The sequence below is a fragment of the Anarhichas minor genome, unplaced genomic scaffold (assembly GCF_050575085.1).
Source record: "Anarhichas minor isolate MPS153535 unplaced genomic scaffold, ASM5057508v1 ptg000003l, whole genome shotgun sequence".
NCBI classification, from domain to species: Eukaryota; Metazoa; Chordata; class Actinopteri; order Perciformes; family Anarhichadidae; genus Anarhichas; species Anarhichas minor.
In genome coordinates this window covers 19,270,403-19,342,491 of record NW_027466449.1, presented here as the reverse complement: position 1 = coordinate 19,342,491, position 72,089 = coordinate 19,270,403, and the positions used below count along the sequence as shown (strand labels likewise).

At 41.7% G+C, this 72,089-nt stretch overlaps 4 protein-coding genes across 5 annotated transcripts in view; all 4 read left to right on the top strand.

Annotated features, from left to right (window-relative positions):
- Positions 1-15,140, top strand: part of LOC142950807 (PDZ domain-containing protein 4-like) — a 37,189-nt gene extending 22,049 nt beyond the window's left edge. The window contains exons 8-17 of the mRNA XM_076092413.1: positions 2,495-2,596; positions 6,267-6,760; positions 6,989-7,130; positions 8,402-8,795; positions 10,162-10,579; positions 10,688-10,758; positions 11,702-12,042; positions 12,329-12,469; positions 13,467-13,579; positions 14,909-15,140. Of these exons, the coding sequence (XP_075948528.1) occupies positions 2,495-2,596; positions 6,267-6,760; positions 6,989-7,130; positions 8,402-8,795; positions 10,162-10,579; positions 10,688-10,758; positions 11,702-12,042; positions 12,329-12,469; positions 13,467-13,579; positions 14,909-15,140 (2,448 nt within the window). The remainder of the gene's footprint in view (positions 1-2,494; positions 2,597-6,266; positions 6,761-6,988; positions 7,131-8,401; positions 8,796-10,161; positions 10,580-10,687; positions 10,759-11,701; positions 12,043-12,328; positions 12,470-13,466; positions 13,580-14,908) is intronic.
- A 17,553-nt stretch (positions 15,141-32,693) lies between these two features.
- LOC142948441 (uncharacterized) lies at positions 32,694-49,264 on the top strand. Its single transcript, XM_076090477.1, has 9 exons — positions 32,694-32,789; positions 33,818-34,114; positions 42,740-42,918; positions 43,185-43,327; positions 45,105-45,340; positions 45,532-45,648; positions 46,119-46,223; positions 46,518-46,558; positions 48,170-49,264. Exons 1-9 carry the CDS (start codon positions 32,750-32,752, stop codon positions 48,293-48,295), a joined length of 1,284 nt encoding a protein of 427 aa, XP_075946592.1. The 5' UTR covers positions 32,694-32,749; the 3' UTR covers positions 48,296-49,264.
- A 2,517-nt stretch (positions 49,265-51,781) lies between these two features.
- LOC142948433 (polymeric immunoglobulin receptor-like) lies at positions 51,782-56,984 on the top strand. The gene is made up of 6 exons (XM_076090464.1): positions 51,782-51,923; positions 54,196-54,501; positions 55,356-55,688; positions 55,880-55,996; positions 56,467-56,571; positions 56,866-56,984. Exons 1-6 carry the CDS (start codon positions 51,884-51,886, stop codon positions 56,982-56,984), a joined length of 1,020 nt encoding a protein of 339 aa, XP_075946579.1. The 5' UTR covers positions 51,782-51,883.
- Positions 56,985-60,380: 3,396 nt separating this feature from the next.
- LOC142960070 (uncharacterized) lies at positions 60,381-67,845 on the top strand. 2 transcript variants are annotated; one of them, XM_076101671.1, is made up of 8 exons: positions 60,381-60,504; positions 62,777-63,079; positions 63,934-64,266; positions 64,458-64,613; positions 65,065-65,160; positions 65,660-65,697; positions 65,783-65,893; positions 66,473-67,845. In XM_076101671.1, the coding sequence occupies exons 1-8, from the start codon at positions 60,465-60,467 to the stop codon at positions 66,650-66,652; spliced, it is 1,257 nt and encodes a 418-aa protein (XP_075957786.1). In that variant the 5' UTR covers positions 60,381-60,464; the 3' UTR covers positions 66,653-67,845. The 2 variants fall into 2 exon arrangements, with proteins under 2 accessions (XP_075957786.1, XP_075957793.1); XM_076101678.1 differs by having other exon boundaries at positions 60,400-60,504; positions 62,780-63,079.
- The last annotated feature ends 4,244 nt before the right edge of the window (positions 67,846-72,089 follow it).

Genomic DNA, 72,089 nt, shown 5'->3' with positions numbered 1-72,089 from the left:
TACACCACTTCATCAATCTGTATGCATTCTACGTTATGTCGAACAAGGAGGTATACAGAGCAACAGACGTCACGTGGGAGGAGGTTCAGGGTGGACAGTAGACCACCGTTCATGCCACAGCGTCGATTTAACCAAACCAAGTGTTTCAAATGTAGTTATTTTCAAAGGAGCAATATAAAACAACAGAACAATAGTATAGCAGCGAACAACTCTCATCTTTATTTTAGTTTTTTGAGAACACCGAGTGCGTATGTAGCGAGCGGAAATTGAAACTTGCTTTTGGACAAACGTAGGAAAACACACGAAAACTGAGGAATAACTTTTAACCAAAACCAACGATCTGCTGCAGCGGCTGGCGTTGGCTCAGTTGTGCTCACATGACTTTAATGGAGCTAAGGTCACATGATCTTTCTGCTGAGGAAGACGTGAGATGCAACAGAGAACTCCCCCCGAACAAAGCTTGTACGTTCAATCTAAAAAATACTCATCATCATAGTTGTTTTTTATAGTGTGGTCATTAAAGTGACAGGAATGACGTCTCCTTCAGCTTCACCCTCAGGACAAACTGTAGACTATTTATAAATGACTGCAATTCATTCAAGCCACCGAGTGATGAAATTACAGTCATGAAAAATCTCTGTTCATAAATATTGAATGTTGATCTTCAGGCCAGAACGTGTCCTCTGCTCAACGACCTGGCCTCATGAGGGCTGGAAATAGTTTCAAATCAAACTATGTAGATTCATACCTTGAACCCCGGGGACAGCCCCGTCCAATCAGAGAGAGCCGGCAGCAGCCCGGTTACTGCTGTCCTAAAAATAGACTGAGGGGGAGACAGTGTGGTCACCCCGTGTTACCAGAACACCGCTGAGCTCTGCTGGTCAGACAGAAAACCACGAGCAGATTGTTCAGCTTTTAAAAAGATCATCAGAATGAACTCCTCTCACGCAGCAGAGATCCAGCGCACACCTCACATCCGAAGCTCTGAGCTGCACTCCAGCTCTGGTGAACTTTGACCAGCGAAGTCACAATTCTTTGCCAATAACAAAATGCGTGCTTTGACCCCCGCTTGGCACCGCCAACACTGCACAGGAATATCGCCTCATTGGTCCTGATGCAGGTAACCAATCACAGGACAGCAGAGAGAGGACACCGCTGCATAGAGATGCATCTCCCAGCTTACAAAGAGGACTTGGGACGGTGACATGAAAAAAGCAAATATAACTAGAGAAACAAACTTCAGGAAAGGAGCACCGAAACAAACACAACACGTAAACAACTAAAACTGAACATGCTGTTTGCTGAAAGCTAGTTCACGGGAGATGTAACTTGAGCGCTTTAGCCCCACAACAGAGGCAAAGCGGCGTTCGAACGCTTTGTGTGAACGCGAGCCGAGATATCTATCAGCTAAATACCTGGGACTTCCGGGAAATACAGCCAATGAGAACGCAGAGACACAATAAACCTGGGCTGAGGGAGGGGGGGTACACTGGTACACTGACGCTGTACACGTGCTCATCTATTGTTTCTGCTTGTTATGCATCGTGTCTTTTCTAAATTAACTTTTTTGCTTTGCTTACGCAAAAAACTACTAAATCACATTAATGAAAAGATCGCTGTCTGTATTAAAATAAGTAATCTTGTTGCATCACTTGTGTTTACGGCTTTATTAAAGTACGCAAGTAACGTAACAACTAGAGTAAAATAAGTCAACGTCTTCACCGTCTTTGTAAAGATACTGACTCACCTTCAGACTTTACACAAACATCACTCTCTCCAAGTTACACAATGAAATTCCCAAATTATTAGTCATGAAGACAGTCACTGCCAAAGCAAACGTTGGTTATTCATTTTAAAATGAGCCATGTAGAACTGTCATTTTACAACAATGTGGGAATACGAGTATTTGTGTTCAAACATTCATGTTCACACATTTATTAATTATCATTACAACCTATTTACTTGCTGGTGATCTTAAGTGTTCTATTCCAACAGATTAATCAGAGATAAAGATGAATTAACTGTTAAACTTTATTGTTTGATAGATGATAGCGTTTGTATAAGATTGAACACTTCAGTACAAAGTACTTTGTAAGAGGAGCCGTCGGTGGGAGTTTAATGAGGAGTTTGACCTTTTTTATCTCCCGTTAAATCAGTGTTTTTGTTCTGCTGCACCCCCACGCGTTGACTTCTCTTCCTAAGAGACCGAGGATGAAGAACGAGTGAATAAATTGATCTCCGTTGACATTCCCTCGCTTGTTGTCCTCTGACCCTCCGTCTGAAAACGTCCCGGTCGTTACCAGAATAACATATCTACCTGTGACGTGTTTCATATCTGTTTTATAACTACGAGGCCGGTGAATGACAGGTGGTGATGGGAAGGTAATAATTGGGAGAAACAGAAGAAAATACTATGGTGTCTGGATAAAAACAGGTTCTCACTTTCACTGAACACAAAGTGACCGATCTCTCGACCGGTCTTGGTCTCTTCTAGATTAACGGAGTGGATATCCAGAACAGAGAGGAGGCGGTGGCCATCTTGACCCGAGAGGACAGCATCAACTTCTCACTGCTGCTGGCCAGGCCCGATATAGAGGTGACGTCACACGACACGACACCGTTAAAACACCGACTAAAAGCAATGAATCAACGCTCAGGGTAGACAGACTGCAGGTAACCACAGAAACAACACATTCTCCCTCACAGCTGGCCCTTCGCTTCACAACTATTACGCTCTAGCGTCAGTGTTGGACGTGCCAGTTTCTGGTCGTTGACATGCATGAAGTGCCTGCCGCTCTTGCTTCTCGCTCTACGTTTTTCTAGTAGTTTATAGATGCGCATAAATATATTCGTCAATGTCACACTTGACCCAGGCAGCCAATCAAATCGAGCAAAGGGCGGGCTTCACTTAATCGAAGGCAGACATGAACAGCTGTCTCCTGGGTGAAAGTCTGTTTGTTTGAGGAAGTGGACTTTTTTGCTCTTTAAACTACGTCAGTTGCTCCGAGCGTCCAATACTGACGTGGATGTGTTTACATTGGAGTGAGTTGAAAGCCCAGAGTCCCTTTAGAAAACCTCTCATGTTACTGCAGCAGGGTCTGACAGTCTGCCCCCTCCACCTCCCTCCGGAGCTCCGACTGCAGGTCCAAGGCTGCAGAGAAGCCGGATGTGGGTCTTAAGAAGCATTAAGAAGAACTATAGAAACAGACCATCTTCTCTCTGATGGTCTCGTTTACAGATGGGGGTCATGTAGAGGACCAGGACTAGACTGAGACTGGTTCAGAGCCAGATAGAACTTCCTCACAGTCACTTTAATGAGATAAGATTAATCAAACAGTCACTTCACCATCGGATCCTTTTTTGTGAGAATGGATTTCTTCATTTTTAGCTCTATATATAGTCTCCACATCCATAACGTCAGGACTAACAGCGTCTCTCCGGTTTCATCACTCAGCTCGCCTGCAGCCTACTTTACTAGCCTACTTTCTCCTCGTGTCACGGCTGCTCTGCTGCTGGTCGACGGGAGAGAAAAGACTCAGTTTGGTTCAACAGCTGCTTTGGCAGGAAGTTTGTTCCCCGGCTTCTAATACTGATTGATTTTGGAGACCAGGTGACCTTTGCTCACATTAGCCCCAAACTTTACATTTTCAAATGATCTGATCTCTGGACACGACAGCTGTAAACACATTCACACTCTGAACATGGACTTTGGTGACCTCACGGTGTTTCTTTAAATGCCATCATCAGATTTATTACTAATCGACCCTTCATCCGGTATAATGTTGATTGTGAACTGGGGAGGATATGCATCACTGGAGGGTGATGATGAAGTAAAGGTGGAAGATGCAAAAGTGTCACACTGGTCTCATCCAGCACTTGTAGAGATTCCTACAAAAAAACAAAGCGCCGGTCCAACAAACGGCGATCAGAAGACCGCAGTTCGTTCTCCGTGTAAAACGAGAAGTCAACGTTGATTTATTTATCACGTAACTTCTGTACTTATTTTAAACCAAACTACAGTCTTTTTCTAAAGTATTTCACGATGTAACCGAGTTTCCTGTGAAGATGGAGGTTTATTTTGAAAGACGGATGTAACCAGCAGAAATGAAGACCCTCTGCAGGCTTTCGTGGGTTAACTTTTAGGAGGACATCATACGAACCGTTGTGTGAGGAGACGTTGAAAAGGTAGAAATGGTGCAGATGCATCACCTCTGAAGAGTTTGTCATTTTGGGCACTTTTGTGTTCTGAGGTGAACGTAAAGTTTACAATTGTGAACGTGTGTCTGAAAAAGATCACCGACACTCAGTCAGCCTTTTTTCTTCACAACGTTAATTGGTTGTGTGTGTACTCTGTGTTATCACACACACACACACACACACACAGCCACGATTAATGTTTCTAGTATGACAGTGTGTGTGTGTGTGTGTGTGTGTGTGTGTGTGTCCACATCTGCTGACAGAGGAGGAACAGCAAGACGGCATATTCATACAAGTCAGTTAAAAAGCACACGCGTGTAAACATTCACTGATGAATGTTTGCATACAGTCACATGACAACCAGATAGATGAACGGTTCAGTATTCAGACAACTCAGCCAGTCAGGTCCTTTGATGATGATGGATGTTTTATCGACTCAGCAAATAACAAAGTGGAGAGAGAGAAACACCCATAGTGGGCTTTAAATGTCTTCTCTTTATTGGTGTGTCTTAGTGTCCTTTCAGCGATTGGGTAAACTATGGTGACGTATGTCCACACATCTGTCCGTCTGTCTAACTCCAGATTGAGATCGTCACGAATACGGAGCTTTTTTCATATCTTTGTTCCCCGCTTGTGGTGCTCTCCCTCAAAGAGCTCCTTCTCGCGCTTGGATTTGTGCTTAAACTGAACGCTTGCACTCAGAATTATTGTTTCTTGCACAGATCTCTGCGCTCCAGCTTCCAGATATTTCTCCTGTTCTTTGGATTTGCTTTTGTGCAACAACTCTGTCAACATTCCCCAACCAGGCAAACAGTTTGAGCACAAATCCAAGCGCAAGCCGGGGCTCTGAGTGTGAGGACATAGTTCTGAGAGAGAGCGTCACAAAACCTGAGCTGAAAGCGGCTTCCATCGCTTATTATACCAAATAACTTTCAATAACGGGCGCTTTCTCCAATGCACGAATGTTGACATTGAACTTATCTGTGGTTTGTAGAAACATACAATGCAAAAAAAACTTTCCTGGCAAATATGCTGGAAATATAGCGAACCCTTTTAATTTGAATGACCGTGTGCCGGTTCTTCTAGCGCCCCCCTCAGGGCGAACGTTACATCGTCAGCTCTCCATAAGTGTGTTTGGAGTAGAGTGAACATTACAGCCTCTAGCAGGACTCGTATTCAACGTTCATTTTTGACCTTGGAAATCATACGCTTCGGTCTTCCTGGAGACTGATATGCAGCTGGAAGCTCTGGAAAGAAGCTACTGAGAGGACCTGGAGGTTTTTACTTTTGTCTGACCAATCATGCTGTTAGAGATTTATAAATGTGTGAAACAAAGGTTATACCCAGTAGAACTAGAACAACCAGGCAAAAAACACATTCACTGGTGGTGTTATATGTTGTTTTATTATTTTCAGTAGATGATGAAACATTTATAGTGGCAGACAAACAAAGTATTTCATTACAACCTGCTGTGAGGTAAAGGTGTCATAGATGGATGAAGTGATGAAGTGATGATGGATGAAGAGAGCAGAAGGTATTTATCCCATGTCACCTAGTTTCTTCCATCAAGGTCACACACACGCCGATACACAACACACACGCCGATACACAACACACACACACACACCGCTCTAGTGAGTGTTTGTAAATGGGATTGAGTCAAAATAAACTACAGTGTGATGATGAAGATGAAGGAACAACATGAGGCTCAGTGATGTGTTTTAATGGAGCTCAATGGCTCAGAGGAGGAAGAGATCTAGACTTTGAAGTCGATATGAAGTGATTAGAAGTCTTAAGGCGTAGGTCTTATAGTTCCGGTCATGCTACTGGTGCTGCTTGAGGGATCAAGACCTCGGGTCCACAGGGGCCATATTTGAAAGTGCAATCACATGACTTGCATACAAACTGCAGCTGTATGACAATGAACAAACAAACTAACCTCCCACCAACCTTTATGAGCTACTAAATAAAAATGCTCATTGACATCCATTTACTAACAAATCAGTTGGAAAGTGGGCTGTAAAATGTCACTTTATTTAAATGTTCACATTTTCTGTGCGTCCTTCCAGAATGACAACCCTGCTGGTCCAGAGGAGGACATGGAGCGGACTCTGGCAGGAGGAGGCTTCCTCACAAACCCTCGAGCCTCCTCCTGCTCCCTCACTCCCGCTCACCCCACCGGCGTCTATCGCCTCTGTCGGGGAGGAGGAGGAGGCCTGGCCTACCCGGAGGAAGCAGGAGGTAGAGACGGCACAGGGGGTGATGTGGATGTGGAGGAGGTAGAGGAGGAGGATGACGAGGAGGATGATGACGGGGAGGAAGGAGAGAGGGGAGAGAAGGAGGACAGAGACCCACCGGTGCCCCTCCCTCCTCTGCTCGGCCTGGCTCCTCTTCTGTCCAACAGCCAGGAGCTGGACAGCGGAGTGGGCCGGACCGACGACAGCACCCGCTACGAGGAGTCGTCCGAGCACGACCTGCTGGGTGATCAGACCAGCGCCTGCAACACCAACACCACCAACACACCGGGCAGCACCAGGAAGTTCAGACCAGGACCCAGCCCCAGGTAGGACCGGGGTCTAGTGTCGGTACTAAAGAAAGTGTTTGTAGAGAAGTTTGCCATTTATTCATCATGAAACCAGCGAGATATCCTCTTTTAATTGAGTTCAGCCATTAGAACAGAACAGAGTACAAATAATGGGAAGAACTTTCAGAATGATATCTAATAATATTCAGTATTATTAGATATCAGGTTTCAGTATTCCACAAACCCCTCTGTGTGTCCTGTACCCAGGCTGAGTCCTAGACCCAGCCCCGGACACGGCCGAGGAGACACCACCCCTCCTTTCCTCCACCTGCGAGAGCTTCAGCTCAGCTCCGACTCCCTCCCCGGCCTGGACTGGGTAGCCGGCCCCCACCACCATCACCACCACAAGGTACAATAAAAAATATGTTTATTTTGACAACTCCACATTCAAAACACTCACTGGAGCACTAAATGTGGATTCATCCACCGCTGAAAATAGTCCCTCAACAAATGCTCTATTTCCTCCTGTTTGTTTGAATAAAACCAGTGATCAGCTGTTCAAGAAGATGATGGAGCCTGTTAATGAAAGCGATATGTTTTAAGAGTAGATCCCATTTTAACATTGTCTGTTCGGCATTTTTTCACAGGGTTTGACGACAAATAAAACAACGCTTCAATTATTCTTCTAACAACTGATGTGACCCTTAATGACTCCCAGGGGGATGTGCTGTGTGCGCTCATGTGCTGCAGCACTGAGAAAACCATTTACACCATTTACACCATTATCTAGAGTGGAGCACTTCAGTCGGGCTGTCAGTCGTCTCATAGCAACAAGAGCTGTGCTTCCACTGTGACACCCGCTTCTAATGACACCAGCCTCATAGCAGAGGCCCGCTTCACCTACCCGTAGGTCCAGAAGACCGGTATCTATTCCCATGGGTGATCACCAATACGAACACAAGAAGACGACGCTTTGCTCTAGTGGCCGTGGTAGATCTACGTACTTTGTTGGGCTATACAAATAAATTGAATTGAACAAATTGAATTAAATAGTTATGACAAGAGCCCGGTGATAAACTATGAAGAGCGACGAATTCCGAGAGCATTAGTGCATCATCAAACTATGTGAAGATATAGTGAAGTTATACCTTCCACGGCGTTGTTGTACACACGAGAATGTGCAACGTGTCAAACCACAGACTGTAAGAAGTGGACGTAGTCGTCGTGACTTCTTTCATTGGTTTGTGCACTGATGTTATGAAGCCTCGAGTTTGGTATTTTGGCTGTCGCCATCTTGTTTTTTTTGCAACCAGTGAAGAGGAAGTGACCATATCTGGACTGAAGAGGAGTGACGTAGAGACGACGTATACGTCTCTGGTAGAGACCTGTCAATCACTGTGTAGCCCCGCCCCTAAGCATCCCCTGCTTTATGGTCTGTTTGACTCTAAATGGACCATAATGTACTAAATGAAAAAAAGTGATGCACAGATCTTATTAGATTGTTTCAGCTGATTAGCAACGATTCATTCTTATTCTGTTTTAACTTAAATATCCTCTGAAAACACAAATAATAAAAAAATAATAAACTCTGGATTTTAAACATTGTGATTACTGGAGGCTCTGAAGGACCTCTGTGGCCAGATGTTGGTTTCTTGCTAACACATGACCTCTGACCTTCAGCACCACCACCATCACTACCAGCCCTCTCTGACGATGATGATGCCGGGCCTGACGGAGGAGGAGTGCCAGCGATACCAGCAGCTGCTGGAGATCAAGTGTCAGTTCGAGAAACTCAACGAAAAACGACAACGAGAAGCAGAGGTGAGAGACCAGGAGGAGAGAACGGAGGGGGGAGAGGATTCTTCTTCGTTGGTGGACGTGAACGGCAACGCGACTCTGAGCGAGCACGAGATGGCGCTGATCGAGGAGGAGTTACGCCACCTGGAGTTCAAGTGCCGCAACATCCTGCGAGCGCAGAAGATGCAGCAGCTCAGAGAGAGATGTCTGAAGGCCTGGATGATGGAGGAGGAGACGGTGGCGGCCGGAGCCGGGCGGCCGGCCCCCCCTGAAGCAGGTAACCGTGATAACAACCGACAACCAGAAGGTGTGAAAGCACCGATTGTTTCCTTTTCTCTAATGGATAAAGGCTGAGACGTCAAACAAGCGCTCTTACTGTTGCCATGACTCCAAAAGCTTGTCCTCCTTTTTTCTAAAGGCTCCAGAGACGAATGTTCTAGCGTCGAGTCGGCATTATGTCGGGTTCTGTGTCGGCACTGAGAAGTTGCCAGGCAACCAGTGGAGGCTCCAGGAAGTCACGGCGTCACGTAGAACACAAGACTGGCAGGTTGAAATGAACAAAAAACAAGCTTTAATAACAAAAGCTGATGCTGAAATAACAGCAGGCGGAAAGAAGTCACGAGTACAAAACACTGAACTAGAAACAGAACAAGGAACACAAAGAAACAATCCAACGAGGAACAAACGTAGGAACGTCGACAGCAGAGCACAGGTGTTGAAGAAAAACAGGCGGGAAAAAGACAAAGACAGGAAATCAAACCAAACACGAGGCAGGGAACTTCAAAATAAAACAGGAAACAAACCCTTCACTTATACACCGATGAATTATTACCATGAAGTCAGTCGGTTACCTCTTCATGAATTATCCTCACAAACAATATTCTTAAAGTGAAAGCTCAACTCAAAATCTAAAATACATAGTTTCCTCTTACTTGTGCTATTTATCAATCGAGAGTGTTTTAGTGCGAGTTGCTGAGTGTTGTAGAGAAGGCAGACATCTCTACTGTCAATATCTACAGACATCATGACCCGGTCTCTCAAGATAATCCATATGAAGTCCCATTAGAAGGCAGACATCTCTACTGTCCCTTTAAAATAGTCTTCAGCCTTTGTCTTGATATGATAGAATATGAATTAATAAATACATGAATATATCATTACAGCTACTTCTTTTACTAAAATGTAAAATGCGACGAAACATTCAATTATCTCTAGTTGTGGGTTGTAAAGCTCAACTTGTGACCACGCCCACTATGTGATGTCATGCTGCACTACAGTGCAATCCTACATCACGTGTGAAAATGATGACCCCTAGAAGGCAGCACAAGTGAGATTTGTCACTTTCATTTGAAAGAAAATTCAGACAATTTAATAATAAAGCATTTAGTCAGTATTTTATTGTTAACATCTATTTATTTTTACTAAAGTATAAAAATCTAAGTCAAAAACTAAATAATAAGAAGAACCAGATTTTTGGATTTAAAAAAAAGAAAACGAGCTAAAAAGGATTCTGCTGTAATCCAAATATAAAAATAATCTTTTAATCTCTGAATTACCTCCAAATGTTAAGTAAATAAAATGTGGGGATATCAGTTCAGTTACATTTCTTTTAACTACGGAAATGAACATTTCTTTCCTTGTAGGTTTGGATGACGACAACGAGGACATCGACCCTCATCGTCATGAGTTGTCGGCCATCAACGAGCTGCCGGAGCGAGAGCGGTCGGACGACAAGGACAGCACCAGCGCCTACAACACCGGCGGGGAGAGCTGCCGGAGCACGCCGCTGGTCAGCACCGAGCAGATCCCGCCTCTCCAGGAAGAGGAGGACGAAGGTGGGAGGCGACTGATGTCTCCGCCTCCTCTTCTCCCCCTCAGTCGCCTCCCCCCTCTGAACTCCCCCCTCACCCCGCAGCGTCACGGGAGGGACCGAGACAGAGAGAGGCGCCACTCGAACCTCAGCTGCTCTTTCTCCCCCGGCACTTACAGGAAGTACGAAACAGCCAATGGAAACGTGGCGCAAGGCTCAAGCTCCACCCCCTGCACTCCCTCCAAGTTCAGGTCCTCTTCATGGCTTTGCTTTAAACACATCTCGTTAGTTTAAACTTTGTGAAAACTGCATGTTTTAGATAATATTGGATGATATGTTGGGTTTGCTTCCATCTTCAGGTCTCTGACCAGAGAGGCGGGGTCATCTTCAAGAAGAGGTGTGGCTGATGGGGGGCGGGGCTCCAGAGCAGGTACACAATGCAACACCTCTTGGTTTGTTGCGTTTTGCCGGTGACACCTACAGTCGATGGACATATCTATGTGTGACACTCGTTGTCTTTTTGATTCTTCACAGTTCAGTTTGTTTGTACGCCCTCTGGTGCTCGTAGCTCGTGCACCATCTGCATATTCTCACACTATCGTGTCAAGTGCGTGTCTAAACAAAGCTTTATGCATTTTCACTCCGGTTTAGTGATCAATACCTTCATATAGAGTGTCTCAAATACAGAGCTGTCAGTGTGATACCAGAGGCAGGGCTGCTATAAAACCTGCTGCCTTTTGTAGCAACAATGCTAGAACAACACCAAGCAGTGATAGAGTTGCTCTCAGTCAAACAGCAAAAGTTAAAGCAACAATGTGTTGGACAACTATGTAGCAGTGATATGAAGCAGCGCTTTGACAAGCGGGTCAGATTCCTGTTGACAAGCACAAAGCGGTGGTAAAAACAAAAGCATGCAAGTTATAAAACGTGGAAAAGTATTAAACATGTTACCTTGGAATCTGATGCTCATGTGATGAAACTGTAATTAACCTTAAAAAAAAAAAAAAGTACTTTATTTGTCATGAAAGGAGCTTGTATCACGTCCCTTTCCACTGATCAACAGTTGGTGGCGTTAACGAGCCAAGAAACATGCAACACGCCATCGAAAGCAGGATAAAAAGAAAACACTGCTATCCAATGTAAACATGGGTGCTTATTTTGAGTATACTGTATCCATGTAATGGACGGAAAGTGACACGTGTTGCTGGACTTTCGTAGGAAAACGGACCAAAAGTCAAAATGTAAGATCACCCGAACCTATGCGGGTACGATGGACCATAAAGATGAATGTGTTGGATTAAAACTAATAAATGTGATTTTTAATGGTGTTTTTTGAGTTCCGATTTCTCTATTAACTATTGTCATCATTGCAGGTGGCGCCACCGACAGGCCCGGAGGTGGAAGTGCAGAGTCCAGTCCCTATTTCAGCAGAAGACGCCAGAGCCACAACAAACCACTAGAGCGCTACCAGAGCTGCATGACCCTGCCCTCCGAGGGCCTGGTGGACCCGCTGGACCGAGTCCGAGGCAGAGCGAGGGGCGAGGAGAGGGGGATGGGCACGGGCAGCAGCGGCCCCGCCAGCCCCAGGAGTGTGAACAGCGCCCCCTGTGGTCTGGAGAGCCACTACGCAGGCGCCTCGCGGTTAGGACTGGCTTTACCACTCGGGCTGACACACTCATCACCGACTGCCTCACCGCAACGCATGGAGTGGAAGGTAAATGGTGTGATGAAAGTTGGTTTCGTCACCAGTTCTCCCATTAGACCTCTGAACACCAAAACCCGCCGGCGGGATGGAAAAGTGTGTTTCCTTCCAACAATGTAGTTAATGGGCTTTGAGTTGTCAAATAAAAAACATCTCCTGATTCCAGCTCCAAGACTTGAGGGAGCTAGAAAACCGAAGGCTAGAAGACACTCAAATACAACGTTTTAACTTTTTAGAGAGTTTAAATGAAACATAGTGGTGTGCCTTTAAATCATCACTTTCATTTGTCCTCTTTAAGGTAAAGGTCCGGAGCGACGGCACTCGCTACGTGGCCAAGCGGCCGGTCAGGGATCGTCTCCTGAAGGCCAGAGCCATGAAGATCAGAGAGGAACGCAGCGGCATGACGACCGACGACGACGCGGCCAGTGAGATGAAACAGGTAGAGTACGCAGTAACCACAGCATAACAAGGCCTGCAACTGTCCACACACTCAAGTGTTAATCAGGCTGTACACTAATGTACAGTACAGACTAGACAGACTGGAGCTTTTCGGTTCTTTACTCACGAAGGTTCACCTGACTAAAGTGGCATTATTATGAAACTACTTAAAGAGCCAGTGTGTAGCATTTCTGAGGATCTATTAGTGGAATATTCAAACATATCCTCAAACAACGGTTCGTATTCATTTTATTATACTATATTCATCCCGGAAGGGGAAATTGGTCTGCATTTGACCCATCTCTGTATAGAGGGAGCAGTGGGCTGCCCATGACAGGCGCCCGGGGAGCAGTTAGGGGTTCAGTGTCTTGCTCAGGGACACTTCGACACGTGACACGTAGCAGCCAAGGATCGAACCGCCGACTTTACGGTTACCGGGCGACCCTCTCTAACCAGGGATTTGTCAGCCAGGAGATCGATGTTCGTTCCCCGCGTGAAACAAGAAGTCAACGTTGATGTTTTTGCCACTTCTTGAACTTGCGTACTTCAATAACGACACTTAGGTGGTTACTTGAAACAACGATATTTCCTAGGAACAGTGTCCTAGGAAAACGAAAACAAAAAGTTTATTTGTAAAAGACCGTATTCATGAAACCAGCGGAAATTAACACGTGCTCCTCGATTTAGTGAGAAAATGCACAAAAAATGTTGTATAACTTTTACAGAAGATATACGAACCAGGCATCAATGTATAAATAAAAGATTGTAATTTACAGAATGTTTTTCCAAAATGTTTAAAATTATGCCTAAAAACAAAATGCCACAATATAAATATATACATTTATTACAGATATTTTAAATAGACTTCTTTAAAATACGTAACAATAACCCATGTATTTTGTCTCATTTACATCTGAATAACTCACCGCTCTAAATACTTATTCAACTGCCTACATCTCACTTTGTCCTTATTAACGTCTGGGAAACTGCTCCAACAGGGCCGATACTGGAGCAAAGAGGAGAGGAAGCAGCAGCTGCTGAGAGCCAGAGAATACCGACGGAGAAGAGAGTTCATGGTGCAGAGCCGCCTGGACTACCTCAAAGGAGACAGGTAGAGAACAAGGTCCAGTGTTACCCAGAGCACGACTGAAGGAAACATTAATATACGACCTGATTTACCTTTGCAGGATTACAGAGTTACAGCACAGTGAGAACATAAAACAAATGCATTAGTTGGAGTCTTATCTAACGCTACAGAGCAACTTCTAATATTATTGACTGAATATTTAAATGTATTTCCAGGTAATCTTCAGTTACACAAAGGGGTTATTAGGACATGTATTTTGCTTTTAAATGGTTTTCAATTACAAATTAATTCAAAAAAAAAAAAAAAAACAGCCCAAATCACAACTTTTCCAGAAAGCTGCGTGAAACTCATCACATGCTCAATAGAGAAGACATCAACAGCTTCACATCTGCATCAGGTAACCAAAGATAGAAAAGAGTCAGACAACAAAACACACAAACTCTCAGGTCAAAGATGACGTCACGGTGACACGATGGAATACAACTCACGTCAATCAAGTATTTCTCAAATCAAACGAGTCTATAGTCAGCGTTTCTGACCACAACATGGCAGCTCGTTTCATTTTCAAAAGCATCTACTGGCCCAACTTCATCAAACGTCATCAAACTGGGGGAAACCAGTCCAATCCTGCAACACTGCACTCAAGAGCTCAGAATTCACCACCACATCATGAGATCAAATCCTCTTACCTTCCTCCGCTGATAAGAGGCCATTCAGCGTGAACATACATGAAACATGCCGACGACAAACTCCTCGTTAGTCCAAACCAACAATCATCAGTGATGATTTATGGAAATCAGATTCTGAACCAGTGGCTCCTCTTCAGTCTGTTGGTGGTTGACAAACAAATATTCACCTGAACACAGACTTTAATCAGCACCATTAATATCAGCTGTGCGTGCTGGTCTTAAAGGGCCGGCGCTCCAAATGAGGCCCAACATAGTGCTTTAATAGAGACATGCTTCATAGATTCCCCTTTTATCTGAGGCTGCAAGATACAAACCTGAAGCATGCATAGAACAGTTCACTGAGTCCTGAAAGATGTTTTACTGTCAGAAAATCCCAAAACTTTGAGTCTGATTTGGTTGCAGGTCACTGGTTGTCAAACTTGGGCTGCGGTCCAATAGTCTTCTCTGCTGAGGGACGGGTCTCGATAAGAGCTGGTGAAAAGGCTTTATTCACTCTCACTTCTGCATCTCCAGTCAGCTGCTCAAATCCCAGAAGATAATATTATTGAGTTATTATTTTGACTTTAGATGTGTGCACAAGATCAAAAACAAAAAACTAAATGTGTGAAACTACCAGAGTAAAACACAGACATTGGTCTAAATCACTTTTTGGTTTTGTATCCAGGGACACTTCATCAGCAGGAGGCGCTGAAGACCCCCGTTCGGCACAGACCGCCCAGCTTCCCCCCCGACAGGACAACAACATCCTGCTACTGAGCCAGAAGAAGATCATGAAGAAGAGGAACCGTCGCATCCTCGACAACTGGATCACCATCCAGGAGCTGCTGGCCCACGGCTCCAGGTCGCCGGACGGAAAGAAGATATACAACCCTCTGCTCTCTGTGACCACGGTGTGACCCGAGGAAAAGAGAGGAGGAAGAGGAGGAGGAGACAGATATAAGATCTCAGTTTGAGCTGGGTGTAAAACAGAAACATGTAGAAAAGAGAGAGAAGACTTACGACTGGACAGGGATGGATGCAAAGAGGATAAATGACAAAGATCTGCTTCAAACTGTCTTCGATAGATGACGGAGGAGAAAGAGGAAGATACAAGTAAAGGAGACGAGAGAGGATGGAGTGTTAGGACAGAAGTCCAGCAGGAGACGGCTGAAATGTCACCGAATCGGCCTGAAAATATGTAGAGATGACTCTGAAAGGTTTGACTTATAATCGGACCGATAGTATAAGTTCTGAAGGCTGATTCTGGAAACAAAAGTCTCTTTTAGAGATTGTATGTTGAGTATTCTTTCTTAACTCTACATTCAGCACTAGACTGTGCAGAGAGGAAAAAGGAGAGAGACTGATGGAAGTATGGCAGAAACAAATGATCAGTGAGTCAGAGCGAACAGAAGACAGTTTAACGTGAGGCAGAGAACCTACAGTGTGATTTGAGGTTCTACAGTTTCAGGGTGTGGACGCGGAGATGCTCAGCAGAACATGCAGATAGGATGAAGACTTTAAGAGAAGAACTTTCACAGATAAAGAAACATTTGACAGGATTCAGAGAGACTCCGTTGATCTTTATTTTGCAGATTTTTCGCTTCCCGTCTCAGAATCTCAGCATCTTTATTCTCAGAGGACAATGGATGTACAGACATGTATGGTGCTGCTGCTTTTGCAGGAATATATTAACAAAATAGTGATAAAGTATTATCAATGCACACGGTGGGACATTCTACTGTCGACCAGGGCTGCACGACATATCGTTCGTTTGTCTTCAGCATCGACATCCGCTCATGCAAACGCAAATGGTTCAACGTTCTTTGCTGCTTGAAACTAAAGAGAAGCTAATCCAGAGATTCCCACTCGCTGTAGTCTAGGTAGACCCACAGTTCCATGAATGAACAGAATGTTATATACTTCTCGAGCGCTGCGATGCGTCTCTGCGTCTGCTTGGAAAGGCTCCGGGTGGCTCGCTGCTCTGATCTTGAGCTTTGCACCCGTCGCCTGGACTTCATCTCCCCCCAGGACTGTGATCTCAGTGCTTCGTGGTCGTGCACCTCGGAATTTTGGTAACTTGGCGCGATCACGTGACTGTCACAAATAACTCAGTGATAAAAACACTATTTATTTGTCTAGGTATTAATACAAAGAAGGCCAATTCATTTTTAGATGTTTAAGAAACAGGAGTTCTTAAAAATCTCCATTTGAGTAAATATTTTGCAGCCAAATCAAACAGTTTACCGGATATTCAACCTTTGTTTCTTTATAACACATTTAATACTTGACTTGTTTCTTTACAGGGTTTGTACAGCGGTAATAAAGTAGTCCACGAATATGAGATATGAGTTTACAGATAACGATCCCTCCTCGTCATTGTTTAGGCTGGTTTATGGCGTTTTGCTGGTTACACCTACAGACTATGTTCATATCTATGAGTTACACTCGTTGTCTTTTTGATTCTTCACACTTCATTTAGTTTCTTCGTCCTCTGGTGTTTTGCTGATAATGCAACAAACAGTGTGTTGACTATGAAGGCCTCCGTTCCTTCTCGGAGCTTGCGTGACGTCTGCGGAGGCTAACGCTACGGTGACACCCTGGACTATAAACAAAGCTTAGTGGGTCGCTGTGGGTGAGGCTTTATTGCTGTCACCACCTCACATCTTTACAACCAATGTTTCGATATCGTGCAGCCCTACCGTCGACCAACATTCAGTGCTCAACACGATGTGCATTGAAGGTAAATATCTTAACTTTTATATCTGATGTGTCAGATCTCATTGATCTGTGACGTTTTGTGACTTTTAATTTACAGGTGCATCGTTTGTAAATCACTTTCCCAGAATGCCTTTTGAGACTCCTCAGGGGGAAACAACATTTTTTACTATTTTCTGCTCCTGTGAGAGGAAACATTGGCGTCTCTCTCTTCTCTGAGGCTTTATGACAGCATTTCTTTAAAGATTGTTTTTTTTATATACGATAATTGTTCATATTAAGTGTATTAAACTGTGTTGCTCATGGGGGTTTTGGCAGCAGGATGGTTCACAGTGTGGTTGGGCCTTCAGAGAAGCCTGGTTGTGTCCATCATTGTGTCTGACCTGTGTAAAATGAGATATTAATACTGAGTAATGACATGCATGAAATAAGTATTAAACGTTATGGATTGTTGGACATGATTCTTGAATCTAAAGTGCTGTAGTGTACAAAGCCTTGTGCAGACATTTTTAGTAGTGAAAGTGAAAACATGCAGAGTAAATAAAAATGAAGTCGATGAAGAAGCGTGACTTGTTGCCTGGTCTTTCTTTGATTACACATGAATCAGCACGTCTGGTTGTCTGGGAGCGGGTAAGAGCAGCAGAATATATTAAACGTAATCATCAACTACAGTCATTAATTCTATGCATTACATTACCTGTAGAAAAAGACTCAAATATTACCACTTCCTACAAACACACTATCAGAAAACAAAACTTTTCTATTGAGATTGTTTTTAGGTTTAAGTACTGGATCTGTATGAGTATGTAAGGCTTCCAGGAAATAGCCACAGCCTCACACTCACATTGACAAAAGCTCTAACCTTCCCCTGCTGCTCGTCTTTTACACAGTTTATTACCAAACTAACTGCTGCTGAGTTTAGCTTTCAGTAGTGCTGGTGGTGTTTGACATGTTTGCCCCTCGGGGCTTGCCGTAGCTCGCTACAGAGACCGTCTACTTCTACGAACTTGCAGTTCGACTGACAGTTAGACTACATATTGTGCCTGTTAGTGTTAAAGGGGACATGTAAAAAACTGGATACGTTTGGGTATCTGGAGTTCCTACCAACTCACAAACTGTGGAATAAGCCAACCCGGGGAGTTGTTTGTGGGCTTTCTAGAGCAGAAAACATGTGTTTCAACGAGCCAATCAGAGCTTTTTGAAGTCTTAAAGAGACAGGCACTAAAACGGAGCATTTCAGACAGAGGGTGAATACAGGTATGTTTAGACAGACAATATGAAAATAATAACGTATTTTGAACATAAAAAAAATGTAAACATGTTCTAATCCAAATATAAACCTGGGAATTTGCGTGAAATGTCCCCTTTAATCATATTAATATGAATGCTTTAATCATCTTCAATTCACCTCTTATTGCTGCTGTTGTCATGATACTTACTGGCTCAACATATCCTCATTGAACGGTTCGTATGATATCTTCTCTCTTCTTCTTGATATCACTTCTCATTTTTTGTTAGTTTTCCTACAAAAGTTTCAACTGGTTACATGTATACAGTCTTTTCAAAATAAACCTTTGTCTACGAAGAAAACACCTTAGTCGGGTTTAGGTTTGGGATCAAATAACTGCTGACGTGGCATTACTGAAGGGCCAAGTTACGTGACAAATAAATCAAACGCACACCATCTGACACTGACACAAGGAAACACACGGACTGAATACACAAGAGGCTAATCAGCTAATCATTTACAGGGGAGGAAAAGGGCGGGAAAAATAAAGAAGACAGGAAGTAAAGCCAAACACAGGACAAAAGAAGCACGGATCTTCAAAATAAAATAAACAAAACCCAAAACATGACACTGCGGCTCCCGAATATTTTTTCTTCTCAAAAGTCAAATATGCATAAAATAAATATAAATGACATATTCTGATTATTGGCATACGCTTACTGGCCATTTATAATTCCTAAAACTACTGCAAAACATTTCTCTATTCAATAAACTAAGCAGAGATGGTTTAAGATGAGACCAACAAACACAGGGAATACAAGAAGACGCTTTTTATGGAAGAGCTGAGATCCTCAAATGGAGCAGAAGTTCTATTTCAGTATGCTAGCGATTAGCATTAGCTATGTGTATGCACAGTATTCACAGGATAATTGAAAGGTCAACGGCGACTCTTCACTAACACTCCTCTCTTCACATTCTGCACTCCCCAGAGTCGGTTGGTCTACATGCATCACCTGACTCTGTATCAGCTAATAGCAAAATGCAAATGCAATAGCTGGGTTTCAACCAGTAGAGGGCCGTTGCTATTCATATTTAGCACAATATGTAGAATTCAAATATTTTGCACTAAAATGTCAAGATTTGGACCTGAATCCTTAAACACGACATCAACATATTCATTGTTGGTTCAGCTGAAACTGGAGCTGGACCTCAATGGTAATCTGACTCAGGACCGATGTCCATGTAGATTAGTGTGACTGTGGCTCAGTGGTAGAGCAGGGTCGTCCTTCAATCAGAGGATCGGCGGTTTGATCCCCGGCTCTGCTCGTCCATGTCGCTGTGACACTTAACCCCACGTTGGTGAAGTGTGCTGTGCCTACGGTGATGCCTTTATTCGCGGTACAAAAACAAATGTTTTTTTTACAAAAACAGAAGTTCTAAAAAATATTTATTGACTTGCCAATTAATGGCACAAAAGTAAAACACACTCCTGGTGTTTGAAGTAGTCGCTGTTCATAATATCCAGTCCCAACATGTGTTGTCATACTGTTTGTTGTTCGTACTTTCATGTTCTTGCTGACTCTGTATTTTATAACTGTCTCTCTTGTCTCTACGTAGTAATAAACGTTTGTATCTGCATAGTTCTCTTTATTGCTTTATCGTTGATTGTATTTTCAATGCTTTCATTCTTCACATCTGTGCTTCAACTATTGCCTACAGAGAGACACAACTATGTCATTAACAGACTGTCAAATAAAGTGACAAACTAACTTTTAAAGACAATGAGAAGGTGATTGTCATTTAAAATCGATAATAAGTAACATCTTTTTGTCTATAATTTGATTATCAGATTTTTGTGCTGAGGTAAACTACTAATTTGAATGTTTGGCCTTCAAAATAAAGTACAAAAGCGCGACAAACGTCCGTATGCACAACGGTATAAAGGTGAAGTCATCGAGTCAGTATGTTACAATAGGCTTTTCTATATATTTTTACTTTGGGTAATATATAGAGAAGCAGGTTATCTTCGGTTCAGACATCATACTCTCCTCTCAACTTGCACAATGATCCTTAAAGGTGTCCTTTAACTCTTATGTAGGGCCTAAAGGAAGTCCGGAGCAAAACCTGACCAACCAGCTAACAGGTACACGACGGCTCATAGAGACTGTTTGTCCAGCTGTCAACCTGTCCCTCTGCCAACTTCAAGAATTATACATATTCTGTTTCAGCATATCGAAACACATTTAATAACTGTTTTCTTATGAGAAGGTCTACACGATGTAAAGCGCATCAAGTTTCAATAACTGTTCTTCCCCCCCTCTCTCTCTTCCTGCCCAGCCACCTCCCACGTCTCTCACCCAGGTTACTTCTGGCCTCTGGTGGTATGAGTGTCCCTGGTTGGTGTTCTGCTGTTGGTTGGTGTTCTGCTGCTCCTCTACAGGTGGAGGACGAGGAGGAACGTCACCTCAAACAGCAGCAACATGGTGACTTTCTTTGACTCTGTTTGTCTCTGTGCATTCCTACCGCCAGCTTCCATGACGGCTTCTATCATTTCATCACGACACTATAAAACCATTAGAAAAGAACCATAAAATGTCACTCTAGATTCAAGAGAAAATCTGGGATTTCTCAAACATTTGTTAAAACAATGGGTTCTTGTCTTGAGACTGAAGTGGACTAAAGCAGATCTCATCTTAAATCACCGACTGTCGTCTAAAATCACAAGTGTCCATCTAACAGGAGAAAAGCATCCCTCGCACCCTCTCATGAACACTAATGACAGTTCTTTGCATTCAGGGCTGACAGGTCAGTGCTGCCCTCTGCTGCACAGACCTGAGCTGCACACACCGCTTCACTTTGTCCTCTGTGTCGTGATAGGATCTTAATGTGGTGTGGAAAATTCAATGCACAATGAAAAACAATTAATTTGGTTATTTAACACGTTTATTATTTAGTTATGACAGTAAAGGAAAATAAAAATAGGAAATGAATAAAATGAGGTGTATTGTATTTCACTTCATTTATTGGTTAGATTTGTGTAATTTAGACATTTTAAATCTTCCACATCTAATGCTAACTTTTTAATGTTTGTCTGTTCTTATGAAAATAACGCTGACAAAGAGCTCTAACTATACGCTTGATGGCTACATACATAATGATCATTCTTTTGCTGATTTTGGCTTTCCTTACAAAATGCAACTTCTGACTTATTGAGCAGCTAATAGATGCAGGACTCAATTATTTATCTGTTGCTTAAAGTTTAGAGGAAGAACAAAACAGATCAGACACGTCAGAATAATGAAGTGAGAAGATGCCGAACACCCTCAGAGAAATGATCAACTCTGTATCATGAGCAGAAAGATGATGAAAATACAATGTTCATGAATGATATCTGCCAATAATAAAAGAACAAAGTGCAGAACATTATGAGCTGCACAAAACCCAGATTCAAATTCAAACATTAGTTTACTGTCTTAAAGTGGAGTAGGTCTGGTCCTGGTCCCTGCTGGCTGGATGGAGGCTCTGGTAGACGGAGTCTTCACATGTGGAGACTGGAGCTACGGTCTCATAGATGACAGATGCCTGAAACAGGAAGAACATCAAACAAAATGAAATACAGCAGCAGCCAAAGTAATAAATGTTTGTTATTTGTAGGTAAGTGTTTGCTATGGGTCAGCGACAACAATTCAAATGGTTAGAGATAATTATGGTTTTATTAAAATGTCACTTTTAGGGCAAGAAGCACAAAGTTTAACAAGATAAATCATCCCATAAAGAAAGAGCACCATGCAATAAGTCAAATCAATTCTGTTGGTGCAAATAAATTAAGCAACGATTCATAGAAAAAACATAAAACAGCCAAATATGAACCTACAGATAACAAAACGAGACAAATGGCATTAAACAAGCTAAAAGAGTATTTAAAGGCACTTAACGGGGAGGCAGGGAGGCTAGCCAGTCCTGCTTTGAGCTAAATGCTAACAGCAGCATGCTCAATACATTTTGGTGTAGTTAATGGTGGCGTTAGATGAAAAAGTCAGAGGATCACTAAAGCTCAGAGGATTCTTGTAAAGATGATTTGGCACCATGAGCATCTGCACTGAGTTCCATAGCAATCCATCCAATCGTTACTCTTACTACTGTGTAAAATAGAGAAGTTTCTGCAGAACTGAGATTAATTCCTGCAAATATCAGAATTGCAAAAATAAAATGTGACTTAAACACAATACAGTAACCCACGTACATAAACTGAGACAAAACCTCATGAAAGAAAGTCACCTCCATGAACACGTCGTCTGCATTTCCTCTGGTGTTCAAACCCAAGTTCCTCCGCTTCTTCAATTTGTAGAGGAGCAGCAGGAAAACAGCCAGCAGCACAACAACAAAGGGCACACCGACAACCAGAGGCAGGAAGGAACCTGAGCGGGGACAGAGGAGCAGGGTCATTCCAGCAAACTGAAGCTGAAACAAGCAGTGAAAAAGATCGTCCTGACGCTGAAACTCAATAGAACTAAAGTAAGACTGAACTTAAACGATATGTGGTTAAAAGAATAATGAAATAAAAAGGAACACATATTCATTTCAGTTTTTAGTTTTTTAACTCTAATATATCACGACTAAAAAATAGGAGACGTTGAACCACCGAAACTGAACTTGAGATTCCTGGAGATTGCACAATGCCGTAATGGCTTCACAATTAATCATTGTTGTTTTACACATGCAGTCTAGTCTTGTCTAATGAAATCAAAAGAACATGATTTGAATATGTCAGTAGATCAAACGACATTAACCACCAGGCTCAGGTCTAATGTTAACCAGATGAGTGTGGAAGAGAAAGAGGACTCAAGCTGTTTACCAAATCAACAATCATAACATTATGACCATTCCTACACTGATCTCCAACCATGTTTTCTGTATGTGTAGCTATACTTATACACAGCCCTAACAAAAACTAACTGAAACTAAATATATAAACACTGAAGTGTAGCATGGCGTATCATGGCAGTCATCGTAAAGTCACCCGTTGGTTTGTGAACTGCCGTTTTAGAGTCTCGAGTTTGGCGATTTAGCCGACGCCATTTTGGAATACTGCCCGCGCCATGTTGTTTTTTTGGCAATCAATGAACGTAAGTTACCATATTTGGAATATGGAGGAGTGACGTAGAGACACAGTATACGGCTCTGATAGTGAAAGCAACTTGTCAATCACCGTGTAGCCCCGCCCTAAAGCATCCCCTGCTTTATGGTCTGTGTGACTCTAAATGGACCATCATGTACTAAATGAACATCATGCTGTATTGAAGAAGACTTGAAACTAGAGATTGAGACCATAAACTCATGTTTACAATGTTTACTGAGGTAATAAATCAAGAGAGAAGTAGAGTCATTTTCTCATAGACTTCTATACAACCAGAGGAGTCGCCCCCTGGTGGTCAGTAGAGAGAATGCAGCGTTAACACATGAAGCTTTGACTTCACTTTAAAGAACCGGAGGTTACCTCCTGGGTAAAACATGGATGTTCAAAACCTTTATGAGGAGGGAACTGCATTTAAAATGTAAACATTGTTTACAAGAAAACTCAATATGTCACCTTTAATAAAAAATGACAAAAATCTTCCTATTTTGATATAATAACAGACGTTGGTGTAGATGTTTCCTGAAACTGTGCTTGTGTGCTGAAACAGAAACTGGACATTTTATTATTATTGGACCGTTTTGATGCTTCATTTTTAAAGTTTTTCACAAGTGTTTTGTAGAAGATGAAGTTGAGACACTGATTGGCAGCAGGACAAACAGGCTCTGTGAACTGTACCTGTAAACTGGCCGCTGGTTTCAGTGGAAACTGATGATGGGAAACCTGAACTGGAGCTTAAACTCTGAGTTGTTGTTGGTGTGGAGGCTGATGCTGGAAAAGGTTGGAAAGTAGTCGGTGCTGTGAACAACAAAAACACAATGAAAAGAGACCATCTCGATGGGATCACAACAACTGCGACGCCAAGTCAGGCAAGTGTGGTGTGCCAATGGCCCCGTCCCTACTTCCTACCCCTCTGCTTCATACCCCTTTGCTTCATACCCCTTTGCTGCGTTCACACCCATCTTTGAGCTCAGCCTTTATTTTGATCTGAACTACACACCTGTAAAGTTTCGTGACTGCATCTTCAACAGTTCTGACGCTATCGGCTTGTCCTGACCGATAGCGCCAGTTCCCCCTCGGATAAACACTGTTAGCTCTGTCAGCACTATTGCCATTGTTAGCACCTTTAGCTTCCAGCCACAGGCTCAGCCGTCTGCATGTTGAGAGCCATGTGGAGGCAAAAGAAATGTTCTTAATTTAGTTTTCAGCGGCTTTATTACAAATATAGACAAGCCTATTGTTTCAGGTATCAACTCCAGGACTTTAATTCACCTGTATACACTTGCAATATGTGGGGAAATGAAATGTAAAATAACCCACATTATGGTTGCTTTTGTCATTTTCATGACATTCAATGAAGCAAAAACTCACCATCTATGACAACAATCGATGTGGTGTAGTATGAATCTGGAGACAGCGCTCTGCCGTAACCACACCTGTACCGTCCTGTGTCTGACTTGGTCACCTGGGTGATGGTCACATCCAGTCTTATCTTCCCTGCAGATTTAGATTCAATGCTGTATCTGCCACTGTGAGTTCTGTTGCCATCTGTTTCAATGAGAATGTCTTCTTCTTTTTTTACATTCGTCCTTACACAAGAACTTGTGCCTTCCGTAGACAGTATTGAAGCAGCTAAATGTGATATTTTCTCCTTCAGTTTTTGTGTAGATAAAACCAGAGATTCCATCCTGCAGAGGGGCTGAAAAGATGAACAATCATTAGTTATTGTTTGTACTTCCTGTAAGATGCTTCAGTTTGATCACAATATTTCCTGCCTAGTTCAACCAATCCTTATATCCAACATAAAGAAATAAATAACTCACATTCTTCCCACAATTTCATTTGATTTAATTTCTTCCTCATTAAATATGGTGAAAACACAAAATATATCAGGTTCAATGAGTAGAAACTCACCATCTGAAACTCTGACCTCAAAGTCACTGTATGAATCTGGAGACAAAGTTTTGCCCAAACCACACCTGTACCGTCCTGAGTCAGACCTGGTCAGATTTGTGAAGGTCACAGTCAGATCTCCTCCAGAAGAACCGTTTGTGTATTTAATGCTGTGTCTGCCATTGAGAGCTGTGTTGCCATCTGTTTTAATGAGAATATCTTCTGCTTCACATTTGTTCTTACAGAAGAACTTCCTGCTTCCAGACGAAGATGGGTGGCAAATAAGTGAAGCAGTTTCCCCTTCAGCTGCTGTATAAACGGGGACTTTTGCACTGACGAGCTGAGTGTTTCCACCGCAAAGTGCTGTTGAAGAGACAGAGTTAATGTAAGACAGACTGCATGTTGATCAAGGCTCATCGATCACCTCACAGAGATGATACAGAGGCAGACATTAGTAAAGATCAACTTTGCTCTGATACTAGTTGTTGTACTTGTATCTGCAGTAGAGTCTCTGAGCAACATCTGCTTTTTGTGGGCGTTTCATCATGTTCCTACTTTGTCACATCAACCGCATAAATCAGCAAAAACAAATAATTGACGAGTTTGTTGCAATTATATTGGGTTACATTGTCATGAGGACTTTCTAGTTGGTTGGTTCTTTTAGCCGCCCTTTCTTTATCAAGCACCCAAGAGAGCCGGGCTTTGAAGCAAGTTTTACATAGTGGTCAAACGGTGGAATTACAACTTCCGGGACCGTGACGTTATGGAGCCCAAATAGACTTTTTCCCAAAGACTTAGGAAAGAGACGTAATTCAGCAGATAATGTGGTTTTTAAATCTCCCAGTACAAACTATGGAAGCCCATTTCCGCTAGCCAAAAAAAAAAAAAAAAAGGTAAGAAAAAAAATAAGATTAACATTATTTTTACTTTTTTTCGGACAGCAAAAAATAAAATAAAAATAAAATAAAGTTTAAGTTGGTGTTTATTGACGTTCGCCGCCTCAGCCACATTGGTTTTATTATTTATACTCCAGCGCTGCTTCTTGCTAAAAATTATATTCAAGGGTGCGTTTAGCAGTGGCGGCTGGCCAATAGAGGGCCATGGGGCCGGGCCCCACCTTGAGCCACACAAAAAAAAAAAATTATAATAATCATAAATTATACAAATTGTCAATATTTGTGTTTTTGAACAATGGAATGTACCCAGTAATATGTGTAATATATGATATCTGCGCAAAATATATGCTTTTCCTGCTCGTGCTCTCCGCCTGTGTGCACGACACGTCTCAGAACGCACAGCTAGGGGAGCAAAATCGTTTTGGCCCAAAAGAGGCGGGTCTATGAAGCAGTTTAGCCAATTGCTGATTAAAGATATAAATGAGTGACATACAAATTAGCCAATCAGCGCCCTCAAATAGATTCAGCGAGGGGGCCAAAAAGATTTTGCCCCCCTCGCTGCGCGTTCTCGTCAGGAGAAGTCTCTACAGGCGAGCGCGAGCTCCAGCGCGAGCACTACTCCTCCAGGTCTCGTTTGAGAGGAGAACTTTGGCGGAGATTCTGCAGACCAAAGAGCTGATATCAGATCAGCCTGACCCCACAATCAGACAGCAGACTAGCGGGAAAGGGAAGCAGTACATGAAGCTTCTGTACTAGCTGAACACCAGACAGGTTTGGCTAGCTGGATGACGTCATGCTAATAACTTATTTAGCTTTTTAAAACAACGGGGACAGATCCAGCACGGACAGTTAGGGAGTGAGGGATGAGGAGGTAAGGAAACATGAGACCACCAGGGTAGGGAGTGAGGGATGAGGAGGTAAGGAAACATGAGAACACCAGGGTAGGGAGTGAGGGATGAGGAGGTAAGGAAACATGAGACCACCAGGGTAGGGAGTGAGGGATGAGGAGGTAAGGAAACATGAGACCACCAGGGTAGGGAGTGAGGGATGAGGAGGTAAGGAAACATGAGACCACCAGGGTAGGGAGTGAGGGATGAGGAGGTAAGGAAACATGAGACCACCAGGGTAGGGAGTGAGGGATGAGGAGGTAAGGAAACATGAGACCACCAGGGTAGGGAGTGAGGGATGAGGAGGTAAGGAAACATGAGACCACCAGGGTAGGGAGTGAGGGATGAGGAGGTAAGGAAACATGAGAACACCAGGGTAGGGAGTGAGGGATGAGGAGGTAAGGAAACATGAGAACACCAGGGTAGGGAGTGAGGGATGAGGAGGTAAGGAAACATGAGACCACCAGGGTAGGGAGTGAGGGATGAGGAGGTAAGGAAACATGAGACCACCAGGGTAGGGAGTGAGGGATGAGGAGGTAAGGAAACATGAGACCACCAGGGTAGGGAGTGAGGGATGAGGAGGTAAGGAAACATGAGACCACCAGGGTAGGGAGTGAGGGATGAGGAGGTAAGGAAACATGAGAACACCAGGGTAGGGAGTGAGGGATGAGGAGGTAAGGAAACATGAGAACACCAGGGTAGGGAGTGAGGGATGAGGAGGTAAGGAAACATGAGAACACCAGGGTAGGGAGTGAGGGATGAGGAGGTAAGGAAACATGAGAACACTAGGGTAGGGAGTGAGGGATGAGGAGGTAAGGAAACATGAGACCACCAGGGTAGGGAGTGAGGGATGAGGAGGTAAGGAAACATGAGACCACCAGGGTAGGGAGTGAGGGATGAGGAGGTAAGGAAACATGAGACCACCAGGGTAGGGAGTGAGGGATGAGGAGGTAAGGAAACATGAGACCACCAGGGTAGGGAGTGAGGGATGAGGAGGTAAGGAAACATGAGACCACCAGGGTAGGGAGTGAGGGATGAGGAGGTAAGGAAACATGAGACCACCAGGGTAGGGAGTGAGGGATGAGGAGGTAAGGAAACATGAGACCACCAGGGTAGGGAGTGAGGGATGAGGAGGTAAGGAAACATGAGACCACCAGGGTAGGGAGTGAGGGATGAGGAGGTAAGGAAACATGAGAACACCAGGGTAGGGAGTGAGGGATGAGGAGGTAAGGAAACATGAGAACACCAGGGCACACATGGAGAACTCATTCAAGCTACATATTAGACAAAGTGAACATCTTGTCTTCTACATAGTTGTCCTCAGTCTCATCTGCTTAACGTGGTCATGGAGACATCAACATGTAACTGAGATGTTAAATTAACAGTGAAAACTCATCATAGCTTAATTTAACATCAGTATTCATAATTACACTTCATGTTTACTTCTCCTGATCTTTACCTCCTATAACAAGGTCCATAGGGGCATCTCAATAAATACACATGTTATATTATATTATATTATATAAGTGTTATTTACTGCTTTTTTTCGTGTTGGAATAAATGTTAAATATTTAACTGCAAAGTAGTAATGCGTGTTTGATACTTTCATTTTTTTTGCATTAAATCATACTGGGATGTTTGCTGAGATTGATAGGATGGCCCTACCTAGAACATGTTCCACCAGCCGCTACTGGCGTTTAGTACAATCCATGTGAAACATCAAGCTATTGAAGTATTTCATGTATTGTGAAGCCACATTTAAAGAAGTCTTCAATGTACTCACAATCCATGTATACGTCAAATGTAGGGTAACCTATGAAGAGCTGCTTCTATGACTCATCATTTAGACTTTCTATAGCAACTGGAAACATCTGGTCAGTGTTATGGTTACAGATGGTTGCACCAAAAGTGTTGGTGCATTTTTTTTTATGCTGCTGGAAAAAAAGTTAAAAAAAATTTCAAAAAAAATAATCAGTTTTTACTTTTTTTCCACCAGCAAAAAGGAAATTGTAATTTTTTTTTTTTGACCTTTTTTTTTTTGCTGGCAGAAATGGGCTTCCATAACAGACACTCGAATAGCCCATATTTAAACGATTTGATCGGTGTAGATGTAAAGCTGAATCAAGAGTTATTTTCCTTCCTCCGTTAATGAGAAGGAGGCTGAACCGAGGGCTGGGAGGCGGGGCTAAAGGACACGCTAGGGTTAGATTATAGTGTGAAAAAGTAGCAGCAGAAACTAGAAAGCTGAATACATCAGAGGACAACACGACATCTGTTTAAGAATACAGCAACTGGAAAACCTTTAACATCTGGACAAATACACACGGTGAATATCTAACAGCTAAGAACCAGTCAGGTAGTGAGTCCTCACCTGAAAAGAAGCAGAAGAACAGAACATGGTGGATATTCATTCTGAATCTCTAGACTTCCTCACAAATCGAGTTGCGACTGTGTGTTCCCTTTTAGTGATAAACTCTGCTCTTTATCCACAATTCATGTGCCAACAAACTTCTCTTTTCTCTGAAATACATCAGACAAAACCAACACATCCTCCTGCAGCATTACAGCAACCTGAATGTGGTCAACCCATCCTGTCCAACACAAGAAACAACAACATCAATTTACTTTTCAAAGTCTCTTATTGAAGTTGCATTCAAGATGTATAAAGGATTATATTAAGAATCTGTCCAAACGTTTCTTACTTCGTACCGGAAACAATTTAAAATGTGTGTGGCTTTAATTATGCATAATAAGGTTTGCACTTAAAGGAACAGTGAGTCAAATGTACAGGGATTAATCAGCAGAAGTTGAATAACATATTCATAACTATGTTTTTATTAGTGCATAATCACCTGATAGAATCGTGGTTTCGTTATCTTATAAAAAGTGATTTATATCTTCACAGGGAACCGGTCCTCTTCCACAGAGTCCACCATCGTGCACGGCCATGTTTCTACAGTAGCCCAGAACGGACAAACTTCAAACTGGCTCCTGAGAGACGTTTTGTCACGGGCATGGTGGTGGACTCAAACGCAGACCAGAAGTTGAGTGAAATGGAATTTAATAAACACTTAACTTAGAACATTACAAGAACACACAGGGAATCCAGGGACGAGACAAGAGACGAGGGGGCAAATCCAGCAGGACGAGGCAGGGCAGGCAGACGTGGTGAAACCGGGAGCAGGACAAGACAAACAGGCGGGTAACACAAACAATGATCTGGCAGCAGGTGACTGGGAGGCAGGGGTTTAAATAGTGGCTAGAACAGGTGAGGAGAGTTGTGCTGATGAGGGAGTGTTTGATTAGTGATCAGGGGCAGGTGAAGGAAGTTAGACTGGTGCTGAGGGAGTGGCTGACAGGTAGAGGGAGGAGCTACAGAAAGAAACACACAAAGACACAGAACACAGAACACAGAACACAAAGCCTGATCGTGACATGTTTTACCTTAACTGAAGGTAAATGTCATAAAATGTGAATAAATTCTGATCCTGTTCTGAATTTATTGGTTTTTGAAATTCTATACGCTTAAAAGCAATTATTTCGTCACGTAGAAAAGCAGAGTATTGATAAGAGTAGCTCCTATTGTACTAAAATCATAAATATGTTGTTTGTAATGTATTGATATTGTTATCATATTTCATGTTTCATATATTTTAAAAACATCTTGTCAATCATATTTTACGTAGTCATGTCATATCATATCTATTGTTTAAATTGTGCAAATTAAATAAACTGAACTAAACTAAACTGAACTAAACTAAACTGAACTAAATAAACTGAACTAAACTAAACTAAACTAAATAAACTAAACTAAACTAAACTAATTCACTACCTGAAGGCCAGCGCAGTGTTCCCGCTGTGAGAGGGGGGGCTGAGCAGACGGGTATTTAGTTGGTTGTAATCTGCAACAAACCACTTGTTGACACTAAATATTCACACACTGTTCCTTTAACATATATTCTTTCAGTATGTTGGGTACAATTCTGTAAAAAGAGAAGTACACGATGGGGAAATACGAGGCACTGCGTGATCTCAGCATTCACACCTCCGCAGTGCTTTTTAAAGAAGTGTGAACTTCATGATTCAGCTTTCAGCAGCGACCATCACTCCATCTCACAGACAGCAGAGCAAAATAAACATGCTCACTGCCAGAGCTCCACATGACCTGCTGCTGAGTCTGAACTGTCTGTCTGTGGTTATCTGACCATCAACTTGACCAGTCAGATCAGTTACGTCCAGTAGCGGGCTGTCAGGGCCTGCAAGGCCTTCTCTGCTGGCCTAAACAGAATCACAAAGTTATATCTATTTTATAATTTAATAATGTTTCTTAAATACACTACATGTATTATAATTTATAAAAATATTTTTCCCATTATCTTATGTTCTCATTGCACAGCTACTGTCTTCCTCAGTTGCTCTGCTTCCAGTGCAGCTTGTTTTAAGTAGAGCTTTTATCCAATCAGATCTCACCTCTGTGTCTCTAGGTAAGAACAGAGGCAGAGGCCTGCAGACTCACAAGTGAATCCATGTGCAGTTTAAGTGAATGGGGACGATATTGTTGATTGTCATAGTGTTCAACCAATTAGATCTTTAGTTTGACATGTTGACGTATTCTTTGACATGTCAGAGCCTGCTAGCTGGCCTACAACTACGTGATTGGTCAGTGGGCTAGCGTGACATGTTGGGCGGTGACAATCCCAATATCTGCTGCCTCTGTGGAGCGGACATTTTCAGCCCTCAAACGCATTAAAACCTATTCAAGAAATACAACTGGGGAGGCTCGACTGTCTTCACTGGCGTCCATGAATGGAGAAGGACTTCTTACTGGAACTAAAACGCACGGATGTACTGAACAACCGTGAGATTAAACTCTTTGTTAACAAAGAAAGGAGGAACAGCAGCTAAATAGTGAACAGCAGCTCTGGTAAGTTAAATGCGTTCGTTTTTACATCTGCAGTAGCTTTAATATGCTTGTTTATATATTATTATTTGTACAACTTGTTTTTATAAAGATGGATTTTTGTTTGGTTTAATATGTGATGGGAACTATTGTACTTCATTGTTTATTTATCTTTTGCAAGCTGTTTGCATCCCTCTGTGGTTATTTTGAATGACTTCAAAGGTTTTTTGCGCATCATTGTGGTCATTTTGCATCTCTTTGTAGTTGTTTTTGGAGCCCATGTGTCTCTTGTGATTTTTTATAATCTTTGCGGTTGTTCTGAGTCTGTTTTTGGTCATTTGTATCTCTTTGTGGTCATTCTCTGTATATTTTTGGTCATTTTGTTTGTCTTTGTATTAATTCTATGTCTCTTTGTAGTTGTTTTGCATCTCTTTGCATCTCTATGTGGTCATTTTGTGGATATTTATACATATATACACGCATATATATATACACATATATATACATATACATACATATATACATATACATACATATATATACATATATACATATACATACATACATATCCATACATATACATATATATACATATATATATATATACATATACATATATACACATATATACATATATATATACATATACACATATACATATACATATATACACATATACATATACATATGACGATGAGTTCCCTCGCAGAGAGTGGAGGTGGTGACCTCAGACCCTGCAGTAGAAACACTCACTGATGGAGAGGGGAGGAGAGGTGTGTCTGGAGGAGGAACTCCATCATTTAAAGAAGAAAGCACTTCCTGTTAGTCAGAGAAGAAGGAAGAGAGGCGAAGGTAAACCATCAGAGTCTCATCATGAAAGTCCGTCACACTCTGATCTGCTTCTTCTTCCTCTGTGAGTACATTCACTTTGTGTTTCTGTCTCTCTCTCTTCTTCATGTTGATCTGAAGTTCATACGAGGCTTCACTTGGTTCATCTCAGTCAGACTGCTGAAGCCTCACATCAGTTACAATACATCTTCAGGCTCTTTGTGGCCAGAATGGACAGAAGAAGAACAACTATTTACTCTACATATGAAGGTGTGAGTATTGTTATTGGGCAGTACTTTAGTACCGAGTACTTTATAAACTGTACATCAGGAAGGAGATGAAGGAGACAAACTCAGTAAACATCAGTTACTTTCGAAAGGAAACTACGAACAAAAACTTCTTGAACACAGTCTAGTCTCACTTCCTTATCCAGTATATAATAAGGATTTGCTTTCATTTAATTCTTTAAGTAGGACATGGAGACTTTATTGTAACATGTAGCACGGCTAGAAGAAGAACAAAGATGTCAGCATGATGGGAATGAACTATAATAAAATACATGTCTGGTTAAAGTTGTTCCAGGTGTTGCTCTGCTGTTAGCTCCGTTATTTAGCCAAGCAGGACTGTGCTGCTAACTGCTGAGCAGAGCTACGTTAATGTTAAACAACGGTGCAGATTTCAACGGATTTGTTGTTCACAATGTAACGTTTATAGAGATCATCGACTAGAACACGTTGTTTTACTGAAAGTAGACCCGAATAAAGATCACTTTTATGTTTCACTCACCCAAACACAGAGTTCACTTCCCCGGGCAACTGTTGCTGTCGAGCCCTGTGTGCAGTGTTTAAAATGATGATGATGGATTGTTGGAGACATGGACTGAAGAGTGTGAATGTTCACAGAATAAGGAAGACAAGAGTATTTCATAAGGATTTGTATTAATGTAACAAGATGTCAAAGTCTCTGATTTTCAGTCACAGGCTGAACTGGTTGAACTGAGCAGCTCAGTGTGACTGTGGATCTCTGTTAACGTGAAGCAGAACATATCGTGATCAGACTGCAGCATCTTACAGGAAGAACACAGCAACTAATGATTGTTCATCTTTTCAGCAGCTCTGCAGGATGGAAACAACGGTCTCATCCTATATACAGGAACTGAAGGAGGAGATGTCACAGTTCAATGCTCTTCTTCTTCTGGAAGCAGGAAGATCCTCTGTAAGGACCCATGTAAAGAAGAAGACATTATCATTGAAACAACCGATCTCAGAGCTCATGAAGGCAGATTCAGCATTAAATGGAGCAGAAGAGATGTTTCTGTGACCATCACACAGCTGACCAAGTCTGACTCAGGACTGTACAGGTGTGGCTATGAATCTTCACACCAGCAGTTTGAAATCATCATTGTAGACGGTGAGTTTCTACTAAATGTCGTAGAAAAAAAAAATGTTCTTCTATCTTTACCATGAACACTGATTCATAGTCACATTGTGACAGGTCTGCTGTAAAGTAACTGATGAAAGTGATCCACATCAGCGGACTAAACACACAACTACTGATTGTTTGGATCTTATCTCAGAGGCAGAAGCTGAGAGATGAAAGTGTGTCATTGTGGATGCGTTGAACGTTATTATCCAGACTTGTTCCTGTTGACATCAGTGAGACAGATGAACACTTTGTGCTGCTGAAGAGAGTTTTCATCGACATGTCGTCGGCAATTTACTAGTATTCTTCCATGTGTTCATGTGTAGCCACTTAGTGTAGGTAAAAAACACCAGCTAATATATTATACTTCATTTCAGCACAATTAGTGCTCAAAAGTGAACCAGGATGTATTTATAATACTATCAACAAACAATTAAAACTCTTAAACTATCACCATTTACCGTGCTTCCACCATCATGTGATTTACAAACAGATAGAAAACATTACCGGACAATCGATCATAAACAACGATATCGTACAACAAAGGGTTAAACTATTGCCGTATGTATTTGCTACAGATCCCCGTGGCGTAATGCTAATGCTCGCGCTAACCAAACTGGTGACGGCAGTGATCTTCACGTCGGCTACAAAGTATCTCAGTTGTTGCTTGTAGACTCGTCAGTCATGCACAGTTATATCGCAGGTCTCTATACCATGCGATCTCTGTCGGTGTATGAAGGCAAATCACTGTCAAAATCCGAAAGCGCAAATAAGATCTACGCGTGAGTGTGTAGAGGTGCAAATGAAACAGCAGCGCACGTATTTTACTTTGACGAGTGCTTTCACATCACTCCGCGCAGAATATCTCTGCTCGCGCGAGCAAATTTGCAGCCTGCGAGGAGAAAACCATGCTTTGAGCGTGAGGGGCGTCCCCTAGTGCGCGACTACTAACACCGATCTTCTGCTCGCGAAACTTTAACCTGCTCGCTAGTGAGTAGTTTTTCTTTTTGACACCAAGTGGGCGGACCCAGTCACCATTGTATAACTAAATGTAATTGGTTACAATCCTAGTCTTTGGATTGGTGGTTTTCAGATTACACTACATCACAGAGGTAAATAATGTACTGTACTGACACTACATTACAGTCATTCAGCAGACGCTTTTATCCAAAGCGACTTACAATTCAGATTCTATCACATTTCTACACCGTAGGCACAACTACGGGAGCAATTTTTGGGGTTAAGTGTCTTGCTCAAGGACACATCGACATGCAACTAGCAGAGCCGGGGATTGAAAGACGGCCCTGCTATCCACTTAGCCACAGTCGCCCCATTTTATTTTCTGCACTTAAAGTACATTTTGCTGATAATAACATACTTGACTAAGGTTTTGAATTCAGGTATTTTAGTCGTAGTGGATCGTTTCATCAGTATGGTATTAGTACATTTACTGCAGTGAAGGATCTTAATACTTTTTCATACACTAATTACTTGTCAGTCACATAAGTTTCACATTGCACATACATAGAATATACAAATGAAGAGAAATATAAAACCAAGGACATTAAAGACAACAAAGTAGAACAGAGAAACTAAGCATAAACATGTAACTCTGTGCATTTTTCTAAGTTAGAGGCGTTGGCTGCAAAGACAGCACGATTTGAGCTAGCTAGCTCTTACTGAGTTGATGAGCGAAGTGAACGAGCTGACAGAATAAACGAGGCTTCACGCTAACGACATACTCTGTAAGTACTTGAACTACTTTATTCCAATATTGCAAACCGAAATATCATTACCATACCACTAATATCAGGTTATGCTCACCATGCGGGCGAGGCTGCTAGCTAGTAGCATTAGCATGTTAGCTTGTAGCGTTAGCATGCTACGAACAGTAAACAGACGTGTGTTAGTTGATGTTGGAGACACTTTCTTTGTGGACTGTCCCTGTAGCCCAACGTTATAAAATAGAGTATTTAGGACATTTCACATGTAAAATACACGGCGGACAGCGAGTGGGGCTGTACACAGTTTAAATGTGGAGGACGTGAGTAAAACAAAGTAACTAATAAGAACACGGTCAAAACATTGTTGTTTGGCTTATAGCAATATACAAACAATATTAAGTATATACTGTGTAATATCCAGGTCAGCATCGTTCCGTTGAAAACACGTTTAAAATAAGTCTATGGTCTCCGGTGAAGAGACCTTCAAAAAAAAGTCAATATGTTTTTCTAATACTTATTTTATTTACAGATGTCCAGCTTGAAAATATGGCAGATTTCCTGAAACCGGCTCCTGTGTGGCTTTGAAAACGACTTTTAAAGCAGGAAAAAGAGATTATGGTTGTATATGTGGCGAGATGTAGACGGGATGTCGTTTAAAGTTACGTGGACAGCCAATAGTTAGAGAGCACAACAACGCCACCTTAGGAGTTGCACCTAAGGATTCACTTATTCCCACACAGTATCAGGTTTCCTAGGACACTCAGGTTCATTATAGAAATTAGCATGAGACGTGGTTCCAATACAAAAATAATCTTTATTCTGTTACAAATTCACCGTTACGGTTTATACACAAAATACTAAAAGAGCCGTTATACATTTATTTAAAAGAGGAGTAGGACTGCGGCTTACCAGTGGCGAGGTAGACCAGTGCAGGTGAGGATCCCAGAAGGAGGCACCCCGATCACACAACACTCACACACAACCACACGTGAGGTTTCCTAATCAGGGGCACACCAAACCACACAGCACACGAAGAGAGACACCAACACCCGGAGGCACCAACCCCACCACCTTGGCTTAGCAGCTCCTACAGGGACAAAGGAACACAATTACAAAAGGCTCTGGTTCTCAGAAAGGAAAACAAACAAAAGAAAGTCAACAAAAGGAAAAAAATAAGAAAAAGCCAAAACAACAAAAATAGCTCGGGTTGACTGATCAGCCAGGGGGGGGGGGGGGGTGATCAGTAACCCAATTTATATAAACTTAAGGCCAGAGTGGGCCTTAACATCCCTGGGCAGAATACACAGAATGGCTCAGGCTAAAAAGAGATTGTTCTCATTAAAACAAGGGTGCTGCTGACAGCAAACAGCACAAGACATGGGCACAGTGCTGACAATAGCAGCGTCAGACCCTGTAGGCGACACAGCGCAGGTCCGGGTAGACGAACCCAGTAGGCCAAAGCAGTTAGTCGAACACGGCCGTATCAAAACACCGGTAAACAAAACAGCAGCGTCCTTAAACGTGAGCAGGGTTAGCTGTAGCCGCTTTCTGGCAGCGTTCCGCTCGAACCCAACCAAAGGTCCCCTGTGATACAGGATGACATCAAATTAATAGAATAATAATTAACACCAAAGCATATAAACTAACAGAATAAAATCACCTTACCGATCAGTTAATATTCGTCGGCTCCAGAAGGGGGGAGGAGGGCATGTAGCGTAGCTACCGGCAGCTATATAAGCAAGACGCGGTCACTAACAGAACACCAGAGTACAATCATCAGGACCTAATTGAGACTCACCGACAGATCCGCAGGTGAGTCACCTGTACAGGACGAGGGGAGCCCCAGAGACAGTCTATAAAATGACAGAAAGCCAATAAACACCAGAACAGCACGACCGAGAGAAACAATGCTGCCGCATTCCTGCGTACCTGCACAGCGGATGTCCGGCAGACCGGAAGCGGGACACGCGTTTGACGTCAGGAGGGAGCTAAGGGGATGCCGTCGCATTTATATGATGCCCGCTCACCGTGATTGGCTAGCGATGGCCTTGTAATTAAAAGGGACACCGAGGCTCTGCGAATGGGAAAAGCTCCCTTCTGCTACATATATAAAGAACATTGTTTATATTTATATTGTGCTTTAATAAATACAAATGAACTGTTGCCTGTGTCACTTGGTCTTTTGTCCTGTAGGTGGAAACTGTTGATGTGTTACTAACATTAAGTATTTAGTTGCTACATATTGATCTGAGAGCATTTTGACGTTGAAAACACGGTGACGTTGAAAACACGTTGAAAACACGCTGAAAAGTGAAAGTTTTTTCGCCAACTATTTGAAGACGTTGATTCAACGTTCACGTTTAGACCAGATTTCAACGTGATGTCCAATACTGGCTTTCAACTGATAAATGTGGATGTGGTTTCTTAGTAAGCCTCTAAAATGATGATATATTACTATTAGCACAATGTAGAGGACGGAAAATTATAGTATTGCAAATCACGTTGAAATCTGGTCTAAGCGTGAACGTTTAATCGTCTACAAATAGTCGGCGAAAGAACTTTCACTTTTGAACCAATTCTGAACGTCTTTTCAACGTTGGGCGTAGACGTCTTTTAAACGTCTTTTCAACGGAAAAATGCTCACTGGGCAGCTGATGTTTTAAAGTCAGTGTGAACGCTGATGAATGCTCATTTAAAAGAGTTCAGCTGACACACAGGAGAATCTCATCTCTCTCATCTTCTTCTTTGTATCAGCATGTTTTTGTTGTATCAGCATGTTTTTGTTGTTCACAGCTCCGACCACTTCTGAACCAAACCAAGCTATGACATCATCAATCCCATCAGCCTCCACAGCAACAACCACTCAGAGTTTGAGCTCCACTTCAGGAAGCTCCAGGGCTTCATCAGCTTCCCCTGAAACCATCGAGCAGTCTGAGATGACGACTAGAGGTACATCCACACACTCTATGTGACAGATGAATCTCTGACCAAAAGAAATTACAGAGAACAAAAATATTATGAGGAGTGAAAGCTAGTGAAACAGAAGCTGCCTTAATGGGTGGGACTTTGGCTCTATATGTTGACAACATGATGGATCAGAGGGAGCGACAGCTGAACCAAAATGCAGCACAAGCAAAATAGACATCATGAAAGTACCTGTTACGATTTCAGTTTAAAATCGGCTAAGTGTATGTGTTTTATGCTGCAGAGTTAGACTTTGTGCTAACATTACTGGGTTAGCCTTTGTGCTAACATTACTGGGTTAGACTTTGTGCTAACATTACTGGGTTAGCCTTTGTGCTAACATTACTGGGTTAGACTTTGTGCTAACATTACTGGGTTAGACTTTGTGCTAACATTACTGGGTTAGCCTTTGTGCTAACATTACTGGGTTAGACTTTGTGCTAACATTACTGGGTTAGACTTTGTGCTAACATTACTGGGTTAGCCTTTGTGCTAACATTACTGGGTTAGCCTTTGTGCTAACATTACTGGGTTAGACTTTGTGCTAACATTACTGGGTTAGCCTTTGTGCTAACATTACTGGGTTAGCTCCCTGATAACTGTCCCTCACTCGTTCTTTGGTACAGAGGGTGTGTTCATGAACAAGTTAACTTCTAGACTTCACTGTTTTCTTCCATTTTGTTCGTTACAACCCATGTTTTTGTGTTTTGGGATTTCTGTTGTTTACATGAGTAACTGGTTTTAAAAACTATGCCGGTGCTGCATTGGTTCATGTGTTCGCCCAATCACCCTAGACTTGCGTCACTCATGGTTCCTCATGTGCTGGGAGAATAGCTACTCTGAAATAGGAGCTAAAAAAGTGACCTCAAAACAGTGTTACGATAGTTTTTAGTTCTTGCGCCTAATGTGTAGCCCCTTTTTAAACTGTTAGAATTTGGAACCTGTTAGGGAACTCATTGTGCTTTGATTGTGGTGACCACAGTCTCAATAAAGTCCTGGGGACATTATACCCCCCAAAGAAGGTCCTGGTCGGGGGGGGGGAGGGTGGGGGGTAGTACTTTCTGAAAGTACAGGAACTTTCGGGGTGGAGTTTGCAGGGATGACCGTTGCTGATTGGTCAATACCAAACAGCGCGGCTGCTTCAATTCGTGTACCGCTTCATTCATAAGAGAAGGAAGTACTCTAGTATCAATGTAGGATGAGGGGAAGAGCATTTCTCTTTGTTTGATGACATTAAACATAAAGTTAAGCATTGCTGTCGACTTCCCGACTCATTTTAAAGACGGAGAGAAAAAGAGATCACACAAGCAGTTCATGGACTGTGTTGTAATTCTATTATGTTGTTCATTCTGTATTCATGACATCTACTGCACTTCTGTCCATCCTGGGAGAGGAACCCCTCCTCTGTAGCTCTCTCAGAGGTTTCTTCCTTTTTCTTCCCTTTTAAAGTTTTTTTTAATGTAGTTGTTCCAAGTGTTGCTCTGCTGTTAGCTCCATTATTTAGCCAAGTAGCACTGTGCTGCCAACCGGCTGCTGACTGCTGAGCAGAGCTACGTTAATGGTGCAGATTTCAACAGATTTGTTGTTCTCAATGTAGCGTTTACAGAGATTGTCGACTAGAACACATTATTTTACTGAATGTAGACCCCTAATAAAGAGCATATTTATGTTTCACTTTCCCAAACGAGTTAATTTGCCCCGTGCAAGTGTTGATGTCGAGCCCTGTGTGCAGTGATGATGATGGATTGTTCGAGACATGGACTGAAGAGTGTGAATGTTCACAGAATAAAGAAGATAAGAGTATTTCATAAGGATATGCATTAATGTAACACATCAAGTAGGACGTGGAGACTTTACGTGAATGTAACATGAACAAGATGTCAAAGTCTCTGATTTTCAGTCACAGGCTGAACTGGTTGAACTGAGCAGCTCAGTGTGACTCTGTGGATCTTTGTTAACGTGAAGCAGAACATATTGTGATCAGACTGTAGCATCTTACAGGAAGTACAGACAGTAACTAATGATTGTTCATCTTTTCATCAGCTCTGCAGGATGGAAACAACGGTCTCGTCAAAGCCCAAATCTATATAACAACTGAAGGAAGAGATGTCACAGTTCAATGCTCTTCTTCTTCTTCTTCTGGAAGCAGGAAGATCTTCTCTAAGGAACCATTTATACAAGAAAACCTTATCATTGAAACAACCGATGATAGAGCTCAGAAAGGCAGATACAGCATTGAAACGAGCAGAGAAAGATGTTTATGTGACCATCACACAGCTGACCAAGTCTGACTCAGGATGGTATGGGTGTGGCTCTGAATCTTCACACCAGCAGTTTGAAATCATCGTTGTAGACGGTGAGTTTCTACTAAATGTCGTAAAAAAAATGTTCTTCTATCTTTACCATGATCATAGTCACCTTGTGACAGGTCTGCTGTAAAGTAACTGATGAAAGTGATCCATAATGTAACATATAGTTTTGACTTTACATCAGTGTGTTATGATGTGGTGTGTTCATGGACCCAAATGCAGACTCAGGACAGCAGAGTTCTATTTCAAACCAAGATTATTTATTTCTCTCAGTCAGGGGAAAAAAACACAAAATAGTTAAAGTCAATAGGAGGCGTCTCCACGCGCTCCGCACGGGTCCAAGCCGGAAAGTGGCTAATCCTTCGGAGCAGCAGACGACGCCGACAGAAAAACAGTCACGTCAACACGGAGGCGCGTCCTCGCACTCCGCTCGGATCCAAGCCGGAAAGTGGCTAGTCCGTGTCCGCGGCTGGCAGGCAGGCTGGATCGACTGTGTGACTGTGTGATCGACTGTGGGCTCGACACAGGATCGCCAAGACTTCACAGTTGATCTCCGAGGAACGAACTGGAAGGCTTCTTCGTGCAGGTGAAAACCCGAGGCTCGACACTGGACGGCAGGCAAGTTGAAAACAAAACAGATCGTTAGTGGCAGATCTTCACAGAGTGAAGAAACGGACAACTCACGGGTCTGAATACCAGGTTGGTAAACGGACGGAGTGACAGGAGTATGTATGTCAGCTGGAGATGATCACAGGAGATGAGGCGCAGCTGTGCCTACGGAGAGAGGCATGGCAGTGGGCGGGACTCGTAGGAGGACACTACTGAGGGAAATACAGCAGAGTTAGACATAAATCCTCACAGTACCCACCCCCCCCCCCCCCTCTGGATCCATAATCCGGGAGCGAGGAACCCAGCATCGTTCCTCCACACCATACCCCACCCAATCAACGAGGTATTGGTAACCCCTACCTCGTCGGCGGACATCCAGGAGACAATCGACCGTGTAAACCGGGCCGCCTTCGATGAGTCGGGGGGGTGGAGGGGGTAAGGCCGGAGGGTTCAGAGGCTGGAGTGTACGGGTTTGAGAAGAGACACATGGAAAACAGGGTGAATTCTCATGGATTGCGGGAGCTTGAGTTTGACCGTGACCGGGTTGATAATTGAGATGATGGGGAACGGGCCAATGTATCTGGGAGAGAGTTTCTTGTATTCTGTGCATAGGGGTATGTCCTTGGTGGAAAGCCAGACCTGTTGGCCGGGAAGATAGGTGGGGGCGGGTGTGCGGCGGCGATCAGCCAAACGCTTGTTTCGTTTGGAAGACCGAAGTAGGGCGGCACGAGTCTCTCTCCAGACTCTTCTGCATCGGCGATGGTTGCTTTGGACAGACGGGACGGAAATCTCGACCTCTTGGCTGGGTAGAAGGGGAGGTTGGTAGCCAATGGAGGCCTCGAAGGGGGAGAGACCTGTTGCCGTGGAGGTATGGCTGTTGTGTGCGTCCTCTATCCAGGCCAAGTGACGACTCCAGGAAGAAGGATTTGCCGCCGCTACGCATCGGAGCATGGCTTCTAGCTCCTGGTTAAGCCTCTTGGTCTGCCCATTGGTCTGGGGGGTGAAAGCCGGAGGAGAGGCTAGCAGTGGCACCGAGGCTGCGGCAGAACACCTTCCAAACTTGGGAGGAGAACTGGGGACCCCGATCAGAGACAATGTCCACAGGGATGCCGTGGAGTCTAAAGACATGTTGAACCAACAAGTCTGCGGTCTCGCGGGCCGACGGGAGCTTGGGAAGGGGAATAAAGTGAGCCGCCTTGGAAAACCGGTCCACGATGGTAAGGATGACCGTGTTGCTCTCGGAGGGGGGAAATCCAGTGACGAAGTCCAAGGCCATATGCGACCAAGGCCTGTGGGGAACAGGCAGAGGTCGTAATAGTCCAACAGGGGGTCTGTGTGAGGCCTTGTTGCGCGCACAGGTGGTACAGGCTAGGACGTACGCTCGGGTGTCATTGTCCAAAGATGGCCACCAGAAGGAGCGCCGGAGCCAGTTGATTGTACGTCTTATCCCAGGGTGGCCGGAGAGTCGGGAGTCATGAGCCCATTGTAGGACCCGAGAACGGACGGAAAGGGGAACGAACAGGCGCTCAGGAGGACCACCTCCTGGGTCTGGCTGGGTCTGCTGAGCCTCCCGCACTGCAGACTCTATCGCCCAGGTGAGAACCCCTAGGACACAGGCGGGTGGAACAATCGTGTCCAGAGCTGGGTCAACCTCGTCTGGGGAAAACTGACGAGAGGGCGTCGGGCTTGATGTTCTTACTTCCTGGGCGGTAGGTGATGGTGAAGTTGAAACGGGCAAAGAACAGAGCCCAACGGGCTTGGCGGGAGTTCAGTCGCCGGGCAGAATGGATGTATTCGAGATTTCGGTGGTCAGTCCACACAATGAACGGGTGGACTGAGCCCTCCAACCAATGTCTCCATTCCTCCAGAGCCAGCTTGACGGCCAGTAACTCCCGGTTGCCCACATCATAGTTCCGCTCGGCCGGGGAAAGGCGGCGAGAGAAAAAAGCACACGGACGGAGCTTAGAGTCAGTGGTTGAGCGTTGTGATAATACTGCTCGTACTCCGGTGTCGGAGGCGTCCACCTCGAGTCGCACTCAGTCGCACCTGAGTCTTTTCATAATCTACACTTGGAAGATGAACTGTGATTATGATGCACCACATCCTCAATGATATGTTAACATGGACATGCTCAATGACACGTTAACATGCACAACATCCTCAATGACACGTTAACATGCACAACATGCTCAGTGACACGTTAACATGCACAACATGCTCAGTGACACGTTAACATGCACAACATCCTCAATGACACGTTAACATGCACAACATGCTCAGTGACACGTTAACATGCACAACATGCTCAGTGACACGTTAACATGCACAACATCCTCAATGACACGTTAACATGCACAACATCCTCAATGACACGTTAACATGCACAACATGCTCAGTGACACGTTAACATGCACAACATGCTCAGTGACACGTTAACATGCACAACATCCTCAATGACACGTTAACATGTACAACATGCTCAGTGATACGTTAACATGCACAACATCCTCAATGACACGTTAACATGCACAACATCCTCAATGACACGTTAACATGCACAACATGCTCAGTGACACGTTAACATGCACAACATGCTCAGTGACACGTTAACATGCACAACATCCTCAATGACACGTTAACATGCACAACATGCTCAGTGATACGTTAACATGCACAACATCCTCAATGACACGTTAACATGCACAACATCCTCAATGACACGTTAACATGCACAACATGCTCAGTGACACGTTAACATGCACAACATGCTCAGTGACACGTTAACATGCACAACATCCTCAATGACACGTTAACATGCACAACATGCTCAGTGATACGTTAACATGCACAACATCCTCAATGACACGTTAACATGCACAACATCCTCAATGACACGTTAACATGCACAACATGCTCAGTGACACGTTAACATGCACAACATGCTCAGTGTTTGGTCCTTATTTCTAAACTCGTTACACTTCAATCCTGGATAATATCTGCACATCACACGTGTTTTAATCAGAAAATACTCCGTTCAGAAAAAAAGGCCTAATTCAGAATGTCCAAACGGAATATGATATTTACATGAACAATATCAAATATGAATATTGTCATATTCATAATAATAATGGAATATGAGTGTGCATGTAAACGTAGTCAGTGTTGTGTTAAACTGTTAGAGTCACAGACTGGTTGAAGTGAGCAGCTCCCAGTGTACCTGTGGATCATCATCTTAACTACAGACAGTAACTAGTGATTGTTCATCTTGTCAACAGTTCCGCTGGATGAAGATTCTTCTGATGAAAAAACCTTCTATTCAAGACCTGGAGGAAACATCTTAGTTGGATGTGTCTTTAGTACCAATGAAACCAGGATGTGCTTCTGTAAGGGAGGATGTGAAGAGGAAGACATTCTTGTTGAAACAACAAGTCTCAAAGCTCAGAGAGACAGATACAGCATCAGATATGTAAAAAGATCTCCATCAGGAGGATTTGTGTTTGTGGGCATCACACAGCTGACCAGGTCTGACTCAGGACGGTACCGCTGTGGTCTGGACAGGACTTGGTCTCCAGATCCCTACCGTGGGTTTAACATCGTTGTCACAGATGGTGAGTTTCTACTTGAAGACGTTTGTTTGTGTCTCTGGAGGTCTGAAGACAGTTTTCACTGACAGCAGCTGATGTTTTAAAGTCAGTGTGAACGCTGATGAATGCTCATTTAAAAGAGTTCATCTGACACACAGGAGAATCTCATCTCTCATCAGGACTTCTTTGTATCAGCATGTGTTTGTTGTTCACAGCTCCGACCACTTCTGAACCAAACCAAGCTATGACATCATCAGTCCCATCAGCCTCCACAGCAACAACCACTCAGAGCTTGAGCTCCTCTTCAGGAAGCTCCAGAGCACCAACTAGAGGTACATCCACTAACCTGCTGACAGAGAGCTGATGGACTGTGTTGTAACTCTGTTATGTTGTTCATTCTGTACTCATGACATCTATCACACTTCTGTTCATCCTGGGAGAGGGATGTCTGTAGCTCTCTCTGAGGTTTCTTCTTCTTTCTTCCCTGTTAAAGTTTTTTGGAAGTTTTTCCTGTTCTGGTGTGAGGGTCCAAGGACAGAGGAGGTCTGTAGACCACAACGGGCTGAAGGAACCTTTTAGTTCCTTGAAAAGTAGTCCTGAGACTAAAATTACCCAGAACTTCTTGGTGGAATCGTGCCTTGTGTGTACTTATGTAAAAGCTGTTGATTTGTTTTTAGGATTTGCATATTTAGTTCATAAGAGGAGAGTTATTCAGGTGTTACTATTAGTTTGACAGCACATGTTGAGTCATCATCAAATAGCACACGTCCATAAAACTTCTCTTCTCTTCATGCTCACACAGGTGTGTGGTTGTATGCGGTGATTGTTGTCGTCGTCGTCGTCATCGTCATCGTCTCAGGACTGGTGCTGATGATATTCTGTATTTGGAGGAACATCAAACCTGATGGTGAGTTAACAGCACAAACATACACAGAGACACAAACAAGCGGAACTTCCTCATCTCTCATGTCAGAGTTTAAACCTCTTTAACACATTTTAGTTTAATACATGAGGAAGGTGGAGGAGTGACATCTCAGGGGCGGGCCAATAGCAATGTGGAGCTTCATAGCATTAGCTTCCTGCTGCTAATGAGCTTTTATTGGGATCAGACTCTGTTCTGTTCTAATTGCCAGGCTTGTCTGCACTTTCAATAATTACTAATTAGTTATTAAAAGTGAACAATATGTTTTCTTCTCCACAGGTTTGAACACCAGCAGAACCTCAGAAGGCACAAACATGGAGGTGACTTTCTTCAGCTCTGTGTTGACTCTCACTGTTGGTTACAGCTGGGCTCAGACTACAGCAGTTTAAGATCACAACAGATTTCTCAAATCAGGCTGCATCACACACAGGAGGAGAATCTTCACAGATGTTCTCGTCTCTAATCTCAAACACGCACTACGAGATGTGAAAGTGACGGCACATCACACACTGCAGCATGTTATGAGGATCAGGCTGGTTTGAGATGAACTAGTAGAGAGCAGGCGGCAGCAGCAGCGTTAACAAAGTACTGCGGTCAAGTTGGACAGTGTTCAGCTGCCTTCAGTGACTAAACAGGAAGTCAGAAATAGTTACTTCCTGTTAGATTTGATCTGTAGGCTGTTTGTAGTTTCAGACCTTGTTAGGTATATTCATGTGTTTGTAAATATATATTTATGTGTAAATGTGCGTGTATCTGCATTGTATGCTATCCTTTGTTCTTCTCATGTGTGACTGTGAAACACTTTGCTGCTCGTTTAGATAAGTGTTCTATAAATAAGCTTTATTATTATTATCAACCACACAAGATATGTTTTTAGATTAAACCTTCATTGAACAACATGAGACTAACGGCCAACAATCGAGCGTTAAATATATACATATATAAATATATATAACAATTACACAGACAATTTGGATTTTCTACAAAACATGGTGAGTGTTGTCAAATCTAAGAGCCAATCAGCTGTTTGATCTGATGACAGCAGGTGTTTCCCCTAAAACAGAAACTCTAAATCAACCAGAACTGAAATCTTAAGGATTAAGATTTTGAGGCTGAACTATTACACTTTACATATCCAATAACATTAACCTATATATATCTTTATATAGATATTTGTAGATGTGTGTATATATATACTGTATATAGATATGTATATATATGTATATATACATATATGTATATGTATATGTATGTATATGTATATGTATATATATGTATATATGTATATATATACATATATATATATACACATATATATATATATATACATGTGTATATATATATATATATGTGTATATATATACACATATATATATATATATATACATGTGTATATATATACATATATATATATATATATGTGTATATATATATATGTATATATCCAACATGGAGACGGTTGAGCCGGCTGCTACTAGCTAACGGTGCTAACAGTGCTAACAGAGCTAACAGTGCTAACAGAGCTAACAGTGCTAACAGTGCTAACAGAGCTAACAGAGCTAACAGTGCTAACAGAGCTAACAGTGCTAACAGAGCTAACAGTGCTAACAGTGCTAACAGAGCTAACAGAACTAACAGTGTTCCCTGAGGGAGAACCGGAGGCTGAGGCAGATCCTACAGTTTCCTCATTTAATCTTCATCGTCTGATGATCACACCAGGAAACCAGGACCCTCACTAGAGACCTAGGAGCCCCCCTTTGATAGAAGTTGATAAATATTTGTTTCATTATTTTCTCTCAGCACTTAATAGCAGGCACTAGTGTAACAGAGAAGATAGAGTCAGTAGAACACATGGACCAATAACACAAGGACTATAGCTGTGTCTTAGGTGAGCTTTGTTTCTCTGTCAAATATCTCTTTGTTTCCCTCAGATTGCCCTCTATGAGAACTGTGGTCCAGTCTCCACATGTGAAGACTCCACCTACCAGAGCCTCCATCCAGCCAGCAGGGACCAGGACCAGACCTACTCTACACTCACACACACACAACACGCATGACCCGGATTCTGCTGCTGTGTGTTTAGAGGAAAATAATACACTGTAAAAGAAACACATGCGTTTGTTTTCTTTATGTGCCGTTCATCTCTTTATGCCGTGTGTAAGTTGTGAAAGTGGAGAATGTGTTTCTCACTCTGCTGATGTGTTACTCCTTCAGATCTATTCTTCATTTGCATGTTTGTTTATTTTTATACATTTTATACATTTATTTCAAACGTAACAAATAAAAGAGTAAAATCTAACAACATAAAATGAACAGTAAACAAATAGCAAACTTTAATATATTTTTATAAAAAATCAACAACGTAAATAAATATTACACGTCCAAAAAGTAGCAGGAATTAATGTACATTTATATGACAATCAACAACTAATAAACTACCCCAATGCTCTTACAACCCAGATATCCACACAGAGTCAGTCACACATAACTTCATGTTTCTGTTCATCTTGAATTGATTCATTGCTTCCTTTAAATAAATGATTTCTTGCTTCAAACATTATTTGTCTTAAATTCTACCAGAATGAACTCCAAACATGTGACTCTATAGCAGCGTGGTGGTGTGTTCACTATCTCCCACATCGTTGACTATCTTCATGTCTTTCTTGTGGTCAGTGTAATGAGTGCAATGTGCTTCAGTATGTGTGACCTCTTGTCACGGTCTGGAGTTGTGTTTAGTTGGTTTCCTGTTTTATTTTGAAGTTCTCTGCCTCTCGTGTCCTGTGTTCACTTCACTTCCTGTCCTTGTCTGTTTCCTCTCCTGTGTGGTTGTCTGCCCCGCCCTTGATTGAGCCCTGCTGTGTCTCATCACCTGCACCTCTCCAGTGTATTTAACCTCTATAGCCCTAGCCCTATTTTTATGCCTCTGCTCGAAAATTGCATACCCATACTTAAAGACTGTAGATCTGAAACTACAAGGTCTATTTTAATAATTTTGATGGTATAATAAAGGTAAAACCTGTGAGAGACTTGTTTAGATGTGTAAATATTGTGTATATGTTACTGGTTAATAGTGAATGAAGATGCACACAGCTCAAATTGATAAGTTCCAGGTTCGCCTGAAAAAAAGCACTTTTATTGAACATTTTTTTTTAAATAATGCTGATTGAAGCCTAAAAATACTCCACAGTCATAGCACAACAGGTTTGTGGTCTCTCCAAGCTACTTTTACTTAGCAGGCCAGCATAAATGAGGTCTGAGTACAGAATTTCTAGCCAAATTTTCATTTTTGGAACCAGATTTTGCGCTGCTCTATTCTAATTGTATATACTATATAACTACATACTAACTATTATTCACTTGCTTTATCACTAAGAGTGTTCAATACATCATAATAAAGCAGTTTGCAATAATTTTCAGCCATGTTCAGTTATTTCCAGATGTCACATGTGTCATCCATGAAAAACCCTGCTCTGACTCAGTGTGTATGTGGGATTTGTAAGGCCTGTGATTGGCGGATTTAAGTATATGACACGTCGTTAGGTCCGGAATAGTCCATTGAAAGCCGTCAGGGGTGTTATTGGGAATGCTGAGGGACAATAGATAGTAAAAATCTTGATAAGGTGGGCTCGACCCCCATGCGAAAAATAGGATGGTCCAGGCGAAGAATGCGGGCCATTTTCGCATGCCAGGTCACAGCACGTTCATTTCAATGCAGGCAGACAGAGCAGGAAACGGAGCACAGCGCTGCAGCAACTTTCAATGGAATAACTGTTTTTTCCCGGACGAAAATCGCCAAAAGGTATGTAGATTTTCAATTTTATTTCCCGAGAGCAGTGTGCGGTTTCTTGGGGTTTGTCCTGTGACCTTTGAATGCTTTGTCGGAGGTTTATTTGGACACGCTGGGTCGACGCCGTATCGAGCCCTCGTGCGAAATCATGTATCGTTCCGCCATTTTCGCTGCCGGCTTTGTGATGAAAGATGAATTTCTGCTGCATAGTTGGCGGATTTTTTGCAGAAAAATCCTGATATTGTGATAAATCTTCTAGTGTATTGAATTAGTTTGTGTATAATTGTGTAAAATGACCTGCATGATGATTTTGCTCGGACTTTTCTTTTTTTTCTGATATTTTACATGTCTGGACCATTTTTCATATTTCTTGATGAAAAGTCCATTCGGAACCTCGGTACCGGTACTCGAACCCCAAATGGGGCTCGCTCGGGCTAAAGAGTGTTTCCTGTCTCAGTGTCACAGCGTCTTTGTTTCAGCCTCAGTCGTTTCCTTAGTCAAGCGCTCCAGTTCAGGTAGGATTCCTGTGATTCCTTCAACCTGCTTCTGTGTCTTCTGTGCAGAGCTTGTTCCACTGTCAGGCTTTTGTTTTTCACTCTTTACTCTGTGTGTGAATTCAGCTGGATGCCTGTTTTGCCTTGTTTGAGACCAAGCCTCAGTGGAACTTTGATTTTTTGCAACATCCGTTCTCTACTGTGAGATCTCTGCGCTTTAGTCTCCGTTCATCACACCCCTCACCTCCAAACAGTCATTCAGATACAGTGTGTGAAACACTCTATGATTCAGTGTGTGTAGTTTTTCCCAGACCTCCAACTTGCTGCAAATATGAAGTTTACAATAGATTTTGTGGTTTAACATCAAACCCAGATGATAAAAATGACAAAATTACCATTTACCAACTCGCGACCAGGAGACAGCCTCCTGTTCTGAAGAGTGAAGTCAGAGCTTCATGTGTTAAAGCTGCATTCTCTCTAGTGTCCACCAGGGGGCGACTCCTCTGGGTGTATAGAAGTCTATGAGAAAATGACTCTACTTCTCTCTTGATTTATTACCTCAGTAAACATTGTAAACATGAGTTTATGGTCTCAATCTCTAGTTTCAAGTCTTCTTCAACACAACATGATCCAATACTTGTAAAACCATGACCTCATCATCCACATTTTAAGATTAAATCTGAGCTAAGTGCTGTTTCTTATTCACGTTTAGTTCGTGAAAGTACTTCCTGATCAATGACGGCTACATACACAGAGAGGAATATTGTGCTTTTTACTCAACTCCATTTATTTGACACTTATAACAAGATTAGAACAAATGCAAACAAAACAGTTAAAAGAATCAATTTGTAAATGGTTTACAAATAAAGTTAATTAATCACACTGAGGTCGATTCTAAATATATATATATATATATATATATATATATATATATATATATATATATATATAGATATATTATCACATTTCACTTTCATCATCTTTTCGTGGATGTTTGCTACAGTTAAAAAAACAAATATTAATATAGTTATTATCAATTCATGAGCTCATAAAAAACATAACTTTTATTATTCAATAATGGACAAAGTGTGTGGATAAGATGTGTAATGTTGTAGTGTCGACATGCTGAAGACCATACTGGTGAATCACTATATGACGATGAGTTCCCTCGCAGTGAGTGGAGGAGAGTGTGAAGTCAGACATGAATATGTGGTGACCTCAGACCCTGCAGTAGGAACACTCACTGATGGAGAGGAGAGGAGAGGTGTGTCTGGAGGAGGGACTCCATCATTTAAAGAAGAAAGCACTTCCTGTTAGTCAGAGAAGAAGGAAGAGAGGCGAAGGTAAACCATCAGAGTCTCATCATGAAAGTCCGTCACACTCTGATCTGCTTCTTCTTCCTCTGTGAGTACATTCACTTTGTGTTTCTGTCTCTCTCTCTTCTTCATGTTGATCTGAAGTTCATACGAGGCTTCACTTGGTTCATCTCAGTCAGACTGCTGAAGCCTCACATCAGTTACAATACATCTTCAGGCTCTTTGTGGCCAGAAGAACAACTATTTACTCTACATATGAAGGTGTGAGTATTGTTATTGGGCAGTACTTTAGTACTGAGTACTTTATAAATAAACTGTACATCAGGAAGGACATGAAGGAGACAAACTCAGTAAACATCAGTTACTTTCTAAGTGAAAGTAATTGACAGCGGACCAAAACTTCAGAGACACAAGTTCAGTGCCAGCAGTCTCACTTCCTGTTATTTAAAGTTGCAGCAACATTTTCAGTTTAGTATCAAATATTAATAACAAAGAAAAGTGTTGAATCCTGACATTGAAGAAGCTGGAAGCAGCAGACGTCTGCAGCATCACTGACACGTGTCTTTGAATATTAAAATAGTTTGCTCTCTGAATGGTTGCAGCTCTACTTGTTGTCAAAGGTAACACAATGCCTCCTCGTCTCCTTGTGTTCTTACAGTAACACAAGTTGTGTGTTCTGTTGCTTCACCCTGACTGTTGGGGGAGTTTGTTCTAACTTCCCAAATGTCACAACACCCGCTGTATGTGGTGGAAGGTGGATCTGCCTCCTACAGACTGATAGAGACCTGTGACAACAACCAGCCCCAGTGAAGCAAACCGTTAGTGTGGAAACAACGAGTTCATGTTGAAAGTCCAGCAGCCGTTGTTGTTGTTTGTGGTCTGAACTCTTAAAAAGTGACCTGAAGCTCCACAATATCTTCTCATGTTGAGTCTGCTTCACCTGTTTTAATGCTGATTGAAGTGTTTCACAGCGCTCTGCTGTGTTGGTGCTCCGTTACTGTTTGCTGAGCTTTGATGAATGTTTGTGTCTTTGAGAGTGAAGAGCGATCTCTGTTCTAAATGAACGTCATGATGATATCTAGACCTCAGGAGGGTTACTGCTGCTTCATGCGAACTCTTCCTCTTTTTATGGCTCACTGTTGGATGAGAAGAGAGAAACAAAGAGTAAAAAACAAACAGCTGAAATGATCTGCAGGAGTCGGTTACTTTTAACAAGTTACATTTGATTGATTGAAACTCAGCAGAGAGAATAAAAGATGATCAGAATATTATTATAAATAGGTTTTCACATAACTGGAAGTTATCTCGTCACAATAAAGAAAGTTAGAGAAAAGAAAAGTAAACAATGAAGAATCTTGAATATAAAATAGATATTCACAATAAAGACATGTTGAACATATAGTTCTAAAAATGAAGGCTGTAGAGCAGGACTGAACATTACGTTTGTTAACCTTCAGCAAGTGTCTGAGGTGATTTACTGTCCTGATAGTCAAACTTGTCTGAAATGGAAATTATAGAACTTTTAATAAATAAGTGAAATGAACAAAGTGTGTTTGTTGAACAAAATCAACACTAAATGTTTCCTTGTACTTTGTCGTCGTCATCGTGGTTATTTGCATAAAAAGACAAAATTCAAATGATTATGAAATGAATGATTGTATTTTTCTTCAGATATCTGCTTTGATTCTAAATGTTTAGAAGCATTATTACTTTACATGATGGACTAACAGCTTTAGAGCTTGTGTTTGGAGGATAATCAGCTCATAATTCATCTCTCATATCTGTTTATGTTGCTCTGAAAACATCTCCCTCAAACAACTGGATCTATTCAAGTTTATCACCAAAACTTCATTTTACAAGATTACATTTAAACACATAATTTACCTTTTGCCCAATACTCATGTTTACTGTTTGGAGCCTGAACGCACCATAATGTAACTGAATGGAACCTCGTTAGCTGTTAGCTAAACTAGACTAGAACACGTTGTTTTACTGAAAGTAGACCCGAATAAAGATCACTTTTATGTTTCACTCACCCAAACACAGAGTTCACTTCCCCGGGCAACTGTTGCTGTCGAGCCCTGTGTGCAGTGTTTAAAATGATGATGATGGATTGTTGGAGACATGGACTGAAGAGTGTGAATGTTCACAGAATAAGGAAGACAAGAGTATTTCATAAGGATTTGTATTAATGTAACAAGATGTCAAAGTCTCTGATTTTCAGTCACAGGCTGAACTGGTTGAACTGAGCAGCTCAGTGTGACTGTGGATCTCTGTTAACGTGAAGCAGAACATATCGTGATCAGACTGCAGCATCTTACAGGAAGAACACAGTAACTAGTGATTGTTCATCTTTTCAGCAGCTCTGCAGGATGGAAACAACGGTTTCATCCTATATACAGGAACTGAAGGAGGAGATGTCACAGTTCAATGCTCTTCTTCTTCTTCTTCTGGAAGCAGGAAGATCCTCTGTAAGGACCCATGTAAAGAAGAAGACATTATCATTGAAACAACCGATGATAGAGCTCAGAAAGGCAGATTCAGCATTGAAAGGAGCAGAGGAGATGTTTCTGTGACCATCACACAGCTGACCAAGTCTGACTCAGGACTGTACGGGTGTGGCATTAAATCTTCATACCGGCTGTTTGAAATCCTCGTTGTAGACGGTGAGTTTCTACTAAAAGTCATGAAAACATTCTTTCTTCTATCTCGACCATGAGCACTGATTGATAGTCACATAGTGACAGGTCTGCTGTCACTGATAACTGATGAAAGTGATCCACACTGTAACATATAGTTGTGACTTCACATCAGAGGCAGATATGAGGTTGTGGCTCAGAAGGTAGAGCGCTTGTGTTGAAGCGCTTTGAAGCTGATGCATCAAACACATTGTTGTGGATGAGTTCAACTTTATCTTCCAGACTTTTCCTTGTAGACGTCAGTGAGAAAGAAGAGTTTGTGCTTCTGAAGAGAATGTTTTCATTAATAGGTAGAAGACAATTTACTAGAATTCTTTCATGTGTTCACCTGCCAACACACAATATTTATAGCAATATATTTAAAAAAATGTTTTTATTTCATATGCAAAGAGGCTATTAACATGTTATAATGTCATCCTGAAGCAATACATTATATATACATACAAACATCATACATATGTAGTTGATATTGAGTCTTTTCATAATCTACACTTGGAAGATGAACTGTGATTATGATGCAACACATCTTCAATCGTTAACATGCACAACATGCTCAGTGTTTGGTCCTTATTTCTAAACTCTTTACACTTTAATTCTGGATAATATGTCCAAACAGAATATGATGTTTACATGAACAATATCAAATAAGAATATTGTCATATTCATAATAATAGTGGAATATGAGTGTGCACGTAAACGTAGTCAGTGTTGTGTTAAACTGTGAGAGTCACAGACTGGTTGAAGTGAGCAGCTCCCAGTGTACCTGTGGATCATCATCTTAACTACAGACAGTAACTAGTGATTGTTCATCTTGTCAACAGCTCTGCTGGATGGAGATTATTCTGAAGAGAAAACCTTCTATTCAAGATCTGGAGGAAACATCTTAGTTGGATGTTCCTTTACTACCTCTAGAACCAGGAAGTACTTCTGTAAGGGAGGATGTGAAGAGGAAGACATTCTTGTTGAAACAACAAGTCTCACAGCTCAGAGAGACAGATACAGCATCAGATATGTAAAAGGATCTCCATCAGGAGGATTTGTGTATGTGGGCATCACACAGCTGACCAGGTCTGACTCAGGACGGTACCGCTGTGGTCTGGACAGGACTTGGTCTCCAGATTCCTACCGTGGGTTTAACATCGTTGTCACAGATGGTGAGTTTCTACTTGAAGACGTTTGTTTGTGTCTCTGGAGGTCTGAAGACAGTTTTCACTGACAGCAGCTGATGTTTTAAAGTCAGTGTGAACGCTGATGAATGCTCATTTAAAAGAGTTCATCTGACACACAGGAGAATCTCATCTCTCATCAGGACTTCTTTGTATCAGCATGTGTTTGTTGTTCACAGCTCCGACCACTTCTGAACCAAACCAAGCTATGACATCATCAGTCCCATCAGCCTCCACAGCAACAACCACTCAGAGCTTGAGCTCCTCTTCAGGAAGCTCCAGAGCACCAACTAGAGGTACATCCACTAACCTGCTGACAGAGAGCTGATGGACTGTGTTGTAACTCTGTTATGTTGTTCATTCTGTACTCATGACATCTATCACACTTCTGTTCATCCTGGGAGAGGGATGTCTGTAGCTCTCTCTGAGGTTTCTTCTTCTTTCTTCCCTGTTAAAGTTTTTTGGAAGTTTTTCCTGTTCTGGTGTGAGGGTCCAAGGACAGAGGAGGTCTGTAGACCACAACGGGCTGAAGGAACCTTTTAGTTCCTTGAAAAGTAGTCCTGAGACTAAAATTACCCAGAACTTCTTGGTGGAATCGTGCCTTGTGTGTACTTATGTAAAAGCTGTTGATTTGTTTTTAGGATTTGCATATTTAGTTCATAAGAGGAGAGTTATTCAGGTGTTACTATTAGTTTGACAGCACATGTTGAGTCATCATCAAATAGCACACGTCCATAAAACTTCTCTTCTCTTCATGCTCACACAGGTGTGTGGTTGTATGCGGTGATTGTTGTCGTCGTCGTCGTCATCGTCATCGTCTCAGGACTGGTGCTGATGATATTCTGTATTTGGAGGAACATCAAACCTGATGGTGAGTTAACAGCACAAACATACACAGAGACACAAACAAGCGGAACTTCCTCATCTCTCATGTCAGAGTTTAAACCTCTTTAACACATTTTAGTTTAATACATGAGGAAGGTGGAGGAGTGACATCTCAGGGGCGGGCCAATAGCAATGTGGAGCTTCATAGCATTAGCTTCCTGCTGCTAATGAGCTTTTATTGGGATCAGACTCTGTTCTGTTCTAATTGCCAGGCTTGTCTGCACTTTCAATAATTACTAATTAGTTATTAAAAGTGAACAATATGTTTTCTTCTCCACAGGTTTGAACACCAGCAGAACCTCAGAAGGCACAAACATGGAGGTGACTTTCTTCAGCTCTGTGTTGACTCTCACTGTTGGTTACAGTTGGTTGCCGTTCATCTCTTTATGCCGTGTGTAAGTTGTGAAAGTGGAGAATGTGTTTCTCACTCTGCTGATGTGTTACTCCTTCAGATCTATTCTTCATTTGCATGTTTGTTTATTTTTATACATTTTATACATTTATTTCAAACGTAACAAATAAAAGAGTAAAATCTAACAACATAAAATGAACAGTAAACAAATAGCAAACTTTAATATATTTTTATAAAAAATCAACAACGTAAATAAATATTACATGTCCAAAAAGTAGCAGGAATTAATGTACATTTATATGACAATCAACAACTAATAAACTACCCCAATGCTCTTACAACCCAGATATCCACACAGAGTCAGTCACACATAACTTCATGTTTCTGTTCATCTTGAATTGATTCATTGCTTCCTTTAAATAAATGATTTCTTGCTTCAAACATTATTTGTCTTAAATTCTACCAGAATGAACTCCAAACATGTGACTCTATAGCAGCGTGGTGGTGTGTTCACTATCTCCCACATCGTTGACTATCTTCATGTCTTTCTTGTGGTCAGTGTAATGAGTGCAATGTGCTTCAGTATGTGTGACCTCTTGTCACGGTCTGGAGTTGTGTTTAGTTGGTTTCCTGTTTTATTTTGAAGTTCTCTGCCTCTCGTGTCCTGTGTTCACTTCACTTCCTGTCCTTGTCTGTTTCCTCTCCTGTGTGGTTGTCTGCCCCGCCCTTGATTGAGCCCTGCTGTGTCTCATCACCTGCACCTCTCCAGTGTATTTAACCTCTATAGCCCTAGCCCTATTTTTATGCCTCTGCTCGAAAATTGCATACCCATACTTAAAGACTGTAGATCTGAAACTACAAGGTCTATTTTAATAATTTTGATGGTATAATAAAGGTAAAACCTGTGAGAGACTTGTTCAGATGTGTAAATATTGTGTATATGTTACTGGTTAATAGTGAATGAAGATGCACACAGCTCAAATTGATAAGTTCCAGGTTCGCCTGAAAAAAAGCACTTTTATTGAACATTTTTTTTTAAATAATGCTGATTGAAGCCTAAAAATACTCCACAGTCATAGCACAACAGGTATCTGGTCTGTCCAAGCTACTTTTACTTAGCAGGCCAGCATAAATGAGGTCTGAGTACAGAATTTCTAGCCAAATTTTCATTTTTGGAACCAGATTTTGCGCTGCTCTATTCTAATTGTATATACTATATAACTACATACTAACTATTATTCACTTGCTTTATCACTAAGAGTGTTCAATACATCATAATAAAGCAGTTTGCAATAATTTTCAGCCATGTTCAGTTATTTCCAGATGTCACATGTGTCATCCATGAAAAACCCTGCTCTGACTCAGTGTGTATGTGGGATTTGTAAGGCCTGTGATTGGCGGATTTAAGTATATGACACGTCGTTGGGTCCGGAATAGTCCATTGAAAGCCGTCAGGGGTGTTATTGGGAATGCTGAGGGACAATAGATAGTAAAAATCTTGATAAGGTGGGCTCGACCCCCATGCGAAAAATAGGATGGTCCAGGCGAAGAATGCGGGCCATTTTCGCATGCCAGGTCACAGCACGTTCATTTCAATGCAGGCAGACAGAGCAGGAAACGGAGCACAGCGCTGCAGCAACTTTCAATGGAATAACTGTTTTTTCCCGGACGAAAATCGCCAAAAGGTATGTAGATTTTCAATTTTATTTCCCGAGAGCAGTGTGCGGTTTCTTGGGGTTTGTCCTGTGACCTTTGAATGCTTTGTCGGAGGTTTATTTGGACACGCTGGGTCGACGCCGTATCGAGCCCTCGTGCGAAATCATGTATCGTTCCGCCATTTTCGCTGCCGGCTTTGTGATGAAAGATGAATTTCTGCTGCATAGTTGGCGGATTTTTTGCAGAAAAATCCTGATATTGTGATAAATCTTCTAGTGTATTGAATTAGTTTGTGTATAATTGTGTAAAATGACCTGCATGATGATTTTGCTCGGACTTTTCTTTTTTTTCTGATATTTTACATGTCTGGACCATTTTTCATATTTCTTGATGAAAAGTCCATTCGGAACCTCGGTACCGGTACTCGAACCCCAAATGGGGCTCGCTCGGGCTAAAGAGTGTTTCCTGTCTCAGTGTCACAGCGTCTTTGTTTCAGCCTCAGTCGTTTCCTTAGTCAAGCGCTCCAGTTCAGGTAGGATTCCTGTGATTCCTTCAACCTGCTTCTGTGTCTTCTGTGCAGAGCTTGTTCCACTGTCAGGCTTTTGTTTTTCACTCTTTACTCTGTGTGTGAATTCAGCTGGATGCCTGTTTTGCCTTGTTTGAGACCAAGCCTCAGTGGAACTTTGATTTTTTGCAACATCCGTTCTCTACTGTGAGATCTCTGCGCTTTAGTCTCCGTTCATCACACCCCTCACCTCCAAACAGTCATTCAGATACAGTGTGTGAAACACTCTATGATTCAGTGTGTGTAGTTTTTCCCAGACCTCCAACTTGCTGCAAATATGAAGTTTACAATAGATTTTGTGGTTTAACATCAAACCCAGATGATAAAAATGACAAAATTACCATTTACCAACTCGCGACCAGGAGACAGCCTCCTGTTCTGAAGAGTGAAGTCAGAGCTTCATGTGTTAAAGCTGCATTCTCTCTAGTGTCCACCAGGGGGCGACTCCTCTGGGTGTATAGAAGTCTATGAGAAAATGACTCTACTTCTCTCTTGATTTATTACCTCAGTAAACATTGTAAACATGAGTTTATGGTCTCAATCTCTAGTTTCAAGTCTTCTTCAACACAACATGATCCAATACTTGTAAAACCATGACCTCATCATCCACATTTTAAGATTAAATCTGAGCTAAGTGCTGTTTCTTATTCACGTTTAGTTCGTGAAAGTACTTCCTGATCAATGACGGCTACATACACAGAGAGGAATATTGTGCTTTTTACTCAACTCCATTTATTTGACACTTATAACAAGATTAGAACAAATGCAAACAAAACAGTTAAAAGAATCAATTTGTAAATGGTTTACAAATAAAGTTAATTAATCACACTGAGGTCGATTCTAAATATATATATATATATATATATATATATATATATATATATATATATATAGATATATTATCACATTTCACTTTCATCATCTTTTCGTGGATGTTTGCTACAGTTAAAAAAACAAATATTAATATAGTTATTATCAATTCATGAGCTCATAAAAAACATAACTTTTATTATTCAATAATGGACAAAGTGTGTGGATAAGATGTGTAATGTTGTAGTGTCGACATGCTGAAGACCATACTGGTGAATCACTATATGACGATGAGTTCCCTCGCAGTGAGTGGAGGAGAGTGTGAAGTCAGACATGAATATGTGGTGACCTCAGACCCTGCAGTAGGAACACTCACTGATGGAGAGGAGAGGAGAGGTGTGTCTGGAGGAGGGACTCCATCATTTAAAGAAGAAAGCACTTCCTGTTAGTCAGAGAAGAAGGAAGAGAGGCGAAGGTAAACCATCAGAGTCTCATCATGAAAGTCCGTCACACTCTGATCTGCTTCTTCTTCCTCTGTGAGTACATTCACTTTGTGTTTCTGTCTCTCTCTCTTCTTCATGTTGATCTGAAGTTCATACGAGGCTTCACTTGGTTCATCTCAGTCAGACTGCTGAAGCCTCACATCAGTTACAATACATCTTCAGGCTCTTTGTGGCCAGAAGAACAACTATTTACTCTACATATGAAGGTGTGAGTATTGTTATTGGGCAGTACTTTAGTACTGAGTACTTTATAAATAAACTGTACATCAGGAAGGACATGAAGGAGACAAACTCAGTAAACATCAGTTACTTTCTAAGTGAAAGTAATTGACAGCGGACCAAAACTTCAGAGACACAAGTTCAGTGCCAGCAGTCTCACTTCCTGTTATTTAAAGTTGCAGCAACATTTTCAGTTTAGTATCAAATATTAATAACAAAGAAAAGTGTTGAATCCTGACATTGAAGAAGCTGGAAGCAGCAGACGTCTGCAGCATCACTGACACGTGTCTTTGAATATTAAAATAGTTTGCTCTCTGAATGGTTGCAGCTCTACTTGTTGTCAAAGGTAACACAATGCCTCCTCGTCTCCTTGTGTTCTTACAGTAACACAAGTTGTGTGTTCTGTTGCTTCACCCTGACTGTTGGGGGAGTTTGTTCTAACTTCCCAAATGTCACAACACCCGCTGTATGTGGTGGAAGGTGGATCTGCCTCCTACAGACTGATAGAGACCTGTGACAACAACCAGCCCCAGTGAAGCAAACCGTTAGTGTGGAAACAACGAGTTCATGTTGAAAGTCCAGCAGCCGTTGTTGTTGTTTGTGGTCTGAACTCTTAAAAAGTGACCTGAAGCTCCACAATATCTTCTCATGTTGAGTCTGCTTCACCTGTTTTAATGCTGATTGAAGTGTTTCACAGCGCTCTGCTGTGTTGGTGCTCCGTTACTGTTTGCTGAGCTTTGATGAATGTTTGTGTCTTTGAGAGTGAAGAGCGATCTCTGTTCTAAATGAACGTCATGATGATATCTAGACCTCAGGAGGGTTACTGCTGCTTCATGCGAACTCTTCCTCTTTTTATGGCTCACTGTTGGATGAGAAGAGAGAAACAAAGAGTAAAAAACAAACAGCTGAAATGATCTGCAGGAGTCGGTTACTTTTAACAAGTTACATTTGATTGATTGAAACTCAGCAGAGAGAATAAAAGATGATCAGAATATTATTATAAATAGGTTTTCACATAACTGGAAGTTATCTCGTCACAATAAAGAAAGTTAGAGAAAAGAAAAGTAAACAATGAAGAATCTTGAATATAAAATAGATATTCACAATAAAGACATGTTGAACATATAGTTCTAAAAATGAAGGCTGTAGAGCAGGACTGAACATTACGTTTGTTAACCTTCAGCAAGTGTCTGAGGTGATTTACTGTCCTGATAGTCAAACTTGTCTGAAATGGAAATTATAGAACTTTTAATAAATAAGTGAAATGAACAAAGTGTGTTTGTTGAACAAAATCAACACTAAATGTTTCCTTGTACTTTGTCGTCGTCGTCGTGGTTATTTGCATAAAAAGACAAAATTCAAATGATTATGAAATGAATGATTGTATTTTTCTTCAGATATCTGCTTTGATTCTAAATGTTTAGAAGCATTATTACTTTACATGATGGACTAACAGCTTTAGAGCTTGTGTTTGGAGGATAATCAGCTCATAATTCATCTCTCATATCTGTTTATGTTGCTCTGAAAACATCTCCCTCAAACAACTGGATCTATTCAAGTTTATCACCAAAACTTCATTTTACAAGATTACATTTAAACACATAATTTACCTTTTGCCCAATACTCATGTTTACTGTTTGGAGCCTGAACGCACCATAATGTAACTGAATGGAACCTCGTTAGCTGTTAGCTAAACTAGACTAGAACACGTTGTTTTACTGAAAGTAGACCCGAATAAAGATCACTTTTATGTTTCACTCACCCAAACACAGAGTTCACTTCCCCGGGCAACTGTTGCTGTCGAGCCCTGTGTGCAGTGTTTAAAATGATGATGATGGATTGTTGGAGACATGGACTGAAGAGTGTGAATGTTCACAGAATAAGGAAGACAAGAGTATTTCATAAGGATTTGTATTAATGTAACAAGATGTCAAAGTCTCTGATTTTCAGTCACAGGCTGAACTGGTTGAACTGAGCAGCTCAGTGTGACTGTGGATCTCTGTTAACGTGAAGCAGAACATATCGTGATCAGACTGCAGCATCTTACAGGAAGAACACAGTGACTAATGATTGTTCATCTTTTCAGCAGCTCTGCAGGATGGAAACAACGGTTTCATCCTATATACAAGAACTGAAGGAGGAGATGTCACAGTTCAATGCTCTTCTTCTTCTTCTGGAAGCAGGAAGATCCTCTGTAAGGACCCATGTGAACAAGAAGACATTATCATTGAAACAACCGATCTCAGAGCTCATGAAGGCAGATTCAGCATTAAATGGAGCAGAAGAGATGTTTCTGTGACCATCACACAGCTGACCAAGTCTGACTCAGGACTGTACGGGTGTGGCATTAAATCTTCATACTGGCAGTTTGAAATCCTCGTTGTAGACGGTGAGTTTCTACTAAAAGTCATGAAAACATTCTTTCTTCTATCTCGACCATGAGCACTGATTGATAGTCACATAGTGACAGGTCTGCTGTCACTGATAACTGATGAAAGTGATCCACACTGTAACATATAGTTGTGACTTCACATCAGAGGCAGATATGAGGTTGTGGCTCAGAAGGTAGAGCGCTTGTGTTGAAGCGCTTTGAAGCTGATGCATCAAACACATTGTTGTGGATGAGTTCAACTTTATCTTCCAGACTTTTCCTTGTAGACGTCAGTGAGAAAGAAGAGTTTGTGCTTCTGAAGAGAATGTTTTCATTAATAGGTAGAAGACAATTTACTAGAATTCTTTCATGTGTTCACCTGCCAACACACAATATTTATAGCAATATATTTAAAAAAATGTTTTTATTTCATATGCAAAGAGGCTATTAACATGTTATAATGTCATCCTGAAGCAATACATTATATATACATACAAACATCATACATATGTAGTTGATATTGAGTCTTTTCATAATCTACACTTGGAAGATGAACTGTGATTATGATGCAACACATCTTCAATCGTTAACATGCACAACATGCTCAGTGTTTGGTCCTTATTTCTAAACTCTTTACACTTTAATTCTGGATAATATGTCCAAACAGAATATGATGTTTACATGAACAATATCAAATAAGAATATTGTCATATTCATAATAATAGTGGAATATGAGTGTGCACGTAAACGTAGTCAGTGTTGTGTTAAACTGTGAGAGTCACAGACTGGTTGAAGTGAGCAGCTCCCAGTGTACCTGTGGATCATCATCTTAACTACAGACAGTAACTAGTGATTGTTCATCTTGTCAACAGCTCTGCTGGATGGAGATTATTCTGAAGAGAAAACCTTCTATTCAAGATCTGGAGGAAACATCTTAGTTGAATGTTCCTTTACTACCTCTAGAACCAGGAAGTACTTCTGTAAGGGAGGATGTGAAGAGGAAGACATTCTTGTTGAAACAACAAGTCTCACAGCTCAGAGAGACAGATACAGCATCAGATATGTAAAAGGATCTCCATCAGGAGGATTTGTGTATGTGGGCATCACACAGCTGACCAGGTCTGACTCAGGACGGTACCGCTGTGGTCTGGACAGGACTTGGTCTCCAGATCCCTACCGTGGGTTTAACATCGTTGTCACAGATGGTGAGTTTCTACTTGAAGACGTTTGTTTGTGTCTCTGGAGGTCTGAAGACAGTTTTCACTGACAGCAGCTGATGTTTTAAAGTCAGTGTGAACGCTGATGAATGCTCATTTAAAAGAGTTCATCTGACACACAGGAGAATCTCATCTCTCATCAGGACTTCTTTGTATCAGCATGTGTTTGTTGTTCACAGCTCCGACCACTTCTGAACCAAACCAAGCTATGACATCATCAGTCCCATCAGCCTCCACAGCAACAACCACTCAGAGCTTGAGCTCCTCTTCAGGAAGCTCCAGAGCTTCACCAGCTTCCCCTGAAACCATCGAGCAGTCTGACACGACGACTAGAGGTACATCCACACACTGTATGTGACAGTATTTACTCTGTGTGTAGATGTGCATGTGTCTGTTTGCTTGTTAACATTGCAAGTAACTTAGCATTAGTTAGCATAACTGTTAGCAAGTCGTATCTGTAGAGAGTTTCACAGCATCATGTTTCAGGTGTTCTGTACTATGATTGTATTGAACACCTGCCGTTCACTCAGAAATGTTTATTCCCCATAAACATGTTATAATACTAGTGAAGTGTGTCCAACCAGACTCACACTGTACATGACACGGTCTTATGAAGTTTATGTGTTCATGTGTATGCACATGTTTACAAAGATTGTGTTTTTACAGTATACTTTATGTATATTTATCATATAGTATACTTTATGTATATATGAGTCCAGTACACAACATTAATGTCACAGTCCACCAGGAAGTGTCAGTGTAAGACAAAGTTGTTCTCTCAAACAGATGTGCTGCTGTCTGTGGGTCTGGCTCTGGTCTTCATGGTGATATTATCTCTGTCGGTGCTGCTGCTCTGCAGGAGGCGGACTTCTAAACCCAAAGGTGAGGCAACAGGAAGCTCAAAGTCACAGTCACACCTCTGAAACTTCCCTTTTCTCTTGAGAGACGAACTGCTTGTTCTCTCTTTCACTGTGAATTGTTTCTCCAGTAACGGGCACAACATTCAGTACTAACATCTGTTTATGAGTTCACACGGCAAACAGAAGCTTTTCACACCAGAAGCACATTTTCTGTCTTTCTGCTCGTCGCTCTCTTTAGACACAACTGACCAACATGAGAACGTCATTTAAAAACCACAATCACAAGCAGCAGTGACTATTTCTAATGGATGTAGTGGATGGATTATGAAATGTCATCACGTGGGAGGGGAGGGAGTCGGGGAGGTGAACCTCAGGGAGAGAGAGAGTGGGAGACATATTTAATTATATAATTAAATCATTTATACTGTTTACATTAGATGATCAGTGTCTTCTTGCCATTCCACCGAGCCAGATGTTTCATCAGTGTCCTTTCTCTAAACATACTGTTGTGTTTTTTTTAGAACCTCCTGTGGAAACACAGCACGCAGATGTAACAAAGGTGAGTCAGAGGAAATCTGAGAGCATCTTTAGTGTTTGTGAAGCGAGCTGATATTAATACAAACGTAACCCGTCCTCTCCTGTAGGCCAACCGAGTGTACGAGGACATCAGAGAGGACGGACAGAGCCGGTCTCCTGCTGTGGAAATGTCTTCATCTGACCACAGCCTCATCACTGCAGTCAACTTACAAAACACAGTAAGTAGAAAACATGTGATTCTGTCTTTGGGCTCAGAAAGAAAGAAGCTTCCAAGAAAACTTTCACGAGCTTGTTCTTCAGTCACAGACCCAGCAGGCAATAGAAGTCCTACAGGTTTCTTTACATCTCTAGCTTACTTTCTCTCATATTAACTTTTGTTAAATGGCTGTTTGTTATATGAATTACATGAGTTACAATGTCTGCAGTTGACTCGAATATCTTCAAGTATAAATATGAGAAATAGCCGAACCGAAGGAAAGGGAAGATGGTGTTTCTGGGTTGTTAAAGATTTGTTTTTCATGAATGCACTTCGATGCAGCTCAGTTTGACAGTTGTTGGTGGTAAACGTGCCGAGAACTGTGGCAATGTGCCAACAAAGGCAGAAAAGACAGAAGGAAACGATGCAGGTTATAAAATAACTTTACAATTACAAGATCGAATGTTTTTTACAAGTTACACAACTGTGCTTGTTGGATATAAATCTCCACATGGCACCTCTTTCATAGTAACTTATCTGATTTTTTTTATTGAGCTGAAAAAACTCCAAACTTTACCTTCTCTCTGTTTTCTTTTTCCAGGCTGAAGACGACTCGAGCAGACTCACCTACTCTGAGGTGACGTTTTCCAGCCCGGCCGCCGGCTCGTCCAGCAGCGGCGTCCGTGGTGACGACAATGTCATCTACTCTGTTCCTCGAGTAGAAACGCTCCGTGATGAAGATGAGCTGTACTCTACTGTTAATGGAGAGCTGCGGGGATGATGTATTTTTGTAGTCCAACAGGAAGTTAGCATAGCACTGGTTCCCTCCAGTAGGATTCTAACATTATATTTTGAATTTTTGCAAAAGATAATCTCTGACAAAAAAACGTTTATGACTCAAATATTTTGTTCATCAAGATAATCTTCACCAATGAACTCCACTTTTATGATGTTTAAAGTGTAAAGTAAGAAGCTAAGGTTAGTCTGTAGAGGAACTCCACCGCGGTCACGTGACTTCACCAGACGAGGGAACCAGAGGTGTATAAATATTGACTCACTTCGTCCTGTAGGACTCTTTCCTGCAGCTCTCTATCAGCTCCACTGTGACGCTCAGTCAGCCACAGAAAGATGGTTTGTTTTCAGTAATTGTTAAATAATCTGAAACATTTTCACACATTTCACAAAACCATCAAATGTGCCGCCTCAACAATCTGCTTCAGTTTAGAGCTACTTTTTCTATTTCTGTCTCATTTTTCAGTTAATTTTACTATCAGTCATAATGTACGTTATCAAAGTAGTTTATTTTGTTTAAGACAAATAATGAATGTTTAAGTTTCTGTAAGTCGTTTTGTCACTGATACAGATATCAATGATAACGCAGCTGATCTATGTAACTCAGGTCTTTGTTTATAATATATATATATATACACATTAAATACAGGAACTTTTATTTCTGTGTGAGCTTTGAGCTATTTGTTGCTGCGTTAAACAGGTTGACACTTTTAATTCATTTCAATTTTGAAGATTTTTTTACCAAGTTGCCGGAGCAGGAGTTATATTTAAGTTAGTTTTATCATCACAGTAAGTTATTTTGGTAAGAAATTGTTTTGGTTTTGTTAAAACTGAGTAAATTAAGGTTCACTCTTTTTGTTTGACCATTTAACCAAATTATAAATGATGAAAGAAATAGAAATAAGTAGGAAGCTTTATTTCTCTGGTTCTTTCCCAAATCTGGTTTAAAAGATGCTCCGAGTGATGTAGAGTTCTGTAGATCATATACGTAGATATGTGGAGTTCTCATAGACGTGTATGATTCGTACTGTTAACCTGTTTGTGTTGTGGACAATGTTCATATTTGTGATTTGCACCTTATTGATGTCTTTAATCTTTAAATAGTATTTTATATTTGCACTTTTTCCTACTTTGCACTGCAACAGTTTCCCTCTGATGAATAAAGTTTTATCTTATAGAACATATTCTGGAGTCTTCTTTTAGAAGATTCATGTCACATGTGTGTTGTTGGTAAATATTTAACATATTTGAAAAAGGAGAGCAACGATAGACGAGATGTTTTCACTGAAGTTCATCACAGTGACACGACAACAACCAGTTGCAGGTGATGGAGAGAGGAGGAGAGTAGCGCTGTGGGTGGAGTCTGGAGGAGGGACTCCGTCATTTAGAGAAGTGAGAAGTTCCTGGTTTGAAGAAGAAAGTCAGCGTTCAAAACCATCAGAGCATCAACATGAAAGTCCGTCACATTCTGATCGTGGTTCTCAGTGAGTACGGTCTCATCAGCCTCCTCATCATCGGTCTCATCGGCCTCCTCATCATCGGTCTCATCAGCCTCCTCATCATCGGTCTCATCGGCCTCATCATCGGTCTCATCGGCCTCCTCATCATCGGTCTCATCGGCCTCCTCATCATCGGTCTCATCGGCCTCCTCATCATCGGTCTCATCGGCCTCATCACCGGTCTCATCATCCTCATCATCGGTCTCATCGGCCTCCTCATCGGTCTCATCGGCCTCCTCATCATCGGTCTCATCGGCCTCCTCATCACCGGTCTCATCGGCCTCCTCATCACCGGTCTCATCATCCTCCTCATCATCGGTCTCATCGGCCTCCTCATCATCGGTCTCATCGGCCTCCTCATCACCGGTCTCATCATCCTCCTCATCGGTCTCATCGGCCTCCTCATCATCGGTCTCATCGGCCTCCTCATCACCGGTCTCATCATCCTCATCACCGGTCCCATCGGCCTCCTCATCACTGGTCTCATCGGCCTCATCACCGGTCTCATCGGCCTCCTCCTCGTCGGTCTCATCAGCCTCCTCATCATCGGCAACACCTCACAGTTTAAGCTCAAGTTCAGGAAGTTTCTCTTCTTCATCAGCTCCTCCTGAAACCACCACCCAGTACGTGCAGCAGCTCCAGAGGACGGCAGCACCATCAGGTACATTTTTTCTGTGAGCTACAGAAGAGAGATGAAGATGAAGATGAAGATGAAACTATCAGTGAAAAGTCAAGAGAAGCTGTTCCCAAATGTTAACAGTTTTTTGTACATGTGAATTCAGGACTTACTGCACATGTCAAGACACACCTCCCAGAGCCTACAGGATGGCAAAGCCTCATGGGAACTGTAGTCGTTGGATTTTTTGTGTCCCTGACGAAGGCTTGATGTCGAAACGCGTCCGACTTTGTTTTTATGTCTCACGTGACTATGCCATTAAAATGAAGACATTTAAAGTGTTTAAAAGAGAGTTCCTTCTGGTGATTCTACTTTCTACAGTTATCTTCATCCAAACAGCACCTTTAACAAAAAACTCCAGGAGTCCAGGAAGCGCTTTTACCCCAAAATGTTTGTAGTTTATTAAATAAATTGTGCAGCTAATGTTTCCCTCATTGATCGTCCTCCTACAGAGAAGCTGCTGCTGTTTGTGGGTCTGGTTCTGCTCATGATCTCTGGTTCTGCTCATGATCTCTGGTTCTGCTCATGATCTCTGCTGTCACTGGCTCTGCTGCTCTTCTTCTGCAGGAGGACGACGAGGAAACCCAAAGGTACCAAACAGGAAACATTTTCACTGACGCCATTTTGACTTGTGACAGGTGTAAATAAATCCAAATAAATTAGAAAGAAGAGACGATTAGCTACCGTCGAAGCTTTGTGGATTCATGGAGGAGAACATTGAACAGACGTCAGTTTCTATTCATTGATTAGATATAAAGATACCGTGTGTATCTAATGCTTTGACCTGCGTCTCTGTAGAAACGGACTACGCTTCTGTCTCAGAGGGGACAGAAGCACAAATGAAAAGTTGCGTCACTGTACAGAAGAGGAAACGTTCCTGTGGAGGCTGACTACAGGAAGGAGTGTCGACATGTTCTCAAAGATGTATTTTTAAACGACACGCGGCTTTATGCAAAGTGTGAAGTTTAAACGTCAGTTTCTCTTTTGTTTCCCCAAAACAAAGTTACACAAATAAGTCAGCAGATGGAAACTTTTGTACCACAGTTTGATCAAAGATTACAACCGAAGAATATCAACAACAAAGAACAATAGAATATAAATATAAACGTATATGAACAATAGAATAACAATTATTACGTGTAAAAGAAGAATACTGACATCATTGTAAAAGAGAAAAGAATATAAATAAGAGTAAGGTAAAAAAAAATATATCACATATATTTAAAGTGAATAATTCAACTAGAATAGAAAAAGTAAAATACAAGAACAAAGATTAAATACAAGAGTAAAAATACAAAGTGTATAAGAAGTGATATTGAAAAAGTAGTAAAAAATAAATATCTATTTTGTTCATCATGAGGAGTCAGAAACAGGAACCAGACCGGTTTATGATCTCAAAACCACAAGCGTCTGTTTTAGGGAGGAAGTCGTCAGACTGCTTGATGTTTAAATGTGGACACAGTGAGAGGAAGAAGAAGGTCTTTAGATATTTACATGAATATTAAACAAGAGACTCAGAGATAAAACCTAAACAGTTTACACAAAGCAGCAAACACACTGAAGATAAATTCACGTGACAAAACAGGCGAGTAACCGGGAAGGGCTTCCTGATGTTTACATATGAAATCCACACATAGACTGTAAATTAGAAGTGGACGTAGTCATCGTGACATCACTCATCGGTTTATGGACATTCTGAAGCCTTGAGTTCTGCGTTTTGGCCGTCGCCATCTTGGTTTTCTGCAACCAGTGAACAGGAAGTGACCATATCTGGACTGAGGAGGAGTGACGTAGAGACGCCGTATACGTCTCTGGTAGAGACCTGTCAATCACCGTGTAGCCCCGCCCTAAAGCATCCCCTGCTTTATGGTCTGTTTGACTCTAAATGGACCATAATGTACTAAATGAACATCATGCTGTATTGAAGAAGACTTGAAACTAGAGATTGAGACCATAAACTCATGTTTACAATGTTTACTGAGGTAATAAATCAAGAGAGAAGTAGAGTCATTTTCTCATAGACTTCTATACAACCAGAGGAGTCGCCCCCTGGTGGACACTAGAGAGAATGCAGCTTTAACACATGAAGCTTTCAAAAACGGAGGTTGATAGCACAGTCAGAGCGCTATGATGTCAGTGATCATCCTCTTTGGGGCCTTTGTAGATTATGTATATAACTTTGAGTAATAGTTCTAATAGTAGACCACTTGAGTGAACTCAGCTGCTCTAAGTGACTGTAGCAGTTTGAGAGTCTTTGTGTTGACAGTCGAACACTGAGGGCTGAGTTTAGTTGAAGCACCTTCATGTGTCCACTAGATGGCAGTATGCACCGCCTCACACTGTGAATCAGTCACGGTGCCTTCAGGAACCACATGTGCTTTTTGTTATACGGGTGTGATTCTTGTCCGTGTTCACAGTTAATATTTCATTTGACATGTGAACTTGTTTTGTTTTATTTTGGGGACGCTTGTCTCTTCTTTATTATTCATATTTTAACACAGCATTGTATCTGGTTATGATATCCAGTGTTTACATCAGGATGGATGCTGAGTGACCTCAGACCCTTACAGGAAGTCCTCATGTCCCCCGTAACAATAAATGTACATTTAAAGTTAAATGCATCAATCTGGTGAACTAACGAGCAAAATGAAGAAGCTATATATATGAAGAATGTTCATGTTTTAGCAGTGGTGGAATGTAACAAAGTACTTTTACTCAAATACTGTCCTTAAGTACAATTTTGAGATACTTGTACTTTATTTGAGTATTTCCATTTTATGTTACTTTTTACTTCTAGTCTACTCTCAGGAGAAATATTGTACTTTAAACTTACATTTATTTAATAATATTAAGTACTAGTTCAGCTACTTTACAGATTTAGATTCTTAATACAAAATGTAGAATCATTTTTCTGTTTGACCCAAAACTCTACTGATCACATTCCCTCTCACAGCTCTCAGTGTTGTTTCAGAGAAGAAGCTGTAAAAAGCCTTTAAACACAACCTGTTATACTAGCTGGTGCGATTAGCAGCTACAGGTACATGTATACAAGTACAACATGTCCCTCTGAGATGTAGTGGTATGAAGTACTCAAGTAAAGTACAAGTACATCAAAACTATCAGATTCCCCTGCCATGCTTCACTGTCTGCAGGTTTGTGGATGCGATGCTGCTTCATGAAGTGCAGTCACACTAGTGCAGATTTCCCAGCATGCAGAGGGACGTGCTGTTCAGAGAGAGTCCTCTAGGTGG

Bases quoted from the DNA above. Each gene is read 5' to 3' on its own strand.
- LOC142948441 (XM_076090477.1), top strand. From the start codon at position 32,750: ATGAAAGTCCGTCACACTCTGATCTGCTTCTTCTTCCTCT. The intron at 45,649-46,118 runs GTACATCCACTA...ATGCTCACACAG, and splicing joins CTCCAGAGCACCAACTAGAG to GTGTGTGGTTGTATGCGGTG. The intron at 46,224-46,517 runs GTGAGTTAACAG...TCTTCTCCACAG, and splicing joins GAGGAACATCAAACCTGATG to GTTTGAACACCAGCAGAACC.
- LOC142948433 (XM_076090464.1), top strand. From the start codon at position 51,884: ATGAAAGTCCGTCACACTCTGATCTGCTTCTTCTTCCTCT. The intron at 54,502-55,355 runs GTGAGTTTCTAC...TCTTGTCAACAG, and splicing joins TGAAATCCTCGTTGTAGACG to CTCTGCTGGATGGAGATTAT. The intron at 56,572-56,865 runs GTGAGTTAACAG...TCTTCTCCACAG, and splicing joins GAGGAACATCAAACCTGATG to GTTTGAACACCAGCAGAACC.
- LOC142960070 (XM_076101671.1), top strand. From the start codon at position 60,465: ATGAAAGTCCGTCACACTCTGATCTGCTTCTTCTTCCTCT. The intron at 64,267-64,457 runs GTGAGTTTCTAC...TGTTGTTCACAG, and splicing joins TAACATCGTTGTCACAGATG to CTCCGACCACTTCTGAACCA. The intron at 64,614-65,064 runs GTACATCCACAC...TCTCTCAAACAG, and splicing joins GTCTGACACGACGACTAGAG to ATGTGCTGCTGTCTGTGGGT.